Consider the following 65,961-nt stretch of genomic DNA (forward strand, 5'->3'; position numbering starts at 1 on the left):
TAAAGCATAATTACGTAAAATCCAAGAAAGATAAAAAAAAATATTACTGCAATAATTTATCGATTATTTATCGTATATTGCTGGAAATATATTTTATTTCTTAAATTCAAAAAAGTTAAAAAATACTTGAAAAAAAAAGAGAGATATCCTTAATATAGTTCAAAATATTAATTTATATTTATTTTATTTTTAACCTTACGATATAGAAATCAAAAATTTGCACGATTGGTTTTTAAAATCGTTTAGAAATTGGTTTTCTCTCTGTACTAAAATTTTATGGATTTTATCTCAAGATCGTATGGTTTGCTATCTGTTCGTTTTTGTTTTTTTTCTCCCCCGCTTCTGGCATCATACAAATCTTATGCTACTCCGACAGAGTTCTGCTTTAAATAAAGTTATTTTGATACCGATAAAAAATATTTTTTTACGTTTGACGTAAAGACGATTCAGCTTTGCCTATTTTATAATTTTAAAATCTTCATAAACGAAATAAATAACATTTAGATATACATGATATTTATGCTATCTCTTTTTCTTTCTCTCCTTTTCGGAAAATGCATCTAGTGAATGTTGAGTAATTTATGACGCCTATGTATACTCGATTATATGATTAACGAGATCCGATAAAAACGAGGTCGATTGGTCTGTCATCGGCGAGCCAGACAATGTGCGATGAGACGATTTCGAGAACGATTGCGTCGGCGTACACGTGTACTAAGTAGGAAACACAACTCGTGCTTGAATACGAGTGTAATAAATCGCGCGGGAGGCGCGAGCCACCCGACGTTTGTTGTACAAGCGACGCGATCATGAATGGACTTTATAGCAGCCCGTCCATTTATAGGTAGTATGCGCGGTTTAGTAGCTATGGGCTTAGTATACGAGACGCGATTGTATACACAATCCTCTGTTTACTACAAGCACGTAGCTAGAAAATGGATAGGTTTACCGTCAAATTTTCATTTCAGCTTTCGAAGCTAATCATTCACCGCATTTATACGAATTAATCTACAAATATATTGACGTGGAAGAAACACACTCTCTCTCTCTCTCTCTCTCTCTCTCTCTTTCTTTTGCTTTCCAGTATACATATATTTTTATAAATACGATTCTTCTTTTGACGTCGCTGTCATATCGATCGATTGCCAAGTATCATATGCATGTGAATAATATTTTTCAAGTATTTACTATTTCTCTACTTAGTATTACTCTCATACGCCCAAAAAAAAAAAAAAAAAACAAAAAAAAAAAAAACAAGATTATTTAATAAGATTATTTAACAAATCAAATCGATACTTTAGGAACATCTATCTTATAAAGAGACTATATATTTGTTTTCTTTTTAATAATAAATAAAAAATTGTTGTATATAATAATTAATTATGCAACTCACCTTGTATACCGGGCAGTGTTCCGGGGAACACGCGGGAAAGCCTAGAAATAAAAAGAGATTGTGATTATATTAAGGGACATTTCATATTTACATTATTTGAAACTATTTTTATATGAGAAAAAAAAATACATATAATGAAAAATTGAAATATATATGAAATTTATTAGAAATACTCTTTCTATAAAATTATGAATAAATTAGCACCGCAAATATCGATAACTCGAAAAAGATGCTAACCTGCTGCTCAGCTCGAACGGGTGAAACGTCTTCTCCACGGCGCCGTACACTTTGAGGCCTTTTATTTACAGGTCCAAGAGGAAAAACGTCAGCCTGCAAAAAGCAAGACGGAAGTGCAAATTAAATGCTCTGTTCACTGATAACTGCCCTTCATAACGGACCGTGTCGCCATGAGTTTTAATACGGCTTTTAGTAGCCTCCATCACGGCAGGTATAAAGTTCTCTACCTTGTACAACCGTTAATCCGTCTCCATAACGAAACTTTACTTAGCCTTACTCTTCCTACACTAGGAAATTTAGCTCTACCATAAAACCTCTCATTATCCACCTTACATATCGAAATAAATAAAATTCGACGAGAAAAAAAAAATAACGATATTTTAGAAATGTTATTTAATTATCCATCCGATTCAACGGTTATTCGGATAATTTAATTAAGGTATCATTCCATACAATAGAGAATTAATTTTTCAGTTTCATTTGTAGAATAATTATACATATTGTGTTATATTTGAACGAACGAGTGTAACGAGAATTAAATATTGTAAGGAGATTGAAACTGTCCACGCGAGATGAAAAGGCATGCCGTCGAAGCAGTTAAATTAACCGCGATTCTCCTCGAGATAGAAAATAAATTCAATCGAAGGTGCATCTATGAATTTCGATTTACTACGACGGGCATGAATAGCAGAACCCGCGTTGAAAATAGAAAATGTAGAAATGCTCTCTGGAGAAATTCGCGGAGTAAAATCTCTGAGAGTGAATTTATATCGTAATCTTGAACGGGGAAACTTGTGACAAGATGGAAAAATGCGAATATCTGCGAAACTGTCATCTCGAAAAAAAATTAATAGTAATTCCGTAAATTTGAGAAAATTTCTCTCTCTCACTTTTTTTTCTTAAATCAACTTCTTTAAGATTATCTAATAAGATTGTGAATGTAACTTGTTGTACAATATTTCCGTTTTATTATTTGCAGCATATTTTATTTTACTTTTTTCTATTAATATAATATAAACAATTATTATTTTTATTTTAAATTTAATCTCTTTTCTTATTCATCTCAAGATTTTATTGATATCTCGATAAAACCGTTTAAAAATATATTTATATTAGATAAACATCTCTGCTATACATATAATAAAGACTGTGTTTAGCCTTTCTCTAAATGTCACAAAGGGGCAAAAAAATTCCGCTTTCCCAGTCGGGGGAGAAATGGTGTCTGCGAAACGTGGGCAGGACGTGGTACGGAGGATATTACTTTTAAGGTTGAACAATAAGGGGATGGAGGAAGGTCGGAGAACGCGTTTGGCAAACTCGGCTTGTGCAAACTGGAGGAGATTGGTCGAGGGCGCACAACAATCGGACACGAGAAAGCTCTCGGTGTTCCCTGCCATTCCTTTCGTTATCCCAAGGAGGGTGACGTTATACTAGGATTCCCACCACATTCGCGAACGCTCACACGCACGGTCTACTCGCGCGGAATATTCAGGAGAACCGGCCCATTTGTCACTCAATGTTATCCGACCCCTTTCAAGCGTACGCACTTGTGTAATCGAATAAAAAATCGTATGTTTCTCAACCATTACGCGCCAGTTTAAGCGTAAAAGTTCAAGCAAATTATTACTTATACATATATATCTGATCTTAATGCTTAACGGTTCAATATACATTTGTGTATTTTATTAAGTATTTAATAAGTGAACATAAAATTTTATTTTTATTAATATTTTATATTATATTTAGAAGTAAAAATAGCATATCGAAATTGTAAACTGATACAAAAAAAGCACGCAACTTTTAATCTTGATTTAGGGGATATAAAACGTATTATCATAAGTGACTTTAACACACATTTTTGATAACAACAACCGTCTCTGTAATGGATCGATATATTTATCACGTCGTTATCCGAAAAAGGGAGGCAATTTATATGGAACCAAAGAATTTTTCAATTAAATCCGAGTCGTAAATTGCGAATGAAATTGACAATATTCTGATAGAGATATATAAATATAAAAAATTCAATAATTATAAAATTAATATTTAATGAGATGAATGACGGATAAAGTACTATTTCTAGGGAGAGATAATATATTAACTTTTTATTATAAACTCTCTACGAAAGTCTGTCATTATTCTTATCATTATCCTTATCACACAAATTCTATTTTATGGTAAACAATTATTTTTAATAAGATTCTGTATAAAAGAAAAAAATAATTTAAAAAATTGATATGTATTTTTCACTATTTTATAATTACAAACACAATGGTAATGCACTGTGTGGACGTCTTTCCATAATTCTCATTATCTTTAACACCTCGCTCTTTATCTCCTTCCATTTCCAGTCTATAATTGAAATGAGATTTCGTTGCTTCGTTGAATATTTAAACCAGACGTTAAGTGTTCGTAAATTTAATTTGAAAGTATTATTGATAATTGATTATTCAAAAGTTAATAATTATATAATCTTTGAATAATCAACAATTGCGTTCCGTTGCCTGTGACTCGCAGTGCCTTGTCCAGTGAAGTTCAGATATTTATAATAACAAAATGATCAATCAACAAAATGTTTTTTTTTTTTTTTTTTTTTTTTTTTTTTTTTTTTTTTTACGCAACCGGAGGAAGTATTGTATTAAGATTATATGGAAATTATTCTTAAAAATCACGGGAGTTCAAGGATAAGCGCATATATGACTGGATTTAAATTCTTTCGCTAACAATAGCCTAAAATTAAAACAAAATAAGATTCTTATAAAAAAGAAAAAATCACGCGCCACTTACAATCCTTGGCTCTTAATTAACGTGCTCTCTTTTGTTATTGAACTCCGCGACTTCTACGAGCTACTTTGCATACCGAACGTATTTTCGTTTTCATTTCTCATTCAATGTATGGCTATTCGTATACTTTAATTAGAATTGAACCTCATATTTTGATTTTGAAAGTATTATTCGAGAAATAGAAAATGTTTTGTTAAAAAATGTATTTGCAGTCTGCATATATAATTTGGCGATCACTTTATATTTTATGCGGGATATCTTCTATATTAATTCCGGATAGTTTGCGTCTTATCTCTCATTATGTCGACAGGCAGCAACCTTAGCATATATATATATATATAACATGGCAAGAGATTTAATTCCTCTCCGCGACTGATGATTAAAAAAAATTCAACCCTTCTACAAATGAAGAAGTCACAATTCCCACCAGACGGCGAAATTGAAATATAGTATTTAGGATGCTGCCATTTTAGAAGCGAATCCACGAGGGTCTGAATATCAGCTGGGCAATATGCCAAAATAATCAAACATGTAAAATAACAACTCTATAAATTTACCTATTATATAAATGTATAATTTACACACATACACAAGCGCGCGCGCGCGCGCGCGATAAATATTTATTACTATAACATAATTTTATGCATATTATTCAATATATATTCATATATATATCTAAAAGATAAGCATTAGTCAGAATTATATAAATTATAATTATATATTACCGATTGACATATAATCTCTCTCTTTCTCTCTTCTTCTTCAAATATCAAGCAATGGTTTATAAAAATATTCTACGTATCTATTAAGTAAAAATGCCTAATGTCATAAGAATATTCATCGTAATATATCGCCAATGAAACTCACTTATCTTAAATTTTCCTCCAAACTTATCAATTTTTTCAGCTATCTATGCATGAAAACTAGTAAGAATATTGTGTTATCATCATTTTGTTATACACGACGGCAAATATTTTACGCCTTCAAGGTGAAAATATCTAATTAAAGTATGCGAATAGCCATACATTCGCGAATGAGAAACGAAGATGAAAATACGTTCGGTATGCAAAGTAGCTCGTAGAAGTCGCGGAGTGCACACGGGGGGGTAGGTAGGAGAGTGAAATAACGCGCGTCTCTCTCATAACCGCGTGACGCGACGCGTGCCAGTTTCAGCGGGGCGTCGGGACGCCTTTCGGCGCTTCAGTGCTGTCGGCACCGGGACGCCCTCCCTCCTTTCAGAGGCAGATGCTATGGCCGAACGACCAATCCTGGTCGTCCGGATTCGAGGAGCGCTTCCAATATGGCAGTGATCTTAGCGGGACGCTAAGAAGAACTAGCATATACTACGTCCGATGAAAGCGACAAGTGAATCCTCGTGCCGCTTTTTGGTGGCGGATATTTTCTTTCCCGTGCTAGTTTATAATCAATTAATTAATCCCAATTCGCGCGAGCCGTGCTGTGATATGGCAACATATAAGCCATCTTGTCTCTCGTATCATTTTGTAAACGATGAATGAAGGCGAGAAGGATAGGATATCGATGTAGATTTTTCTTGCGACGTCATGTGTATCTAAGCAAAAGTTTTTAAATTTATCTTGCAGTGTTTTTTTCTCAAATTAATTAATTGCATGATATAATCGCAGACGCAACGAATCCCAAGTATGATATACATAATTTTCAAGAAATCATATCAGTTAAATTATATTTTATGCATAAATGTAATATAACAATTATTCGTAATTGTTCGCGTTCTCAACAGATGTGTATGGTTATATTCGAGACTGATTTGCTAGCCGTAGTGCATTTCATAATAGAGCAATTCCAAGTCCGTCGGTGTTGCTTTACATCTTTTTTTTTTTTTTTTTCCCTACCTTGAACTAGCCGCTGGTTTGTATTTCGCGTCACATTCAAGACTTACAATACAAAGCTACAGCTGGAACAAAGTATAAGCGCGGGATATTCCATTTGAGTAAGGACATAGGAGGAGTAAGGGATGCAGAGAACAACACACGGGGGAGGGGGAAGCCTAAGAGGGTTTGAAGACTGGGAAAGTAATGGTGAGCGCGTTGTCTACGTGAGTATGTATATGGCGACTCGGTATTGAGTTAAGAATGGCTAGACCATTTCGTGTTCCTGGGGTTGCGTCGTCATGGGAACCATCCTCATCAGGCAAAGTCTCTCAGGATCTTTCTTCATTCTTCCGTTCCCGTCACCCTTCCATCACCCCTCCTCCCCCTCCCCTCTATATTCTGCATGTTTTGCATCGCGTTACCTGGGGAATCTGCCAACTATTGCCGATGCACATCTCGCATTCGAAAAATATCAATATATAATGATAGAATTTTAAATTATATTGTCTTTCATCTACTAATTAATCTGTTCTTGATTGATTGAACATTTTTTCTAAATGCTTCATCTCTCTCTCTCTCTCTCTCTCTCTCTCTCTTAAATATCTTTTATATATTATTTCTATTATTATATCTCATTATTTCTAAATGCCTTACCGTACACAATGGATTCTGACAATATATCTTATACAGTTTCGTAACGATTATTATTGCGCAGAGCCAAGTGTGAGAAAAATAAGGGCATTGATTGGATACGATCAATCTTCTCGATACTCGGAGTAATAAAGTAAGTGCAGCGATATATTATAATGTCGCACGACATATTCCTCGCTCTAAGTACTCGGGGAGATTGGGGCCGCATAGAAGCGAAGCTATAGATAGAAGAAAGCTATATCTTCTGGCAACCACGCCTCGCGAGATAACCAGATGCCGAGACATTAATCTTATCCCCATGATTTTACCCCGTGCTCGATTCTATCTTATCTCGATTCCTTTTCATATAATATCACGGCACAATGCAATACTTCACGATTTAGGACATTAAATATATGCGCGTTCCATACATACGCTAAGATAATTCTGCAAAAATGTAAGCTCGCGAATTTTATTTGCTGTAAAATATTCCAGAGACCCTTCGCTAATTCAACATAACGAATCGTCATTTTAGAGATTAGCATGGCGCATAGTTTTAATTTTATAATTTAACCGAATAAAGTATTTAATATATTGTGGAGAAAAGTTTTAAAAATAATATATAATATAATAGAAAGATTTTTTTCCGACATAGGCCACAACCTGCTCTCTCTGATCGATACATCTAAAAAGAAATTCAAAATTTTTAGTTTAAATCTATTTAAAATCCGAATATATGTGTGCTTGTAATAATTCAATAATTTATAAATATAACAAGATAACTTTCAGTTTATCATTTACCCATACATATACATCCTACTCGAGAAATTCTCGCAGTTTTTTTCTAAAATATGTATTCTGTGTTATCGAAGAGAATAAAAGAATAAAAGAATAAAATACGTGAAAAATCGTTAATGATTTATAGATTTTTTTAGTTGCTTGTCTGTTAACTTTATAGCTTACCATGTTGCTTTCTGATTAATTTGACGTTTTCACGTTTGATTTATGACTATACGAGTGTATTGTAGTATTTTCGAAACAAGGAAAAAAAAAAACAATGGAACGGCGTTTGACTGAATCTTTGGTTGAATCTGGCTTTCCAGGCTTACGGTGCGCACGGTAAACTGCATTCCGTCCATGTCTGTAGCCATTATTTTTCCCTATCAATGCTCTATAAATAATTCAAGTTAAAATAATATAGTTCCTTCGCTTCCAGGCACGATGTCTCTCCTCAGATTTCAGTCTCGGCTTTCACTGGATACGCGTAAACACCATGACCGTCGTTGAATTATGCGGATATATGTGAACGAGTTTTATTCGATGTGACAACCGAGGAAGACAAAAAGCTTTTTTCCAAGCGTACAAAAATATTTCGCGTCCGCAATGATAATATCACATAATCCAGAAACAGAAATAAAAAATAAAAAAGATACGAAAAATTATGCTACACTTTTGTATACTAATTTAAATTTTATATAATTTAAAGTAAATAATATAATTTAATTAATTAAATAAATCATAATTGTAAAGTTAAAACCTAACGAATTAAAAAATTACGAGTAAATGCTAAATTAACTATACAATGCGGTAGAATACATTTGAAAAAAAAAAAATTATTTGTTTACGTAAGCGATTGAAAAAAACTGTTTAAATTGCAAACGACGAAACGGAAAATTAAATTTACTACAAATAGTTTTATAGAAAATATTCTTCGGAAAAAAAAAAAAAAAAAACATAATATATGTACGTTCTTATCGCCCGTGTATGCAATACTATTGTATTACGCAATCTTCATGACAGTGACAATGAATACATTTACTTACTATATTTTTTTTAGTACAAGTAGTACACACACACATACAAACAAACATTGGTAAACATACAAGCTTATAAACGCATGTATAATGTATATATATAATATATTCGTAGATACGAGATATTTTTGGCGACAATAGTAATTAAATTATTTATATTCATAGACTCGATATTTACTGACAGTATCGCCTTTAATAAAGCAACGCGTATTTAAAAAAAATTATTGTTAATTATTATATTTATCTTAGCAAAGTGATCTTTTGTGAATATTTTCATTATACGTTACGATACTTGCAAATAATATTCCTATACGTTGCCAGAGATGCATAAATTTCTTTTCCTCGATAACGCTCGCACCCCAAATTTCAGGATAATAAAGGACTGGAAAGAACTTTTACGAATGTGGTTCGACGTGACCTGAATTTCAGTGAAATTCTTTCAAGGTTCGCTCGACAAGTTTTTCATACAAAGTGAAAGCGGCAAACCCGTGAGAGTAAGCGGTGGACGGACGTCCTCTTGCGAAGCTTCATTCTGTGCTTGTCGTTCGAGAGATGTTGATCCAAGTGATTTCTCAGATTCTTTTGGGAATACAAATGTGTCTTAAATGTTTACATTCGCGCTTTATAGAATATAAACCTGGATATATCACAAAACTACATTAAATTCGCCTATAGAAAAGCTAAAACCACTTATTTCTGTTTTAATTTATACAGTGAAGTGTCGTAAAAATATCATCGTTACTTATTAAATAAATTAGAACAATTTATTTTTTTTTTATTTATTTTTACCATCAATAGTTTAAAGACTAATAAATTAAAAAAAAAAAAAAAAAAAAATTTAATCAAGATTCCATAATCTTTCAGCCAAAGAACTATACGTAATTAATATACACATTGTATTTATATCATATTTTTAATTTAAAATAATCTGCCTATAAACATTACTGTGTTACTGCTATTGATATGTGTTTCATGAGACGAAGCTTCTCATTCTATTTCTGAAAGATACCAACTTCTTATGTATTCGAAGGATATATTAACACACACATAGAGAAGCGTGTGCAATCATATCATCGTGGACTATGGCGTAAAATTGGGTTCGTTTCCATCGTAACAGGCATCGAAATGATTCGATTCGAGGTAACTACACCTGCGAGGGTGCTCAGTGGCCAAATCTGCGGTCCATAAAAATAGTTACAATGTTCTACCGACGCGTATGATGAAAGAGATCCGTGACGAGTCGGCACGAGCCCCTAGCGCAGCTGTGAGAAATGCACACCTATAGGTACTAAGCATCGACGGGTCGCGCGCGACCATAAAATGATCGTAAAAACTTAATTTTACGAGAGACATAATATATTTGCCGCCACCACCACCACGACGATATCGTCGTCGACGAAGAAACGGATTGCGCGCGCGAGTGTAACGGGGTAAAATTTTGTAAATATATGCATACAAACAACCCCGTGCGCGCAACATCTCGTGCCGAATGATCGGAGGAACGGATGTTTGTCATCGAAAGTGGGAAAAAAAAAAAAAACCTGAGTGATAATACAAATATTCGACAGGTATCGAGATAATTAATTCTTATAATAAATAACCGTGTACCAAAAATTAAATCTATCCTCTATCGTCCTGTTTCTTCATACACGGAAAAAAATGCTGTTGCTTCAATTAAAGTCTACGTCACGGGCTGCCACGAACGTACATAAAGTTCGTTCAATGATATTTTTATTGGACCAAATATTTGTGATAGTTGTTTTAACAATCTAGATATTGGGATCCGATAAAAAATATCATTCGGTCAACTATATATGTTTGTCGGCAGCACGTGACTTTGATTGAAGCAACAGCATTTTTTTTTTTTTTTCACGTATATTTCCAATTCAATCAACGTAAATTGCATAGTTAATTTATGTTAGATCTATGATATTATAGAATACAATTATGAATTATATATATTCTTAAATGTAAAACATATTATAGGACTTTAAATATTAATTTCTAGAGAAGGAGATCTCGATAAAGAAGTCATCGGTACAAATCATTGCGGGGCCTTCCCGCGAAGAACATTTTGTGGAACGACGGGAACTCGGCTCTCAGCCCGAACATCGTTTCGTTTACGACCAATTAGTAGATCCAGTAACATACCTATCTACCCTGCGGTATGAAAAAGAAGAAAACAAAGAACGAGAAGCCCGAAGAAGAGAGAAGTCGCCCAGAGCCACAAATTCGCGGTAATCTCTGAAACGAACTTCACGAATCAACCGGCGCATGGTTCTACCCGAATTTTTCTGACGAATCTAAAAGCGAGACGCCGAAAATGCCAAAGCTAAGATATATATAATCAGCCAATTCCGTGAGGTGGGTGGTCCCGGTATATGAATCTCATTTAAAATGACCGCCGTGTCATCGGAACGTCGCGTTATCATCGACGATACATGGTAAGGACGGATGTAAAGCCTGTTAGCGTCCCATACACGTATGCATATCGATTGAATTGATCATTTGCACTTATCTTTACTTTCACGTATAAAAAAAAAAAAAAAAAAACTGTTCCTTAACAGAAAAATTGTCTGTATATAAAAGCGCGTTTATCCGTAATTTTGTGATAAATCGTGGATAGAAAAAAAAATTACATTATTTCTGGTAGAAGATCGAAATACACAATAACGTGCTTGATCTAAAAATACATTTTATTAAAATAAACGCGTTTTAAAAATGCATATATTAAAAGAAATGCGCAAACCCACATTATTTAATGCAATATAGAATTTTTTCATAAATTGAAAAAAAAAAAAAAAAAAAAAGATTTTAATCTGTTATCAGATTCTGGAAGACAGAATAGCTGCATACGATGTATGCATATGATGTATTATAAATCTCACGAAACGGCACGGTAGTGTTCATCTAAGATGGCTAAACGTTCACAATGGATGTGAGTAGTCTACATTACTAGCAATTACTTTAACGACGCATATTAATTGGGATAATAAAACCTCTTACTAGGGTATAATTATAATATTGAATTATGGTCGACGTTTATTCTTGTCACGCGATATTAACGACGCAATTGTCCGCGTAAACTCGTGTCGTTTATGCGTTCTCATTCACAATATCAGAGAGACATTGGATTAGTAAAAGCTAAATGTGTGAAGCTTCTGTCGTGAACAAATCCACCTGCAGGCCACGCGCTCCTGATGTCTTCGTTTCTCCGAGTCGACGAAAGAAATATTAGAGAAGAGAGAAAGAAAAAGAAAAAGTTGACGCGATAAATTTTTTCATACATAATTACCTGTCATCTCTCAAGTTACGTAAAGCTTGAATAAGAATCTACATTAATTGTCACACGAGATAATTTACATGCAAAATATTAAAAGACAGAGCTTACACGCTTTTCCAAAAGCGATGAGAATATAACTAAAATCGATTAAATAATTTTCTCAATAGATAAAGCCACACGAAGGTAGATATCAGATACGAAGACAGACAGTTCAAAACGAGCTAAATGTAAATGAAGTGACTACTATTCAAGGATCCTCCCGAGATCGATCGTATACTGGACAGGTAAGTAGATGCACTTTTGCCAAAGTATACATTATCTTAGTCGCCAGTTGCGTATCTTACACGAAAGTCCGCTTAAACATTTTATAGGGTGGTCGGTGTAATTTGATGGCCCATAAAAACGCCTAGTCTAGTTTTTCCCGGGGCAACGTCATCCGTCGTCGGCGCAGGCCACGTGCCTCCTTGACGTTTCACGACCACGATTTCCTAAACATCGCTCCATCATGCTCGGATTTACGTCTTTTTAACCTGCGCGAAGTGCAACACGCGCGCGATGTTGGCCGAAATGTATGTTCGATTGTAAAGTAATGCAATGTTACGTTTTTGCATGTGTGTGTACGTGTTTATTAATAGCAGATTCCTCAGGTGACATTTGGAAATAGAAATCTCAATATCAAATCAAGATTAAAATTCTTAAACGCGACGCGTTTAAAATTAGATTGCGGTCAAAAAGTTTATAGCGTATTACGTAATTTGAAGGAAATTTTGCTTTAATTTAAAGCTCAATTATTGAAATATTTAATATTAAAAATTGTGAAAAAGATAGTTAAACTTAAATTTTTATTAAGAAAAGGATCAGTTTTGAATTTTTCAGATAATCTATAAATAAATTTTATTGAAATATTAACAGCGAGAACTCGTTGAACGACTGAATCAGTCACTATAGCCGACGGTAAGACTGATGACGACCAATGAAACGGCATTGTCGAAGTATCCCCGGTAATCAAAGGAAGCCGAAGCAGCCCTGAAGCAGGAAACGGAAAACGTGGTGGAAATTGAAAATGTGATGGACGAGGCACAGGGGATAGAAATGGCGATCCGGGATAAAGGTGGAAACCTGCGGAAATTATGGGAGCTGCGTTCGTAGTCCATGTATAATACATAACGCTACGAGCTAACGCGATATCATGCATCATAGCTTCGGCTAGAAATATTAAAGACGTTATATGTATAAATAAGAATTTTAATAATGCATCGTGGGTGTTTTCATTTAAATCGGGAATTATTAAAATCATTATTTTTTCCGAGACGCTCTATTCAAGAAACGGTCGATCAGAAAAATTCGCGATAAGAGAATATAATTTTTAAACAATGATATACATATACTATATATTATATGTCATATTATATGTACATATGTCTTACGATAAGGACAAAAGATGAGATCGCGATAGGGCGACTGATACACAAGTGCCATAATATAGTAATCTAAGTTGTGTTTATAGCTGCGAATATATTGTATATGCATAGCGGTCCGGTGAATCGTAGTGGCGCGAGAAACTCATTATTCCACGGCGCGGGTATTAGCATATTTAGAGACTGTTTCCCCTCTTTCTTCGCTTCGCCCCACCTATCATCCCTTACTTCATCCCGCCTGTCCAACTTCCACCACTCTAGTCGGCCGTTGCGTACCCCTCGTCGCCTAAGATAAGAGACGGTGCAGCTGATGCGCGTTATCTCGACGAAGAAAACATTTTTATTTGTACAATTTTTTTTTTCCCATTTTGAAGGTTAACGATATATGATACAATATGTATGACGTTGTAAGATGAACAGTATTCATTGGTCGCAGACGAGAAACCGTACGGCGACCGTAGTTACATATACGTGTATACAGAAAAATAATTACGCAACAACATTTTCTATTGTTCGTCGAATGAAAATGGCAATCTGACTGTCTAAAATAATGTTTGAAATGTCCTAATACTTTGAATTGTTACAAGCGCAAGTAGATCCAAAGGCTATACAAAGCGCTTACATAAGAGATGCTGAGAATCGTAGAGAGGGCTAAGTAATTAAGGAAGCTCATTCTAAGGGACAATTAAATTTAATGAGAGACAGTCCGATCTCCACCCCTAGTATCCCTCGCCCAATTCTCCGCCCCCCCCCCCCCATCTCATTGGCCAGTGTGCTAGCAACATTATACATATTCTTCTCTCGAAATTCCACAAATTTCCTAGATTTCAGCTCCGGCTATTTCGGAGGAAAAAGGGCGACATAATATATATTATAGATTTAATGTGTACCTTCTAAAAACTCGTCCCTTTCTATCTAACTCTATAATGAAAATTTTAGATGGAACAATATGTAATTATTACGTCAATTTATGCCCAAAAATAATCTGTTCAAAATTAATATTTTTTTTCCATTGTTATGTAAAAAAAGATACTAAAGCAGAATTTTAGAGAATATATATTGTCAGCATTTTTCACACACTCATATATGTATATTATTATTAATACATTATAATATATTTGCATATCTTTTATGGCTTTAATCAAGGAAGAAAAAGATTAAATTATTCAGTTAATTAACAGACATTTTTGCAAACGGTTTTGTAAGAATTTTGTGAGCATTTTATTTATTACAAGAAAGCATCAACATTCTGCCAATTAAAATTAAATAATTTATAGAGAGACATGCCTTTCTTAATAATTTCAAGTTACATTTTATTCTAATTTTCTTAATACTGTTTCCAATCTAAAAAAAAAAGTGTTTTTTTTTTTTTTTTTTTTTTTTAAATTCTGCTCCAGATCTGAAGCGGCAAATCAGATTCTACGAAACGTACGCATATGTCAGCGTTTACATTCGGTTGTCGAGAAATCTTCGTTTATATATCGCGAATCTCTGTTTATATTACTACATTTGCTCGTCAGCTGTATTACATGGTACAGTTTAATCATTTCGACAGTTCTAGACTAATCTCATATTATTTTATACAATAGTAAGTACATCTCAATATTTTTCCAACTTATATTATCAAAATCTTAAAACGACCATTGTTTAATATATTTTGTATATGTATGAAGTAAATCTTTTGTTTCACTCGTATTTCACATGTCTATCAAATTTTCATTTGTAGCTAATTACTTAATTTCCATTTTAATATAATTATTAAATTGTCTTAGTCATTTCATTAAAATAATGTTCATTCGCATCAATTTAATGCAATCTATTTTCATGGAAATTGTACATAAATTTATAACAATGTAATAATAATAATATTTTTCAGGTTATTATCTCAAGTGCTGAGATAATTTTAAAATAGAGCAGTTTGAAGTCTGGAAGTTTTTTTGATTGCATCCATTTTTTTTTTTTTATTACGAATTTATAAATCACTGTCGCGCTGTGATGGGCAGTGATCGAACCAACCAACCCAGAGATTAAGATCATGAAACTTTAAACGGAAACACTTCAGACATCTAACGAGCACTCGACGTCGACAGTTATATGACACATTATCTTTAAGAACTTTCAAATATTAATAGTTATTTATATGTGTATGCGTTAAGAATGCAATCTCAAAAAATAATATAAGTCGTACACTAATTTCAAAAAAATATTCTACTTAGATAATTCAATAAATAATTTGCATTGTAAACATATATATTAAAAAACTGTAACAATTTACATTTTTTAATAAATGTTTAAAAAAAGTATATAAGCGTATAAATAGAAATAAATAGGATCTAGAAGAAAATGGCAAATAATTTTGTATTTATGTACACAAATTCGAGGGAAAAATGCTGCAAATATGAAGAAAAGCAATGGAGCAAAAGAAATGAAGCGTATTATGGTGTTTAAAATATGTTCTAGAAATTAAGATTTGACTCGAGATTTGGAGGGTTGGAACAAATAAAGATAAGCAGGCAATAAATAAGTTCGGAGAAACCACTTTGCATTTTTTTTGTCGGTATATCGATCATGGCGAAAAAGTAAGACGAGATGATTTCTTGAAGGGTACTACTCCCATTGGAACGTTATTTAGATTTAGGTTGGTGGTGTAAGGGTCTGTTGGGGAGGAAGAGGTCTTGGAATCATTGTTATGGAAAATGGGTTGCTGCGATGAAATCTTTTTTAGAAAGTGAAGGAAACGGAGATAAAAATGAAAGACATAAAAAAGGAGTAATATGAGGGAGGCGCACCATACATATACCATATGTTAAATAGCACGTTGTTCTGAGATCCGGGCGAGGAAAATTTGAAATATATTACAAAAATTTCCTTCAATTTTTTAATTTCTTCTTATTTATAATATTAATAGAAATATTTTGCCCGTTTTGCCGTGTTTTTAATTACTACTAAATATATTTTACAATTATAATACAATTGTTATATAACCGTTGATCGCATCAAAATAATCAATAAAATATACCTTAATATCAATAACAATATAATAGGATTAATAATAAGTAGAAGTATTGTTTTCTCGTTAGCTTATATTTTTTCGTAAAAGATTATATGTAGAAAATACATTATAATCTTTTACAACTAAATTTGATCATATTATTCTTAATGTTAGATATTTAATATTTCTATAAATATATTGCCATATAAAAAGAAATTAATTTTTTTCTCATTGCAATTTTTAAAAAATTTTAAATGATCAGATTTCTGTTTGATACAGCGCCATCTCTTTAAGACTACTAAAAGCTAGTTCAACTAGATCGATAAAACAGAGAAAGACGAGTCGGTAATCTCGGAAATGAAATGAGAGAATACTTTAATCTCCTTTCATCACCCACATATTATATTATAGAGAACGTATAAAACTATACATAGATAAGGCGACGAAAGAGTGTGGTGGTATAAGAGGGTGACAAAATCATTAGAAAACATGAAAAGTTATTTTTCCGGGCGGAGAATAAAATGGTTTCATAAATTTCTACCGGTCCAGCGTGTAAATAAAGGAGAACTTCGAGGGAAGGAGTTGAGATTGCATTATCGAAATATGACTCGGAAACATCAGTCTCATATAAAGTTTTCTTGAATAAAATATACTATATCTAATAATTTTATATAAAATCATCGAATTTTTAAACTAAAACAAAATATAAAGTAAAGGGAGACTTTCATTCTTCATCTATACAGTATAAATATATTCTCTTTAATCTCAAGAAAATATAATATTAGCAAAAATATATTTTCTATTGAATATATTTAATACAGTAAATGCATTAATATCAATTTCATTATTAGAGAGAGAGAAGGAGCATAAAGTGAAAATCAGACAATCTCACATAATGCTATAAATGCGTAATAAAAATATAAAGTAATAATATTTAAAAGATTATATACGCGTGGTTAGATTTTTTTGTAAGAAGTAAACTTTTGTAAGAAAAAATAAAATCAAATTTTATAAACCAGATCCATTGTATTGGAATTTTAATCAAAGAGGAAGAATGACTATAACAAGCAATCAACATAAACTTGTCGTCAGTCATAAAGTAGAACGTTTACGTATCACCGGAACGATCCGCCGACTTTGCATACGCATACGCGAGCCTAAACATAGGAAGTTGATATAGAAGTCTATTCTTGTAAAACAAATAATCCCTGCAGATCCGAGATACGTATCTGTCTGCGTATTCGAGAATATTGGTAAAGAATAAAGCGGACAAAAAAAAAAGTGTAAATCTATATTCTATTCATTTATTATTTATTGCGTTTTAACTAATTTTATATTTTTTAAATCACATGCAATGAGCCTATTTTCAAAATGCAAAATATCGATATAGAAAGACATTTAAACGCTCACATTTTATATCGCTAATAGATAAGAGATAATTTGCTAATGAAAAATTATACTAATGTATTTATACCAACACCTTATAAATAACATTATAAGTTAAAAAAAGAACAAAGCAAATTTGTGGAAAAAAGCATTAATTATTGTCGTGCGTAATGAGTCTATCTTCGAAATGCAATCGTCTATATATGAAGAAACATATAAATATTTAAATGCTCGCATTTTAAATTGCTAATAGATAAGAGATAATTATGTCAATATATTAAACCAAAATAATAATAATTATAAATAATATTGCAAGTTAAAAGAGAACAAGGGGCACAAATGTGTGGGAAAAGAAACTCGTATTGAAAAGATGCTATGATTGATTAAATTAAGAAAAATCCAAGCACAATGCTTTATAAAGTTTGCAGTTGTACTATTTATTTAATGCATGTGAGAAAGAAATTTTTATCGTGAATTAATATTAGAGGATTTAACGGAAAAATCATCTTGTAAATGGGGAAAAAAATTAAGCTTTGCCAAAAGATATGCTAATAAAAATAATAATATCTTTCAGAATAAAGTTAATATTTTTTCATATGAATTAACATTTGCTTGTAAATTTAAATGAACGCTTATGCGGAGAAAACGAAATACTGAAGTAAAATATCGAATTTACATGCGACGGTGAAACACGGATACAGTTCTATTATACAGATAGTATGACGTTGTAATAAAATTTTAGATAAATATGCAAATATCTATATATTGTATCTTTTAAAAAAATTATTTTAAAAAGAGAATGCAAGAAACTATGCTTATTAAAAGACTTTTTTTTTTTACTCTCAATTACGAGATATAAAATCGTCTCGAAACGTGAAAAAATATATTTTAAAATCTAACATTACATATATATGTATAAATTAAAGAAAAAGTAATCCATAATATAATATTATTTAAAATACACGTTTCAAGTGCGACAGCTTTTCGTTGAAAAAAAAATTTATCTCTCATCGTGAAAGATTATATTATTTATATTTGCGATAAAGCATCCGTTAATTTTTGCGAATACTACGTGGATATAAATAAGTAAATAATTGAAGTTAAGAGAGGAAGAACCGATGTAGACGAGATACGCGAAGTAAAAGTCTACGCAGAGGCCGGCCTCCTGCCAAGCAGAATATACGGGAGATGCGGAGAGGGTATACGGCTGCAACATCAAGTATCAACAATATTGCTCACGGTCTCGGTCTTTTGACACGCGAAAAATAAGACGAGAACGCAGAGGAAGGCTCCTGCTGCCCTTCTGGCGGGGCTCTGCTCTCCGACCAGAGCGAGTTCGCTGCAGAAAGAGTCTTGGAATTCAAAATGGCTGTCGCACGCGGGATCGCGAGCCGCTATGCGTGGGCAATCCGGCGAACACCGTCTCGCGTTCGTGGCACGTGGTGGTACGTCGCTTAGGAGCGTCACATCACGGCCATGATGATTCTCCGATCCCGAGAATATTTTTCTCTCTCCTTTAGAATCGTTAGTCCGATATATTTGACGAGATAGATAATAAATTATATGTATGTCAATTAAGCGTCAGATGGAATTTTTTTATCCATTTCATTATCGAAAATCTGATGAGGAAATTTTTAGATGGATTGACATTCGTATTATTATAATTTTCTAAAGTTATGTTTCATTTTCTTATATTTGTTTAATCATTTGAAACTCTGCTGTATGGCACGGTATTATATAATTGCGATCAGGTGAAGGTAACAATAGATTCAAAAGAGTAGAGAAATATCGAAGCTGCTGCTGGCTGCTCCTCGCAAACGGCCATGCTGCGCTTCACGCCATGCTCTCGACACGGCGGCAGCCATGCTTTCTAATACAAACTTGGGGAGAGATTTTCCTCCTTTCGGCCATCATGTCCCGGCTAAATCCGATTCGAATCTGAACTTTCATCGTTGAGTACGGCTTTCAACGGTTGAAACACATGTCGCAACATTAACGCGAGAAGAAATAGTGTATTATATTATTATATGCAATTATATTATTAATTATATTATTTATGGTACATGGAATGATATACTCAGATCAGAGTATATCGGAGTATGCGTCTATATCATATATATATAATAGATTTTCCCGTGAGAGCAGAGAAACTCGCCATAATCGCCTACTCGTTCCGCCACAGCGAGAATACGACATCTCTCTCCTTCTTCTTCTCTCTCTGTTATTTCTTCTCCAGCTCCCAAGGCTTCCCTCGCGCATCCTCTCTCTCTCTCTCTCTCTCTCTCTCTCTCTCTCTCTCTCTCTCTCTCTCTCCATCTCATTTTTATTCAAATTCATTGGGAAGCTTCTCGGCGCGAGTATTCCCAGTCCGCCCGTTTTACCGGCGCTTCCCTCCCCCTCTCTGTCTGCCAGTTCGTTCCCTTTCTCCCCCTTGTTTTCCATAAATTCAGAATTTTATTTAATCCGCTCTCCACCAGTATGCATGCATCTTTATCCCCACGCACACTGTAGCCAAGCCAAAACTTGAATACGAGAGACCCCCCTTTCCGTGGTATCTTTTGAAGATATCGTACTTTCAGAGCGTATAATCAGAAACACGCCACTATATAAGGTATCCCGATATCGTGGTATCTTTCGAGTTTAATGGATACAAAAGCCTCTCAACCCTTAAAGAAGAATGCTGTTACCGACGTATTTGTGATTAAGAGCAAATGTCTTTTTCTCCTCAGCAAAAATAATAATATTACTTTAATTATAATTAATATTATTTTTCTTTTATCAATGCTAAAATTAGCTATAGATTTAAATTCGTTAAGATTTTTGATTGATAATATTAAAATTTATATTAAATGTTCGATAAAAAAAGAATAAAATAATAATAAAAAAAAAACCAAACTAAAAACCGTAATTTGCACTTAAGTATTATATTCATAATCCTATTCCATAATTACTGCGCAAATTGATGACGTGACATTTAAGATCCATTCGCGAAAATCGTATGTAATACGTATCTGTATAGTAGGCAGGTAAAATTTTCGGGGGTCCAACCCGTATAATCAGCGAGAAGTAATTTAGATAGCGACACTATTTTATACGCTTTATATCACTCTCGCAGATTTGCACGCTCATAAGATATGGATGCGCGTGTGTATGCGAATCCGATGAAAGGGTGGAGAACGAAGGTATTCGTGAGGAGAAGAACAAAATAATGCTGAACACGCGCGCTATCGGAGGATCGTAAAAACAGGAGGATCGAATCGTTAAGAGTCGATAGTTATCGCGCGAATTTCTTAAGAAATTAAGAAATTTGATATATACAAGATTAATAATATAAAAGCATATAGCGCATTTAAAAACATTATCCAGTTTAACAAAGTTCGAATAATGAAAAAGGAGATTTGAAATTCTTATTATATTTCATCCTTCTTCTGTAGGGTTTTAGAGACATAATCTCGGTCTATGGAAATAATTCTAACGTAATAAAAAAATGTGACATTTCAACTCACCTTGCGGCTATAATAATAATAATGATGACGCAGGGCTCGCCGCGGGACGACGACAGTCCAATGTCGTCGTGCGTCGCGGCGGCAGAAGGGCGTAGGGATGCGACGCTGCTGCCCTTTTCCCTTCCAAGGGTCACTGTGACCCGAATAGTTACTCCATGCCGATCCGTTTTTCAGCTGCTGAAACAGCCAATGTACGTTGGATCCGCGTTTAGCGCAGCTGATTAAAAACTTGGACATTGGATATCCTATTTTTGCGAAATTTCACGGGCATTTTTCTTTCGAAGATCGAATAGTCTTCATACAAGACTCGTAACAATGTTTATAATGGAAAATGCAATGTCACTAATGAACATTTTTCGTTAAATCTATTTTTAGAGAACGCGAATCATAAATCTTGCACCATGTTTCTTTCAGGCAGCCATCGAGGAGCTCGCGCAGTCATTTTCAATAAAACACTTTCACGAATAATGACAAGAAAAATTGCACACGGATTATCGATCGCGTATATTTCGTCTGGGAATGACGATGACGTATACGATAATGCTCGCGACGATCGATCGCGCGGCGTAAAAAAACAGGTGAAAAGGTATAGGAACGACAAGAACGATAAGAACTGGGCGTTCACCACTCATCGCAAGACGTCCGGATCGCGTCGTCAGGGATTTCGACTGCGACTACCAGCCGCGCGACGAAGCCGACGTTGGTGAACGTAACGGAAATAATACACCGGGAGCTGAACGAGTTAGCTCGCTGCCAAAGCTTGGCAGGCTTCACTACGCGAGCGGAGACGCGTGCACAGCCAAGAGACCGTAGGTACCCAGCCAACGGGATTTACTATGCTTCAACTGTACCGGATTCTGTCTGTCTCTCTCTCTCTCCTCGGCTCTTTCTCTCTCACCTTCTCTCTTTCCCGTTCTGTCGGTTGAGGCAAGCAGCAGAGCAAGGCGCAGCAAGACGAGTTGTTGCGAACGACACGTAACAACGACCGCCTCTCCTTGCCTCGCACACTGCCGTCGCAAAACCGTAGGACGGAGTCAGGTCGAAGCAGGCCAATCAGGCGCCCATCGTATCTACCTGCGGACTGCCTTCTGTGTAGCACCTGCGTAAGATATGCCTCGCGGTCTTATACTTTGTAAAATGCCGGCTCGCGTCGATGACAGGATCGTTCGCCTTCGGATTAACTCCTTTTTCTCTTTTCCCGCTTCTTTTCATGTTCCCGCATGTTGCCAAGTCGTCTTATCAACGATGGCTCAACGAGGCGTATTATTTCGACGTATATTAGATAGCACACGTATAAATAATTATTCTAAAAAACATAATGGGATACGCTGCCAACAACATTGATACGGGTTATCGAGTATCTCTCAACGACTTGGATACTCGTATTAATTATGGCGCGAAAAGACAAATTCGCCAAAATAATTCGTCGACGCTTCATCACTCGGCTGGAATTTCGGGACGACCGAGGAAAGAAGCGCGAGGCGTTATACCATGAAACGGAGCACCGAAAATTCAGTCACTAGCCAGTTTGATTTCGGTGCCGTTCTTTTAACACTCTCCCGTAAATGCGAAACGAAGATTCCGGTCGGTCCTTGATTGGATTTGTTCTCTCAGAAATGTTTAACGCTCGCATCTTCCTAATAAAATGGATTTTTTTTTTCATGGTTTTGGTGAATTATCGATATCTTTCTCATTATTTTTTATTATTATCATCGTTATCTCGGTTGCTACACCCACAGAAAAGATTTCCGGATCTAATGCTATTACTCTTCAATCTATCGTAAAATAGGATCGATATAGCGACAATCATATTTATCATTGAAAAAGGAATATTTTAATCTTAAATGGAAAATTCTTAAATCTAGAATAAAATGCTCTTGGTGCTATCCCGTTAATTTTCTCACAAAGATGAAGATGGAAATTTGTAGCGATCTAACATCGAGTTATTCTAAATGCAAGAATATATAAGCTTAGATTTGTATATGTTACTCTTGTCTCAAGATAGTAAGACAATCTTATTTAATTCGAGAGAGAAGAAAAGGAATTATTGATTTAATTTTAAAATCGTTTTATTTTCATACCGCATAAGGTTGTGATACGATTAAATATCTCAAGAATATTTTTTGTCTCGTTATCAGAAATCCTTTCTGAGAGTGTATTTTCTCTCTCTCTCTCTCTCTCTCTCTCTCGACTAGCATCAGCATCATGGAGATTTTGCAGCACGCGATCGACTCTAACATGCAAAAATTTTGTAGCATCTAAATTTTGTAATTCAAATATAAACTAATATCAAACGATTAATCTAATTATGTACATGGATTTTTTTATCGATTATTGCTATTGTTATCTGTTTGAATATGTAATGATTAATTGTAAGCGTATATCTATGTGACGTGTTTCGTCTTTGCGTAATCTGCGAGAGATTTAGAATTCGACTCGAAAGAAACGCTAATAAAAATTTGATATTAGGTATATTTGCGAGTATTTGCGTATATTATAATATATCGATTTATAAACATATCCAATTTATAATATTACAAGTCGCGAAACATCTCATCTTCATCGATCGTCCTTAGAAGGCGAGTTGGCGATAAAAATATCAACTATCTTTATCACTTTTGGCGGCGCGAACTCTTTCGGGACTTAAAAACTTTTAATTAAAATACTTTGGCCAACACAAGCCAGCGCAGTGTCGTGAAAGGCTGGCGAGCATGAATTCTAAAATAGCGACTACGTGGAAGGAACGGATTTCATGTCCGGCGATTGGTTAACCTCGGGCCGTTTCGAGATTTCAGGTTCGGCCCACGATATCTTAATAGATTCCCTTCTACTTGAATCGCGTAATGGCTGCTCGTAGGGATCCTGTTTCGTTTTCAACGACCATCTTGTACCATTAGTTATAATTCACAAACGCTACTCGCCATATTCTTATTAATACACTATGATACATCCCTATAAAATCTCTTATTCTCTTAATGTACATAATTTGAGTCGTAAAACGTGAAAAAAATATTTTATAATTCAGATTTAAATTTATTTATAGACCTTACGTGAATAATTTATGTCAAATATTCGCGTCTTATTGACGTTATTTATCTTGTCTACATATGTAATCAAGACTAGAAATTTTCAAAAATCGAAAGACGCGAGACAAAAACGAAGCTGAAGAACTTTGCGCAGAGAATAGTTAGGCACTTTTACTTAAGTGTATATAGCATGGTTTATGTTTATTATTTTATAGCGACGCGTAATCTGTAGGCAGTTAAGACTTAAATAGCCGGCCACCGGCGTTTAAATAACAGCGCTCGATAGGTTTGTAAAGTCATATTTTATCGTTGATCGTCGTTCATCAAAAAGACCGTCGGGACACAAAGTTCGAATCTTACGGGGCAATAAATTTACAACCCCAGAAAGCAAAGCATAAAACTCGTTTCGTTCCTGCAGCGAAATATCTATAAGGATACCAACGTTGTATTCTTTGATCTCTAAGATCCTCGAATCAGGCAGCAGGCCCTACGCTAGAGAAACTTTCATTATGGAAATAACAATATATATATATATATATATATTCATTATAACCGTTTAATGAACTGAGACCCCAGGAGAATTTATTATCTCTACAAATTATGGCTCGATTTTAAAATAAAAAAAATAAAAAAAAATATTTATATATATAAAAAGTAGTACATAATCAATTGTTTTGGCGTCTTAAGAATTTACGCTTGTGATTTTTTTATATCGCATGTAATAATGTAACGCGCGAAAAAAAAATAATCATCTCATGAATTATATGAGAGCGATGTTTCTTTCTAGATAAAACATTTCGTTCATACATTATGTGATATCTACATTCTGATCACAGTATTTATAAATATATAATATAGAATTATAAGTAAGCGATTTAAAAAAAAGAGAAAGAGAGAGAGAGAGAGAGAGAGAAAGAAAAAAAACACGTCGTAAAAAGCGAAGAGATGCATATTTAAATGAAATATTTATTTTAATTAAACAAAAAATACGTTTTGCACGAATAATTAAATAACTTCAATAATAATAGCTGCCCTACTAATTTTGCACATAAAATTTGATAATATTGTGCGTTTACTCTGAAAAGCTAAAGGGGGGAGTGAAAAAGATTTTAATATATAAAAAATTATGAAAGAAAGATTTGTGCAGGTTAAAAATTTATAAATTATTATAGATATAATTCGCGCTATTTTATATTGTATATAGAAATTTTTAGATTATCAATATTTTCAAACTAATTTTTTTTTATCTAAACTAAAGAGACTAAAAATCATTCAATTCATTCATAGTACTTTTAAAAGATATCGCGTGTTTGAATACCGTAATGTAGACACACATATGTATAATGAAGTGATTGATCGCTCGGCTCAGCTGTGCGTTATAACGAGAACCAATAAAATTCAAGGTCGTTTCACTCATTAAAGTATTTATGATATTGCAATTGCTATGGGATATCGGTCACAATTATCACCTATTTAACTTCACGTCGGACGATTTGTCTTCAACATAGCGCAGCGTTTTACAGCTCAGTCCAGTCATTCCGATAGAAGAAAAGGGAAAGACGGGGGAGAACATAAGAGGTCATAAATGCGAATTTAAGAGACGCAATAAAAACACATTGAAATCGAGAGTGAACGAGTGGAAGCACGTGCTTGTACGATTGCGGCATTTTGCGTTCATTATATCACTATTCGTTTGCGGTGCGTTTATAAAAAATTTCTCACATCTAACCAATATAATATAATTGAATTATCGAAGTAACGGTATCCTGTGAATATCACCTAAGTTACTAATTTCCATAGTGTTATAATATTCCGAGCGTAGTGTAATCATTTTTTTTTTTTTTTTTAGATTGACATGTCGGATCGTAAAAATAATCTGCTGCTTTTTCAGCTTTATTTTATACAATCCACTTTAAAAGGGTTCTTAAGATCTGTATACTTGATTTATTATATACCAACCAAAGTTCTGACATCGAGCACGATGCCCTTGGACCGATGTATCTTCTCGCGTACTAAGATTATATATATATATAAAAAAAGGGTTTAATTATATTTTCAAAAGGTCTGTTTGCTCTTCTGAAATTATGTTTCTCCTTGAATTCGTCACGATACAATTTTTTTCCCCTTGCCTGTAAATGCCGAAATGATCCAAGATATAAGAAAGGTTCTAACGAAAGGTCAAAGCTCCCATAAACGATTTATTGATGCCTGCAAAAACACTCCTAAATAGACAGACTTCTGTGATATACCTGAATCATTTTTGGCATTTCCGAAATTAATTTTCTTAAATTTATCAACAAAATATATTCGCCTTTTTGATGTTTTATTCTATATATATATAATATACATCTTAGTATCTTTTTAAACTTTGTTTATACGATCTTCATTTATATCTATAATTTACAAATATATTTAAGACGGAAAATTTTAAATTAATTTCTTGCGATACACGCGGTCATACTATATACATATATTGAATTAAATTATTAGTTATTAATTGTATACATCTTCGTAAAAATTTAATAAATTTAAAAAACATATCGAAACATAGAACGGAACTGCAATCTACCTAGAAAGTGCAAATTCTAAGCAAACCGACTGGCAACACTGCCTTCCACGTAGAGACGCAGTATCGACCGCGGTTCCCAGAGGTCGAACCGTCTCAACCTCCGTGTTTCTCGTTCCTTCTGTAGTTTAAGCAGCCTTCAGGATTCACGACCTCTTCACCCTTTCGCAGCTCGAGCGAGTAACGCGATAAGCAAAACGTCGCGAGATATGAAATCGAGGCACGAATGTACTTCAAATTATATCAATGTTTCATAAAACAACAAAAACGAATATATATATACATATACGCCATATATAAGAAATATTAATAAACGGTTAAATGCTTATTAAAAAGATAATAAACAGTTTATAAAATTTATATGCAAAATACAAACGAATTGGAAATTGATCGAATCAAATTATTAGGATAATGCAGCATAAAAAAAAAAAAAAACTGAAACTCTAGAAATAATTTTATATATATTGTATGTGGTGCAATGTGTGTGTCTTCTTATCAATATATCATATATTATCAATATATTATATATGTTATATTCTCATGTAAGCATCTAAATGAAACTTAATTCATAATTCGACGCGATATAATTCATTATAAATTGGTTTTATCATTATTTTTCTTGATCATGAAATAGATATTTAGAAAAAAAATCGGTAATAATCAAGAATTATACGGTCCAAACGATATAATCTGTCGGTAGCGAATCATTTCGTTCGATATATTTTAAACGAAATCGGATTTTTAAACAAAGCCTTAAAAGAGCATTCCATCGTGGTTTAAAGGGTTTTGCATGCAACCGACCGGAATGAAAAGGATGCCGGGATCTCGGTAGAGTGCATTCAGTTATGGAGGCTGAGGTAAAGAGGAAAAAAAAAAAAAAAAAAAGAAAGAGGGTGGAGGATGGGACGAAGGAAGAGAAAGGCGGAGGGCAAGATGCAGGCGAAAGAAGAAGTGAGGTATCTAATGGATGTGAATATATCGCCGTAATAAATTTTGCAAAAAGCCGACGGAGGGAGGAAGAGAGGAAGGAAGATACGGTAAAGGTTTCTCTCGCTTGCTTGGTCCACTCTTGGCTGCGGAGCTTATTTCTCGCGAAACGCGAAGGAGGAAGGAGAGAAAAGCCGAAGGAAAGCCCTCATCTGACTATATCAGGGCATCACGTTTCCGGTACGTGCCTCGGCGGCCATCTTCTCCTCTCTCGTCCAATCGGAAACTGCCGAGCGATGGTGGGGCAAAAACTACCCTTAGGGCGAAGCGGCTCCACCCCGTCGAGCTCCTTTCGAACGGATCAATATCGAAGCCGTTCCCTAACAACAGCTACCTACACTCTACCTAGGAATCGGGAAAATCTTCAAATTACAATGTTGAGAAAACAGTCTTAAAATTTACGAAGAAAATTATCCCTAACCCGTGTTTACGCAATTGGATTTCTTTTGTTTCGAGTTCATAGGATTACGAATTTTATAAACGCTTGTGTATTAAATTAAGCATATGTACTTTATCTTTTAAGAAAACTCGTTCGAGTTTAAATAATTATGATTTTTTTCTGTATGTTTTCATTCAATTAATATTAAAAACGTCTTTAATATTATGTATAATAAGCATGTAATTTGTATAAATGCAAATTGTCACGAGTGAATTTTTTATAATTTTTTAAAAAATTAATAATTTATAAAATACTTTTATAAATAAAAGTAATGCAAATTCTCCCTCCTCACATGATACTTTTGTTACGAAATGATATTTAAAAATATCAATTTCCATTTGCAATCTTCTGTGCTAACTGATACGAAAGTATCAGCCGCTACAGAAGCTCAAAAGGCCGATATGACGACGAGATATGAAATGGTAGAAGCACGGAGGCGCGAAATGCACGAAATTCCATAGGGGTAAAAATTTCAAATTGTTTTGCTTTCGAATTTTTTTTGGTCAAAATTGAAAGAAAAGTTTGTGTTTGTATTTATTTATTTTATTTCTATTTCTTTTTTTATATTCATTCATTTATTTTTTATTTTATTTGTATTTCTTTTATTTTTATTTTTTATCCTAAGTAATGCTAAAGCAGCCCGCAACCTTTATTTGACTTTAATTATGTTATAAAACTCATAAAAACCATATCTTCTTCCAATTCTGACAAAAAAAAAAATTCGAAAGCAAAGCAATTAAAAATGGCGATAACTCTTTCTTCTAGCAAAATTAATATTCTTTCCGTTTACCGATAATAATTCTATTATATATAACTCCTTTTTTTTCATAAAATGATATACATATATACATATATGTATACTTGAGTAATCAAAAAACTTGACATTTTTTCCATATAATAGATATGTAATAAAGGGATTGCACATTTTCCATTACAATTATAAATAAATTCTTGAAGAATCTATACAGAAAAGAGGAACAGCTGGATAAAAATATTGCAAGGAACAAAATTTGCTATCACCGCAAATTTAATTTTTTAAGAATTTGCAGAGTTATTGCAAGAGGAGAATATTTGAAGAAAAATAATAAGAATGTAAATTACAAAGAAGAAAAAAAAAACGCCGGTAAAACGATACGTCGCGTCGCGATCGACAGGACGTGCGGCGAGTGGAAGGATGAAGAGAAAAGACGAAGGAAAGACCGCTAACTACGACGAGCAGCCATGTACGAGCGGCCGCTCTTTGATTATCCGCTGGTTGGCATAATAACAAGTTTATGAAGATGTTGATGCGCATGCGCACAAGTTACCATCCCTTCCCTGTACGTGCGGCGATCTTCGAATGACGCACACCGACACGCGCGTTGGAATAATATACTCCATTTACATACTTATAGGGGTCCCGCACAATCATGGGTCGAAGGGAAACCCTTCCATCGTGGGACGCTCCTCTGCCATATTCATTAGACTCGCCCTCCCTATCCTTTCTTCTCTTCCTATCTTCCATCAAAATCGTGCCCTCTTTGTTTTCAAGGTCTCCCTTTCGTTCTTTGTTAAGGCACCTTCTTCGTCTCTCGATCTCCCTCGCGTTCTGCAGATATCCTCTCTATCTTCCTCATCTCCGCCTTAATTTTTGTCTTTTATTTCTTTCCTTCTCAATCCTCGCGCGATCTTCCTTCCCAAATGCCTCCTCGACCGCTTTCATCCCAGGGCGTCTTCTATCTTTTTATCTGTTGTAGCGTCTCTTCTCCAAGCGACGTACAAGCGATCACTACTGGTAGGTAGGTAGGTAGGTTGGTAGGATTCTCGAAAGTTAGTCCGAAGACGTCTTATTTGAAACAATGTTCTCTCTGCGTCCCGCTCGTAAATCCTCATTTCGAATCCTGAGACTAATATAAAATCCCACTACACTGGACACCCACCCTTTCAGCGAAACGTGTCATCCTTTTTCGCAATTTTTTTTTTTCTTTCGCAGACTCCACCTCCGAGCCAGGTATCCATTTCTTTGTTCATTTTAAGCATACCTGGGCATAATCTTGTAGACGCAGGGGTTCTTTCTTCTTACAATCGATATTATAACACAAATCGTGATGTACATTCATAATATCCAATTTATTCTTTGTGCTTGAAAAATACCCTTGTACTTGAGATCGATATTATCGTTTCATCCAGAGTTTCGACGACATTCTTCAAAAATACCTTGCGTGGTTGTAACGCGGTTAAAGTTTCCCATCACAAAACACTCGAGTAAAACGACGTTCCCCGATAGCTCGCACGCAGGTGTCTTTAATCGATCGTCCAACATCATCGTTGGTACATAGATCTCCTCTTCTTCTCGTCGATACTCGACAGGTGAACGATGGCGACGACAAAACATGCCGGCGTTTAGATTACATCACGATCTCTTCCCCGGCGATAAATCAGAGAGCCCGAAGGTGCGCGACACGCGAGTCGTAATATTTAAGTTAATAGCTCGGTATAATAAAGTTAATGGCTTCATGATAGCTATTCGCGAGGGACAAGCAGAACCGGACTGCCGCGTTCGCGAGTGTCGACGAGCCGCTGTCGTTTCGTAATGAATACACTTTAAGCGTTTTCTCTCTTCGGCATGTGCAAGATGCGCAGCAACGAGTCCGACGCGATGGTTGGCCCCGAGAAAATCGGTTTGCATGTCGGCTCGCATGATAGCCCGGACCACTTTCAGTGCCGTTTCGCCCGTTGTCGCGCGCGCGAAAAAGACTTGCCTTTATCACCTTATAAAACGAGGATCTGACGCGCGCGGGCGTAAATAATGACCCTCGACGGTCTTTCTCTCGAAGAGAAGACACGCAACGCACGCTGAATGCGATATCTACGCGTGTGTGTCGCGGAACGAAATTGCGATCCAACGGTTCCAATCGTGGCCGACTCTCGTCGGCCGATGATACGATCTCCTTTTAACATCTCGGAGACATAAAGGATGTATTGCGGAAACATGATCGAAATTTTCGAAAAGGGATTTCTCTCAGCGTACTCGATTAATCTCGTATGCTAATAAATGATTCTATTGTCGAACATCAGTGATATACCGTAATTAAAAGTCATTGAGAAAGATGACCGCGTCATCTTTCCGATCTGTTTCTGAGATGTTAGAAAAATATTTTGTCTTTTCTCTCGTTATAGATAATAATAGTAACGTAACACCATTCAATATTTTTTTCATTATTTTATAAATTGCGATTATATCAAGTATTATTTTACGCAATTGTACTACTCCGTAAGATCGCATAACTAAAATAAAAATTTTCATTAAGAAATCTCGTTTAAATGCATTAAAAAATTTACTTTTTTTTTTTAATTTTTTGTCGATATAAAATTGAAAAGTCATTCTATTATTATTAATCTAATTTATTAATAATTACGTATTATAATATTTTTGATAATGTCAAAAATACGTAGCTTTCAAAAAAAAAAAACAAAAAAAAAACTGTAATATAATAATGTAATTCGATGCGTCATATATCTCTGCTCTTCAGATTAATTTAATGATTCTAGTACTAAGGGGGAGGAAAGATACGACTAGCTATAAATAATCCGCATCCGCTTATCTCAGGATAATTTCGAGATTGCTTCAAAAATATTATGATGCTTTTACACGTAATATTTGATATGAAAATATTTATATCATTTCTCACTTTTTTTAAATTGTTGATTTCTTAGAAATTTGAAAAATTTTCGACATTAAATAACTTTTTCATTTCACCAATGAAAACGCATAACGTTAAAACATTTATCTTAAAAAAATTTGAATAAAAAATTATGTAATTTTTTATTTCTGCCAAAACCTTCTATTACTATTTATTATTATTATTATATTACCTATTAAACTTTTTATTACTATTTCTTTAATTGGTCATAAATATTATATTGAAGTTTCGATATTCTTGTTAAAGAAAAAGCATTGAAATTCAACAAAAAATATCGTTTTGTTTTTTTATATAAATCCGTCTCTTATCGAATACTTTAATGAAATGTAATAAAAATACAATGCATTTTTTAATTCGAATTTAATTCCGATTACTCTCATTGTCGGCAATAACGATTCTCATTAATTCTCTTTTATATGCACGTATCTTTTATCATTTACGTTAAAAAATAATCGTCTTTTCTCATATTGCTTGATCTTTGCCACTAAAAGAAGTTGGACTTTTTACTAAAATGTATGTATAGATATTTATCTAAACATTATAAAAAAATACGCGGATTTAAAAATTATTTTCAGCCGTGGGGAGATAGTATATTATAAAAAAAAAAACAATGTTAATTTACATAAAAAAGAAAAAGAGAGAAAAGCCACGTATCTTATATACATATATACATATAACAAAATATAACAAAGATAAGAGATGTATACTTTCACAAATTACGTAACAAAGTAATTACATAGTAACATAATTTGTAATAAACGTAATTAGAAGATAAATAACGAAGAAGTATAATAATTGAATCATTTATATGATAATCCAATGAATGGATATTAATTAGTACGTTAATATCATTTATTAGATAACGCACAAATTTCTGTCTTGTTAAAAATTTTTAAATTGTTTTGCATGGGAATAGCCGGACGGGATTAATTTCTTTTTTAACCTCTCATTATCTTATGCGTTTAAATCTGAAATTTTTTTTGTAAAAACATTTATAATATATAAAATACAGATTTGTACCTTTAATAAGTTGCAAGTTGGGGGGTGAACCAATGACAACAATTCTTCTTCGCCACATGAGGAATCCTGTAATAAAAATAATATATTAATATATACGTATATATATATATATATATTTTTTTTTTTTTTTTTTAATATTCTCAACGCCTAGTAACAGTAGTTGATTAATAAATTTTGTGTATACACATTAATAAAAATTACGCTTAATAAAGATGATACTTAATCGAAAAGAACAAGATATATAAGAAGCTTTGATATTAATCTTAGATATTAATAACTTTTAACTTTTTAATTAATGTCTTAAAAGCTTGTAATTAATAACTCGAAACATTACAATCACTTATTACGATTATTTTTGTAATATTCATTATTGAAAAAATTTATTACATTTATTAAAAACTTATATTATTAATTTAAATTTATATTTAATATACATATATTTAATTTCGTTAAATGATAAACAAATATCGTATTGTTCTACAATTGTGTATAATGTTATATATCACAATTGTCATCGTTACACATTATCTATCGTAAAAGAACACGATTTTAATTCAATTTTACAACTTTTTTCCCTCTTGCTGGTAATGATTGAATTTATTAATTCAGGATTATTAAATTTTTCCGATGGAAAATCAATTAATTAAGATAAAAAATTTTCGATTTATAATATCTTAATAAATAAAACAATATTATAGCGTATTGTTCTTATAGCATCGATTAAAAATTAAAAATAGAAATATTAATGCTTATATTAATAAACATATTAATGCTTCAATGCGAACACATAAATCACCTGACTATCAATTATTGTCGATAAAGCAACGAAATGGCGAAAAATCCGTCGGAATCTGGCAGCGTCGGCACACATGGCGAACTATGGAAAAGAGCTCTCTTCCTTCATGCAAACGTTTACAAATTCACATTATTATCGATTGATCGTGCGAATAGCCGTCAGCACGCCGTCCTGTCGAAACGAAAACTGAAAACTGTTTCCCAGGACGCATCGGTAAAGACATATAAAACGAAAAGAATCAACGCAATGAGTAGCTATACGATGGATCCTTGAATCTTTATTCGTCTCGGCAAATGCGGGACGTTAGAAAAAAATTGGAGTATTGGCGGAAGGAAACCCTTTGTAAAAGGAAAAAAAATTCTCAAGTGATTTATTAGCGATTCCTCAATTGTCTATTTGGCCTTCGGCACAGAGAGTTAAATTCTCATCGTAGAGAATACGCATCTTTTGTAATATATTTAGTATTTAGCTAATACTACGTCTCTTTAAGCAAGTAACTATACGTTTTGAAAACGTTTAACGTAATGTTAAATTTTAACACATTATATATATGTATATAATTTATATATATATATATATATATATATATATATATATATATATATGTAGTTAGTAATTATTATAAATATTTGAGTAACATTTTTATGAATTATTTAAAATTTCTGCCTGTGTATAAAGATTACATTATATTTATGGCATTAGAGTTATTACATGTAATAAAAATGTTATATATTTATTTTGTACAAATATATAATAAATAAATATTAATTCAAATGAGGTATAAAATAAAATTATTTCTCGGAAAGTATCGTCGGACTGATATAAAACAATTTTTTTACTTTATATTGATTATATCTTACAACTTATATGTATAATAATATGCAATAAAAAAAAAAGAATATTATACGTAATTCCACCTATTTATTATAAATTATTTATTTTAATAATATCAACAAATTTAGAAATATTTACAATATATCATCAAGCGTAATATTGTAGTTTATAAATGTATTATTAATTTCGTACATTGTGTATTGCATTATCACTATTAATAACGTATAAATAATGAGATTTGGAATATAAATATTAAATTAATCGTAAGACATTTGCGCCGCCATTTCAACGCCGTCCGACGGACGACACGCACGCAATCGCCACGTGCTACTTGTCATTGTACAAGTTAACATTTATTTGCGCTTCTAATTGAAACATATCATAATGCTTGTAGTAAAATATTTTTCCGACAATTTATTACGGAAAAGCGTAAGCAATGTTAATATATTGCTGTGACTACGTCTATTCACGTTATTCCGACAGTTGTATAATGTAACTAAACACAAATTTATTTTGTCAACTGAAATTTGATATTGATAGATTATCATTATTATATAATGGTAGAATAATTCGTAATCATTAGTTGTAAGTAAATATTTGTGTGTCTTCAAATTTATATAAGCTGTAAACTTCCTTGTCAAATTTATACTTAAAAATATATATTTTTATGATACAATCTCGATCCTTGTTATTGTTATAATTAATATAGCTTATATGCTCCGAGAACTTTCTTATCACAGACTTGATAAGGTGCTTTCCTGTGCTATATGCCTGATTGGTCAAGCAATTCTAGTTACTCTGTCCAATGTTTCCCCTCGATAACCACTCATCGCAAAAGGCAATCATCCTTTCGTGTGTGACGTTATAAATCGAAAGCCATAATACCATCGTGACAGTAGAAGGCGCCTGGCGCGCGTTACTTTTATGTCAACCCTCCATCACGTTATTCTATTTATTGGCGGCCAGATCCACACAATTGAGAGATTTACAGATTAGTTTGTGTAATAACGGCAGGTAAAAGAAGATGAATCACAAATGAAAAGTGACGTTCTGCGGAAGATATAATGGCTAAGCGATGAAGAAATATAGTAAAGTGAAAATCGAGATGTAATCTGTAGTAGATATTTTTTCATTAATATCTATTTCATTTTCCATAAACTTTCTCGCTTTTTATTCGTTGTTATAATATTATTTAAACTGTACTCTCACTTCTGTTGTGTATTTTTAGTATTATTAATAACAATAAGTTAAATTAAAAAATCTTCTATTCTCGTATATAAACACGAAAGAGCACTTAAGTTACACATATAAAATGTGAGTTTGTGTGGTATTCTCGCCTACCACTGGTAATCGACTACCAATCCGTTGATTCGACGCTAAAAATGCAGGTAGATGCGAACCGGGGAAAGAAAAGAACGATGGTAGGATAGGAGGGAGCGAAAAAGGGTGGTCCTTCGAGCCCGCGGAGGGCAGGCCGAAGGAAAGGATCGCTTGCTCGTTTACCGCCTGCCAGGACGAAAGGGCGAAGGTAAAAGTAACCGCTAGCATGCGAAGCACGCCCCAGGCCTTCGTACACATTCTCGGTTCGTAATATACGACTTCCGTACGTTGATGGAATATTCGAAAAATCCGAGAACCTCGCCGGAGCGATAGGAGTATGGAAACAGCTGACGAGGATATAGCAGGCGCGCGTGTGTGTGTAACCGTGCGTATACCGAGCAATTTCTTCTCGACGCGGTATAAATATATATATATATATATATATATATCTTCCTCTTAAATATATCCGTGTATACATATACACCTCAATTCGTTAATTAACGTTTCAGAAATCTCGAAATAAGAGCACTAATGCTAAATAATCTGACGTTGAGATACGAAGAGTATTTTTTCTTATCCGAGATTCGCAAATTCAACCAAAGAGCAATTAGCAATTACCGGCTTAAGTGTCGAAACACTTACGAGATATACCTGGCAGACTCCAATTTGATAAGCGGAGGAAAGCGTGCCTTATCTAAAACGAATGATATATTTCAGCACAAGACTCATTCGTTTCGTGAACGCATCGCGTTATCGCGTAATCGCGCAGGCGATATAAGTATCGTGCATCGACGGAAATATTCTTTGGGATATATATCTATACGATGCTGCCGGCTCGTACGTGTCACTCCGAACGATCGCTATGTGTTGGTGTACAAGTGCTTCTCATCGAAAGGAATGCAAGTCATTTCTCAGCCGGATCGTCCAGCTTCACGAAATGTGTCCAGCGTTAAGCAGGATGCGGATAATCTGAGTGTTTACCGCTCGTTACCGAGGAAAAAGGACGAGCGAGCAAAGCAAATGGCATCCCGATGGTAGCCATTTTTTTTTTTTTTTTTTTTTTAATGGTGTTGGCCACGCATTCTCGCATGCCCCGTGTCTTCGGGACGCGCGGACGCAGCTGGCTGTAAGATATAAGAGGCTCCTCCGTTCCCTTCGCGAAGCCGGAAACGTCATGGATTATAAACTTCTTCAGTCACCGCGGAACCGCTCCGGACCTTCCCTCCGACTTCGATCGCGCTTCCCTTTTGTCGGGGCTCCCACGTGAATACAATTACGCGATGTTTGGAGGAAGAACGTCACCCTCCGGACTGTGCAAATGTCTCTGGTTTGCATCTCATATTTTACAAGTTATTAAACACGCCCTTTTTCTCTCCCTGTGCGTTCTTTTAAAATATCTATTCGAGTTTGAAGAATTTTATCAGGCGATATGTCTTCTTATGAAATAATTTATATTTCTGATCTGACATTACCTACTTATATCTCCGTCAGTCATTAAAAACCTAAAGCCTACTACATACATACCTATAATAATACAAAAATATTTTCAAAAAATTTTTATATCATTAATTTATCTCATTCGCTCTTTATATCATAATCATATCTCGCGTCTAGCAGGTTCTAATCTTCGTCAAGATGTCTGACTGGCAAAATAACGAGAGAAGTACGCAAAAGGATGAGAGCTTGACGGAACTGCAAAAGGGCAACTCAAAAGAACGGTGGAATGAGAAGAGAAGTGTGGTAGGGGGGAATAAGAGGGAAAACTCAGCTCGTTTCCAACCGTAGGATAGGGAAGAGAAATACGCGCTCGTAAAAGACGAAGCATAGTCCCCAAAGAAAATACGAATTAAAGCAGCTAGAGCCGGTAATAGTGAAAACTTTTATATAATCGCTCCAAGAACCGAGGGCAGTAAATGCGAATGCCACGTTTGTTTTCGCATTTACAATAAAATAAATGATTTAATAATAAAATAAACATCTTACGTAATATCTTATACAAATGCATTATCGTGGAAAAAAGCGAATATTCAATACAATTATATGCAAAGTAATTATTAAAAATGTAAATATAATATTACTTAGGGCATGTATGCGCGATTATACGCAGAGTAATAACTATAGTAATTTTACCCGTGCATACGTAAAACGGAATAAATTTATTTTTCACTATTAGTTTAGCGAAGAATTCGTGCAATGAAGTCGATACTGTATGTATACTTTTTTTTTTTTTTTCCAAGGGACTTCGCGAATATAAAAAAGCATGTTCATGGCAGATTACCGAATATCTTCCCTATGTCAAAATACCGGAAAGGCCAGATATCTGTACGCTCACGCATATTCACCCCAAACAACGGGTATTAACTATAGATAACCGGAGCCCGTCCCTCGCACGACGAGATACAATAGCGACGTGCGGTTTCATCAACCCTTTCTCTACGTTCCCCCGTTGGATTCACCACACTAAAATAATGTTGAAACTCGGAGGAACGCCCGTAAAGCCCGACTCCCCACCCGTATTTAATTTACTGAATAATTGGAATCAAGCTGCCTCATTTGTGTGCCCGACGGCCTTCTCTCTCTCTCTCTCTCCTCCCCCCGTTACCCCTTCGCCCTCCTATCCTTCCGAAACGATGGCGAAACCCGCCCTGCAATTTCCAGCCCCTATGGATGTCGGGCGTTGGATCCTGCGGGAGCTTGATGAGGAGATTTGTGCGCGCTCATAAAACCCACCTCGATCCATCCACCGCCTCTCATTCTCTCTCGCGCTCGCACTCTCTACCCATCTTTCTACTCTTTTCTTTCTCTCCCTGTTCAGTCTCCGATCCCAGTATGGAGATGAATAAAGATGGTCAGGTAATGGAACGCCCGCATGAAGGGATTACCCGCGTTAAAAGGGTTGGCTGGTTCGACCAAAAATAAGTGTCGGGACAAGATTCAAGATTGATACTGTTTTTAAATTTTAAGCTACGCGAACGCTGAATTATAATAAGTTTACGCGTACGTCCCACGTAATCTACGCATCTTCCCCCATATAAATTACAGAATAATAATTGAAAATCTTAATATTATTTTTCATATATACACGTGATAAAAACAAGATGATCAAGAAGTTTCTCGAATAAATGGCTTCAAAAGAATTTAACAAGAAGCGCGTGCACTCTAGGTTTTATCGAACAGGAACTCTTATGGCATGCATCAAAATTTACATCGCAAATACTGAATTTACTACGCAACTTTCTCGCGAATGTATTAGTGCCTTCAATACTGATGTTAGCTGGAGGGAGAATATATCGTAAGCGGGGCAGTCCCTATTCTTGCTTGCGCATGCGTCTTTCCAATGCTCAGAAATCGATGGCAGTAGCTAGCTGCCTGTCTCCAGTCACGATATAAATAAATGATAGAGATAAAAAAAAAAAAACGAGCAGTCTCGCGTCAGACGATATTTTTTTTTGCATTCACGAAACATGGAGAGGATCTACAAATTTCATTGCCAAACGGATCATTTCACGTACACAAATTCATTTCATTAGATATACCTACATAATAATATTATAATGAAATAAAAATTTTGACAAAATAAAAACCACGTGTCTAATATATGAGAAGCCATATCGCGCTGCATCTTTTAAATTAGACACGTTGATTTCAACGCATATTTATTTTATGCAACTATACGGATAGGTGTTTATAAGTCATGTGGAAAAAAAAAAAAAAAAGAATAATTCTTCCTTCAACTTTAACGCAGTTTTATTGTGGTATTTTACATTGTAAGCGCTTGTAAACATATGCTTCTCATAATTATAAATAACGTATACTATATACTTTTAGCATAATTGTTTTAATACTCGAAAATTCGTGGCATTTTGAAAACAACCTTCAATTTTACTTTGCACGATTATATTATTCGTAAAATAATTCGTATGATTCCTTGATGCTATCGTCAATTTTGCAGCTTCAGTATCCGACATCCCAATGATCTCTCAGCACATTTCTCGGTTTCGTTAGAAATTATAAGACCGGACAGCGAGAATTGTATGAATTCGAAGGAAGAATGAGAACACTACAAGATATTATTGTGCGGAAACGCGCTCGCGATTCCTGGGTGGTCTCCTCTCCCTTCCCTCTCTACCACCACCACTCTCCATCATCCTCGTCGTCCTTATACCGATGTATCGCGATGCGCAAATACAAAACCACACGAAGCATAAAACACGTGGGGATCACAAACACCCGTGCATACGCGAACGTGCACGATGCATAAGCCCCCAGACAATCCCGAATATATCCCGAATATATCCCGAACAGAAGGAGGAGAAAGAGAAGAAGGAGAAAGAGAAGGAGAAGGAGGAGAAAAGATGCGCGCTGCTACAAATTAACCGTGGAGTCGCTGGAATCTTCCATTTCTTCCCCCTTCACCTCTGCAACGCCTCCTCTCAACCAATTCCTTTCTCAAGTCGATGCCTAGTCTCTCCTTCCGTTGCCTCCGAACCTAATCCTCCGCGAGAACGCGCTTGCCTTTCTCCTGCCTCCTGCATCGCTTGGATCAGGATATGTGTGTGTGTGTGTGTGTGTGAGAACACAGATACATAGGCTACTACCGAGGCGAAGGCGAACGCCTGATAACGTCGGCCACGTCGCGCTCGACGAGCTCAGTAATTACCCTCGCACATGCCGGTTAGTTAGCTGGCTCACTATACAAGGAATAAACCGTGTGTACGCGTCGCATGGATTGCAAACTCGATGTGTTCGCTAGTTAGTCTCCCCGTAACGACCCGTGTACCTCTCTGCATTGTATAATATTGAAATTATACATGATGAAAATACGAGAGCCGAATAACAAGTCTCCAAAAACCCAATGTAATAAGACTTCGGTAAAAACGCGGTCAATAGATCAGTCTCGCTTTTATATACATATGGGAGGAAAATCCTAAATAGAACAAGATAACTTCTTTTTTCTTCCAAGTCGATGAGAAATAATTTTTCACGCATCTCAGATCCAATATTAATTTAACGATGATAAAATGTCTCGCATGGATGCGTCTTATATTTTATAAAAGTTAAGTCGTGTGCAAATTTTTTTATAATTATGATAGTAATATTATAATAATTTCAAAGATGTCGTATAATATTTTAATCACACATAAAAAAAAAAAAAAATTCATTTTTCCTTTTTATATATTTCTTGACATATTTCTACTCGTGATGTGCTCACGTATTATTTGTAACATTTATTAAATAAGATATATAAATATGAGTATGTTTGCACAAGTTTATATCTGTGTCCAATCAGAGTTTTAGATATGATTTTGTTTGGATATACATGTACAATATATTTTCTATATATAATAGACACATTGAAAATATTATTTTAAAAATATATTATATATATTCAAAATATATGCGTTTCTAAGCGTAAATCGTGGTACATTTCGTAACTACGTGACTAAAACCTCAGTTGATAAGTTCCGGAAAGATGTTTGTGTCGAAACCGGAAGTAGCATTTTCTTCCTTACCAGCAGAAACTCTGAGATCTAACACAGGTAAAATAAATCTCTTATCTGCTGCTGATGAAAGCAAAATGCAGGTAAGATATTTAACATATATAACGTGTTCTTTAAAAAAAAAATATATAAAAATAGTGATTTTATTGGGATATAATAACACTGCTTTCGCAAAAATAATGTTAATGATAAAATTTATATAGCAGTATATTAAATATCATATATAATTGTTAATAATAATCATTATATTTAATAATAATTTACAACAAGCTATAAATAATTCTTAATATTTTTCTGACATTTGATATAGATATTTGGCAATTGTAAAATTATTTATTTATTTAAAAATAAACTATTCGATATGTCAAATTGTAATTTAACATTATCCTTAAATTTTTATCTTTCTTAGAATTTTAATAAAATAAAAAAAAAATAAAAGAAGCAAATAAATGATTAATGTGATATAAATGAAAACAGAATTTATTTTCAGTTTTTTTAAAGCTAACAATAAGTATTCTCGTGATTGCTTTATTTCATAAATAGTTAAAAATAATTTTGCAAACGTGCTAATTATAAATATACACATACAAGACTTTAATCGATCTAGAAAATAATTTAATCGGGATCATATTCGAAAAGAAATATTTTTCTCTGAGAAAAATACTATAAATTTTTAATTCGTACACAAACACATATACATGAACTTCTGAAGGCTACCGCAATTCTATACAGATACAGTGATACTCTCTCGTGAGTCTAGTGAATTTGAGACGTGCGCGCGCACAAAACCATGATGGCCGTCGAAGATGCTCTGGTAGAGGGAGAAAACATAGATGTTAAGGAAACGGAGAATATAGTGGGGTTGGTCGACATAGGAGCACAAGTAGGGACGTCGAATGAAAGTTTCGCAGGCGCCATTGGTGCCATTCCCACAGAAGAGAGGCGTTATGGAACGCAAGACGGCCATCATGGATTTCAACATGGCTGCTACAGAATAGCGAACTATACTTGGTATGGCTTCGCTTCGTATGGCGTTGGAAAAAGTGAAGCGTGGCTTTGTATTGAATCAAATAGAATGCTCGAGATTATAATTTATAATTGATACATAGTATTAGTGTGAGATGTCCTCCCTAATAATACTATTTTAAAAAATGATCTCCAAAATCTGTAATTCATATTTTTAATGAAAAATTTTCAATCTCTCTTTATTTTCATTTATAAACTATCTCTCATCGATGCATCGAAATTTGTATCAAGAGTTACGGTAAATTCCAAAAATTTGTAAATTAAGGATCAAAGAAAAAGATTATAAAAAAAAAAAAAAAAATGCTACAATCTTGTAATAATTTCGATTATATCATTTTATTAAATTTAAACATCATTATATTCTTCAATTCATATAAATTAATTTAAATTAAAGTTATAATTAAACAATGATACGATCTGTCAAAGACAAAGTAAAATTCAAAGTTAATCAATTTTTGTCAAAATTATCCGTTTTGCCTAAACAAGAATATTCGTGTGTAATTTTATCTATCATTTTGAAGAAGGGAAAAATTCTTATTTCGTAATCAATATCATATCGTTGTTGATGAAGCATTAAAATTGAAATAAAAGTACGGTTTAATATACTAGCAAAGTTCACGATTAATTTTTGTTATCAATTAAAATAGTTTATTTAGAGCAAGATATCACTGTGACAAACAAGAAGCAAGAATCATCTTTCACCTGTTCATAAGGTCAATAGGTAATGCGATAACGACCGTTCATAATGGTTGACGGAGGAAGGAATTACCGTGCAAACCGACACTTAAGGTTTATCGTGTCTCTTACCATGAGGTTATGTATACTATTCTCTTAAAAGTGAACGGTAGTGAGTTGTAACAAGATTATTGACTTTAAATCCTATCGAATGACCCCATAGGAGATTGAAGCTACAAATATATTATCGATACCAGGAAGCTAAATAGGTATATGTGCAATATACCCATGAGAATGGCTGAAGCGTGCAAATTACTTTATCATGTAGAGTTGTAGAGACACAAGTGTGAAAAAACACTGAAGACGTTATCCTGAGACAATGACCGATAATATCACATGAATTGGTTTTGAGAAAAGTGATAGCTTATGAGCGACAATATAATTTATTAAAACACGTGTAAGATGTGCCTTTGGCTTTGTTTTAATTTACATATTTACATGATATATTTATCACTCGGTTTTCAAGCAAAAAAAAAAAAAAATATATATACTTAAGGCAGGAAATATGCACAACTGTAGACATTGAGTTATATAAATTCTCAAACATTGCGTGAAAATTAAAGATAATCCCCATCACGAACACCGCGAATTATTTACTACTTCATGGATGGCAATAAAGATTTCATGCATTCCTGTTCAAAAGCTTTATTTCCAAGCTCACCTCGCCAAATCTATTAGCCGCGTGTCGACGTGGTTGATAATAAACGCTCTAACGTACATTCTCTCGCGAGTACATGTATGAATAAAAAAAAGTTCGAAGATAAGTGAAACCCTCGAGGTGACGTCAGTCTGTGATAAGACCACGATCCAATAACGATGGTTGACTAATTTCTATTTGCTTCAGGTATTTGACATAGAGAACGATGAAGGAAGCATGATTTTTCAATATCTCAATAATTAATTAGAATTATAAATTAATTAGACACAAAAAAGATGAGTATAATAAATGTTTATGTTAATTATTTATAAATCATACCACATGCATTCTTTTTATACACTTTATATATTTTATTGAATTCTTATAAAGAAGCATAATAAATTCGTATTCAGTTTGTCATAACAATCAATTCGATTAATAAGCTTATTCATCTTCGCGATTTATGATTTTGTTTAAAATTGAAGGAACAAAACTCTAGAAGTAATATAACTAAAAATAAATCGGAGCATATCGGATGATGGAAATATTATATGTATAACATTCAATTACAATTATCTCTGTAATATCTGTCTTCGATTATCTTAAGTGACTAACGCAGTTAATATACGCGACCGGAAAGCCAAATATATACGAAGATATATGCGGGGAATACTGACACTGAGTGCACGTGTTTATGAGCAAAATAATAACCAGACTTTATGGAGCCTGACAAGTGAAGCACTATTACATCGCTCGTAATTGTAATGATTATTATATAGCGCGATTATGCGGTTGATGATTCTGCATACGCACATAAGTTTAGCACTCTAAACAAATTTACTGGTCTCATTAACAAAGTATTAATTTTTGTCCACAATGTTGTCGTAATGAACTTGTGCAAAGTTTGAAAAGTCTGATGAAAGAAATTACAAGACAATTCTAATTCAAATCCAATAATCCTTATTAATCCTACAATTTACATTTTCAACGATAATTTATAAAATGTTCAGTCTGTAAAAATCGAATTGGTATCACTTTCTTCCGTTAGAAAAACGGCTGAAAAAATAATTGTTCGAAGGGATAAAAATTAACTTTGATACAAAAATAATCTTTGATTTGACAAATGTGTCCAAATTGTGAGAATCTTTAATCTCTGCAAATAAATACAAGAGAGAAAGACAGTTTACAATATGTAAATTATATTTGTATTAACGTAGCCAAGAGCAAGACTAATAAATCATTTCGCACAGTTAAACTTTCAATTTCATTGTCTAACATATTAAATGCCTTATAATTTTTAAATATATATATATATATATATATATTCGTCTTCATCTATATCCTGTTTGTCGCGTATCTGCAAATATCATAAAGTTAAATGTAAATAAAACCGATCGTGTATGTTACGATACAATTCTAAGCTAATATGAAAAAGTGCGATGCAGTGATAAAATATATGATGCAGCGCGATAGCCTCACATGAAAATCACATAAAACTCTCTCGCGTCCTCTTCCTTATATCATATAAAACTATAATTCGTGTACAATCGACGTATTATGCGCAATAATGTGAATTCAAAGTTCCCGTGAAGAAACTGACTCTTGTACAATTAAGCGCATAAAAGCGCGATATTTAACTAGCGAATAATTTATCGAAGTACCAGGCAAAATGACGAAACAAAAACATTTTTCCCCTACGAGAGCATGTGGCAATTCTGAAAATTTCGTACCGTTATGCACACAGATTTCACGGCGCTTCGCACAGTGACTCTGTGTCCCATCTCGAGAACTACTCTCTAATTGGTAGAGCAAACTAACTTAATGAGAAAGTCTAACGGGCGAATGTGCCCGCCGACCCATGCCCGAGACAGCTCAATCTTTTTCCCCGACCTACCCGCTCCTAGATTCTTCAGTGATATATCAAGACAAATTAATCTCAGCATTTACACTTTCGTATGAATTAATATTAATATATAAATAAAATGAAATATTCTCCTAACGTGACAAACGTGAACAATACACGCTATACATTTGCAACATGTATAAAGATTTATTATAAATACACGGTAAAACTTTAGAGATTGTACCTATTAAAACGAATAAAAATATTATATAAATATTAATCCTCTCTAGAGTAAAGATTTTTAGTCATTAAGATATTTATACGATATAATTTTCCAATATTTATTTATATTTCAAACTTGGAATATATTTTCTGTATAGTATATGATAAACTTGTCATTAAAAAATTAATAATTAAATCATGTGTGAATATTCTATTCTATATATATATATATATATCAATAATATGTGTATGCCATTCTGTGTATCTTGTCTTGCTATCATTATCATACAGCATATTTTTGAAGTATTTATTGTTTATATTAGAAATATTATTTTTGATAAATTTATTAAATTCAATGAATCAATAATGATAAACATAAAAATAAATAAATCATACCTTGAGTTTCAGCGGATCATCTATTATGATCATATATTATAGAACCTTCTGCTGGAGACTTTTTCGAAATTTGACAAACTAAAGCTATTTGATAGACACTAGAAAGATTTTAATCACTTTCACTTTCGGTCTCTTCGTACCTGACAACCGCGAACGTTCGTACGTTCTCTACACGATCCTCACTATCACGAAAAAGAGTACCGGGGTCATGATAATGTCATCACTTTGTACCGCTAGAACTGTCAAATTTTCCTCACTGAATACCGAATACCTGAATGGTGAAATTTTTCACGAGCGTGCCGATGAGGTGAGCGAACATGCGGCGTGCGCAGGACAATTAAATGGCGCGCTCATCGATATCGGAGAACAAAGGCGACGAATCGAGGGTGATGAAAGAAAGGGAGAGGAGATGGTGAAACGATGCGCGCCCCGCCGCGAAGGTCGACCATTGATAGCCCTGGTCCCCGGGCAATTTGCGCGGAATCTTCTCAAAAAGGCCGGCGGCCGTTCGGCGCGTACGAAGCCCCGAAACGACGGTGAGGACAAACATCGACGGCGTATAGGTCACCAAAGGAGGTCGTGCGCGCGTGCGTGCGTGCCGCCAACAATGTACTCCGTCTGTACTTTTCGAGCACATAACAATGGACCACGTTGGTGAAACGAGGCTCCGTGATATCCGGATGGGACGTACCGCGCACTCAGCCAGCCGGTCGTTCCGTCGCGCAGACTGCACGCTCCACCCCTCCCCTTTCGAAGGGGACCACTCGATACGATTCGACCCCCACCATCGGCTAACCGCGGTAAAAGAACGTCGGGAACTCCGCGCCACTCCCGATACGCGCGACTCACCCCCCACTATGCTAGGAGTAACTGAGCTTTCGCTCTGGAGAGCGCGCCGCGCGCCTCGCCGAACGATCCCCCCCACCAGTTCCACAGCGTACGAGAATTTCGGATTCGAATGCCGCGATGTACCGGGTGCGCGAGAAACACAAAGCTACATCCGCAAAGTGCGGATTTTGATAAATATATGTATATATCTATTTAACAAAATGTTTAAAATATATATATATATTATTTATTTTTCCTATCATTGTAAAATTTTAATATATGTTTTGTACTCAGTAATATAATCAATTAAAAATATAAGAAAGAATATTAATTTTAAATTTCCTTGTATATATTGTACTATATGCTATACTTGTACTACTTATAAACTATTTTCATCGATGTATACATATATGTATAATTTTCAAATGTTTTTCAAATTAAATTAAATTTGTGCGCAAATTCGTTTCTATTATTATTATTATTAAGCTATCTCTATTATCATTATTAAGCTCTATTTATCAAAAGATTGCCCTCGTTCTTGAAATCGAACATCTAAGAAAGGTATCATCTTTTCGCGCTTGAAGAAATCCAAAACGTCGAATGCACTTTTCTAACAATAAGCTCTTAAAGGACTTCAGCTTTAGCCCTCGCTAAATAAAATGTGACTCTTCTATGATTGGTTCAAATAACAAAGGATGCCGCAGGATTATTAAATCTTGCAATTTTTAATATAATGAATTTAAATTTTGCACGCTATATTGCATCTTTTAGACAAAAATTTATAAAATATATGTATATAACGTAGATTATTTAAAAAAAAAAAATAATAAGAGCTTTTTCTTTATTTTATAGAAAAAATTAATAAACGATCGAATTAAAAATACTGCATAATTTTATTTGAATTAAATTTTCTTTTTTAGGATTTTTTTTTTTTTTTAGATTGAGATTTGACAAAACTAAAATATGCGTGATAAATTTTTATTCCGTATTATTCTTGTACCCAATGTGCTATAAAAAATGTATCTAATAACTAAATTTAGAAGAAAGAAAAAGGATAGACTCGTGCAATTTTTGATCTTTCCGATCTTTACGAATGTCAAAGTCGTAGACTTTTATAAGCTGCTTTTAATAGGAATCGTGCGACCGATAACACATATATATATATCTTCCTTTGAACTTTCGTTCCGCAAGTCCTATCCTTCATGCCATCATCGAAATGAACAACGACGTCTCGCCTCCGCTTTCTTCTCCCTTTTTTTTTTCATCTTCGACGGACATATCGCTCTCACGCAGAGTTCGAGATCATGAGAGAGGGAGTTTGACACTCAAAATAAAATACGAGCCAGTTCTGTCTCATGTCACAAGCCACACCTACGTGTCCATGTACAGAAGGTTTCAAAAAAACGTAGCTGTTCCCGGCAAACACAAAGCTTCTTTTATAAAGATCTAAATTTTTCTCTTACGTCAAATCTGCTTTGACAAGATATTCAATTGCGTTACTTCAATAAACTGCGCGGTCATTAATATTCTTAATAATATGGAAGTTTCGATAAAATTCACACCCATTTGTTCAAGAAAGTGGGAATATTTGTTAACAATAAAGTAAAACAAAATTTATCGATATAAGTATTACACTAACTCCTTTCATAACGATCTCGCTAACGTAATATGTAATGAATCATGTAATATGTATAGATCATCTTAGCGATATATTTTAAGCGATCATTCTACAAATAATCCAGCCATTACTCTATAATAATTTTATATTTTTCTATATAACGCGAATCTTTTCTCCAGTTTTTTGCGAGTCTTTTTTCGAGCTTTTCTTCCATCTTGCTTTTTATTATCGCAAAATGAAAAATATTAAATTTTACCGCGCGTTAGAAAGCGCGATATATTATTATATATATTGCTGTATCTTCTATAAAATATTATCGTGGAATATTTTTCTCGGAAGGCACGACAGAGGATAAAACATCCGACGCAACGGCACGCGGTGTAGCAGGTTGTTAGAAAGCGCGGAACGCTCAAGGGCGGAGAAAAAGAGTGGCGTGTGTATTACGATGAAAGGGGGAAGCGGAAATACAGGAGAGCAGATTCGGCGGCGGTTTACTCGCGTTGCAAAGCAACGAATCGATCCTTGGAGCCAGAGCCAGAGTGTCTCGGATCTGGTCGTCTCCTCTCCATCTTTCTCTGTCGCGACCATATACGCGGCGGTTCGCATTCCTCTTATATATACGTGTACACAATACGATATGCAAAATCATTGCTAATTAGTCCTCATCTCCTCATTATCATTTTTGCAATAATAATTAGTCGGCAGAGACGTCTGCGAAATCTCTAACTTGTCAACCGCATATATATATATATATGAAGCAAAAATTATAATGTAAACTCTGCGGGGGATTTTGTCAGGGTTGGGAAGTAACGCGTTACTTGTAACGCCGTTACCGTTACAGTTACTTTTTTTCGGTAACTGTAACGGTAATGGCGTTACAAATTTTATTTGTAACGGAAAAAGTAACTTCGTTACATTTTTCGGTAACGAGTAACGAATTTAACAGTTACTTTTATCGTTACTTTTTTCAAATTTTATGATTTATTTAAGATATTATTCTTGCTATTGTGCGTGATAAAATTTTTATCTTAACCGTAAAGCCGTAAGCAAATCGAGCAATTAGCATTCTTATTATGTTGTAATCTCATTTACTACCAGTTCTAAGTACCTTGCAACGAAAATTAGAAAATCTCAATAAATCTGACCTTATAGATTGCCATTCATTAGTTGAAGCTATTCAGCAAGGTTTAAATAAAAGGTAACTTATTAATTTGATTAATACATATGTTATTTAATTTTAAATAAGGATTTAATTGAAAAATATTATTTTATTTTAAACTATTGATTCAAAAGTATTAATTTCAATAAAACAAACAATGTCGCTTAATTTACTATATTTGATTTTAGATTTCTTACAATATTTGAAACAAAAGAATTAATAATAGCAGCATGTTTACATCCAAAATTTAAGTTAAACTCGTTAACCGGAGAAAAAAGAAAACGTGCTGAAAATTACTTGGAGGATTTATTGGGAATCCGATCAACTGAAAATTCTCCAAAAGCTGGAAAATCTGACGATCACGATGATTTTTTCATTTTTGAACAAAAAGCGGTGCAAAATGAATCTGAACAAGAAGAATTGCAACGGTTTTTAAAATCAAATAATTGTAATATAGAAATGTTAAACGACTAACCAAAATTTAAAAAACTTTTTATTAAATATAATACAGCTCTACCAAGCAGTGCATCTGTAGAAAGAATGTTTAGCATCGGTGGCTCTGTATTAACACCACAAAGAGGGCATTTAAATGATGATACTATGGAGCAACAAATTTTATTAAAAATTAATAAAGAATTTCGATAAAATTTAATCATTTATTTTGTAATAAATCTTGAATGTAATCTTGCTTACAATTTTTTAAAAGTTTTTCTTATGCAAAATAATTTATTAGTTTGTATTGTAAAAAAGTAACGGAAATTGTAACGACTCGTTACTTTTTAGTAACTGTAACGGTAACGAGTTTTAAAATTGGTAACGAGTAACGGTAACGAGTTACTTTTTAGAAAAAATAACGGTAACGGTAACGAGTTACTTTTATAAAGTAACTTTCCCAACCCTGGATTTTGTGCATATATAAAAATAAATAAAAAATTTGTTAAAAATTTAATATAAATTTCTCATGTGTGTATATTATGTAATTAAGGTTACAATTAAAAATTTAAGCCTCCAATGTGATGTAACGCCATATACATGTGTATATATGGTAGTAACTACACCAGTCACGCACGCGAATTCGCACTATTGCCCGACGTGGAAGTGATGACGCTTGAAGCGTTAAGACACGAACATTCAGCAGCATCGCGAGTTGTTATATTTATCGTGACACTCGAGCGTTCTTTACGATCTATTAAACACCGCATCAAATGCGTCATGTCGTGCCGCGACGACAGGCCCTTTTTCAGACTTATGCTAAAACATCCACGTGCGCGTGATCATTATTATTCGCCGATTTGATATCGCGCGTGCGACGAATTTTGCGCACGCGAGACATTTGCCGTGGGTATTCTCAGTAATTCGACGATACGCGAACAGATAAAAAATCTTTCGCTTAAAGATTCGCATGGGAAAATATCTGAGACGTGAGTGATCCATGTTAAATTTATATAACGAGATTGAAGAAGATAAAATAAAGCGTGTTACGATTAACGATCGCGGACGTATATTCGAATTAGGATTTAATAATTGCAACAGGGTGAAAAAAAAAACGCGTGAGCGCGTTAGCTCAATTAAATTGATTTAAGACATAATGCGCAAACTTTGCCCGCATTTATCACGTAACTGGATGAGCATTAACTGCATCGCCGCCGGATATCAACGAACCCCGCGGGCCAAAATGGTGTTTAATGCTCCTATTTCTGTTTAACTTCTCAATTAACATAACCGTGCAACTTCGTTATTGCCGTTACACGCCGCTTGGCCACGAGTCGACGAGTGAATGGAAAATACCAACCGTGTACACGAGCCTTTTGTTTTTTAAGGCCCACCTGTCACTCGCGGTCATCATAATGAACACGTGACACACAGCACCCTATCTAATTTCGAAATCAGTTTTTACACTTACGCGGCTTGTTTCGCTTTTACTAATGAAAACCTGCGTCTTCCCCCACTTGCGTTAAATTAGGATGTGCCAGGTGATGTGAATTGGGATAAATAATTAGAATAATTAGACGAATAATTAGAAGAATCGTGTCGAAAATTCATTTGAAAATTCCGCAGTCGCTTATAATATAAATACAGAAATTATAAAAAATGTAAAGCATCTTTTTCATATAAAAAAATAACAGATTATGAAATAAAGAAAATTAAAAATAAGATAATAAGAAAAGAAATTAATATTTTTTCTCTTTCTAAAATACTAAAACACGAATATAGTTTAGCATCTACATCATTGCCCTAAGATCTATGAAAATTATCCCTAAAAACTTTCTTTTTTCTTTTTCTTTTTCTTTCTTTCTCTTTTTTTTTTATGCAACCCTTTTGTCACCGCAATGTTGTTTTTATAAACACGCGATCTACAAAAAATTGCGGTTGCCGTATTGCCGGAAGAATCACGAACATTGTATAGATTCAACATAATGGAAATCGGAAATAGCAACGGAACGAAAGTCTGAAAATTTAGGTGAACGTCGCTGATCTTTATTTTAGAATATATTTTCGAAAGAATACTTTTCGAGAAATCATGACAAAAAGTGGAGATTTGCGGTATCCATTGATCGAAGGTAACCATTACCACAAACTTCTTGAAAAGATCTCAATGAAAGGAATATTAAGATTTGTTTCTTCTTTTCGTTTTGTCTATATGATAGATTTTTTTTGTCTTCATTTGAAAATCAGCTTTAATTTCTTGATTTTTATAAAATATACTATATGTACCAATCTTTCTATATAATTAGAGATTTTGCATCTTTATATCAATTTCATTTATATCATATATATCATAGATGTACTTTTTAAGAAATTCATCAAAAATATAATTTATTGCAAACTATTTGACAGGTATTTTCTAATTGCAATCGTCGATCTGCTAAATTGTTTGTCTCTATTGAAGATAAGTATAACTCTTCGACTATTTAAAAAGCCTCACAAAAAAAAAAGGTCCGGAAGGTTTAGTTCGGAAGACCGGACAAGCTACGCGACTGAACCGTCTCGTTCTATCCACTTTTCACAATATAAGCCAGACTTGCCACACAATAAGTCAAATGGCTAATATTTACACGCATTAGAGCAATGTGATAAGATAATCTTTTGTTTCGTATGACATATACAATAATGAGCAGAGCGAGAGCGCACACAAGACACTTACATTATGAAAACAGAAAAAAATCGTTGTTTATACTATAATATTAAACATTTAACTCAGATGATAAATATTTTGTCAGTAAATATTAATTAATTAGATAAACTTTATAATAAAACTTGTACAACGATATTATTTTCAAATGTGTCAGTTGGCGAATCATGTTCTGTTCATTTAGCCTTATTTTTCATACGGGAAAACGTGAATCGAAGTACACGAACGCGAGTAGTTAAATAGAGTTACGATAATCGAGCCATTAACTTCTGTTATGGAAAACCGTATGTCATGCGACGATATCTGAATTTCTCCCAAGCGTCACATCTGGATCCAGGGAATTTGCGAAACGAAACATACGATATGTCAATTGCGGGAAATATATTTACGTATCATCCAGACGGCGAAAACTTTGATTTGTGCCATCGTGAAATGTACGGGCAGAATAATTTTACATAGCGTTATCTCGTGCGATTGTTATCGCTTGCTGGGCAAATGTTTTACGCGAAAGGCGGTAGTTTGCGACTAGCATCGCAAATGTATCGATACATCGCTAATAAATTTCGCTTGTGACAATTAACTGCGTCGAGGCTCGTAACGAAGAAGCATAGTCAAATAATATCGTAAATGACGGCATCATATATCACAAGGTGTGTACGGAAAGTGAAACACAAATACTCATCGATTGTGCAATCGAAGATGTACAGAAATGATAATTTCGAGGGACAACTGAACTATCCTTATCGCTGTTCCGCTTCGACTCAATTATCAAACCAATGTACATAATCGAAATGAAAACGTGATAATAAAGTTTGACCAACGATCTAAATATAGTTTAGGTCACAATTAATTTTAAAAAATTATTAGCAATTTTAAAAATATATATACTTCTAATAGCGTTGCATTGTTACCATTTTATTATGTCAATCACAGGCGCTATATGCAATTATAATTCATGTCGAAAAAAGATAAGGATATTAAACAATTCAGTGAAATATTCTCAACGTCACACATTTCTTTTGGCGCTCTTACCTTCGAGATACTTGAGAACGCGGATCAATCGCAGCTCACGGACAGAATTTCAGCCGCACCGGACGAGGATGGGAATTCGCTCGTGAAGTTGCGTGACGGTGGACGCGCGACGGGAGACGAAAAAAAAAAAAAAAAAGAGAGAGAGACACCGCGGTATAAATGGAAACTCGACTCGTGATGATTCTACGACCGTCGATAGATATGGACCAAGCGGCCGACTATGAGTAAACGCATCCTCAACCCTCGAGGCGAATCGAAATGGGGTGCGGGCATTCCGGTCGCGGTTCCGGGTCCCCGTGGACCCCGCGTCGGCGTCGTTGCAACCCCTGCGCGGACGTCGCGGCGCAAAATTCATCCCTTCCATTCGTAGGAGGTCGGCGCGATAGACGTCTCACTTCCCCCTCGCGTACGTCGTCTCCACCGTGTAACCTCCTCTCGCGATGTATAGATATTCAGGCTCTCTTCACCCACCGCCATCAAACCCTGCTAAATATAGTTGTCAACGTACGCGGTCCTTGCGCCAACTTTACATCGTCGGCGTGTCTCGAATTCTCACGTGATTACGCCCTAAATATAAATTGTTTCTAATAATCTCTGTGTATCGTATCAATTCCTTGCATTCCCTCGATGCGTCCAACATTGATGGATATGTATTTTACAGCAACTTTAGAGAGAGATATTTCAAGATGAGCTCTTGTGATGCGTGAAATTGTAATTACGTACGTATGTGTCACACGTCATATACGTTCGAATAAATAAGATTTGTATAGAAAGGGGAAATTTTTATTTTCGAAAAATGTGACGACTGCGTACTTTATCTCTCTAAATATCTCGCTCATCTTTAATCGAATAAATTATTTCGTTAATGACATTTTGATTTCACGTTTCTATTGATATTTTTGCCATACATATATACAGCGAAAGTTTCCTTAGTTATTTAAATATAGTGTAACGAAAGAGAGAATGATCTAATGGAGGACGCATACGATTTTCTTTCCATCGCAACGATAAAATATACATCAACATTCGCGCTGTAACTATACAGAACGGTACGTAAGGTATAAACGTGGCGCGTAATTTTCATGTAACTAAATGAAAATAAATTCACGACCGACTAATGGTATTCGAGGGGCCTTTGGCTTGAGCCTTCATGGGGTTTTATGAACGCAAATTACAGAGCTCGATGGCCGCCTCCTGCCAACGCCGACACTCTCGGTGTTCCAGCGTCTTGGTAACTTTTTCAATTTCATGGCCAGTCACCCCCTACCTATCTTCCAAGGCTTCCTTACACCTTCTCTATCGCTTTCAACTGCTACTATAATAAGGCTAATTCCACTTTGATAATAATATTCGATGCGACGCCATGCGGTCTTATTTTATTATAGAGAGAAATGTTCGACCAGAAAAATGTTAATCGTGTCTCGTCCAGTCCTGAATAGAATCTCGTTGCCAACAGATTAATTTGCTGTGAGATGGACGAAAATTTTATCGGATGGCATCGTCGCTTTTTTTTTGGTACAAACGTTAACGCGGTTGGAACTCGAAGAAGTATAAAATAGTTATCTTCCTCGAAACTACCGCGACATGTCTCCGTTTTACAATTTCTCACCGATCTCATAATCGTACTCACGTTCTAGACCATTCCCTTTTTTTTCCATCGATCTTCTCCGGCCATTTCGTCATTCCCGTGATATTACCATCCGACCTGCGCGATCCTCCGTAATTTCCGGGCGTACACTCATCCCCAAGTTTATCCCTGCGATATCAGCGCGTTTAATTAGCGACCTATACGGGGACGAAATGGCGAAGTAATGCCCCTATTGACAAAAAAGCTGCGCAGAGGGAAAAATGCTAAGAATATTTGGTCTATCATCGTGTCGCAGAGAAACTAATTTCCTAAGATTCTCACGATTGATCACATATACACCTTACGTGATAATTTTATAAGTTCTAGCGCTTTCATATACGATATTATAAATTTAAGAAAAATTCATAATTTTGTTCATTTACGTCTTCATTCTACGATAATAATTCAAGGAATCAGAGGTATTCGACAATGTCGACCGAAAATTACTTGCTCACGCGTGTAAGATCATGCGGAGAAGCTCATATATGACTCAACATGCGGCTTAGGCCAACGTAAATAAGTCCTTCAATTTATTAATATTCCAACGATCGACATCACTCTGAAAGCGTCCATAAATTTTCCGCGCACACGTTCTTCGGTTCACGGTGAACCACCAACGACGGTGCAGCTCTGCGCGATCGTTATGGTGGTAGGCGGAGGCTGGCTGAGAGAGCTCGGGTCGATGTTACGCTCGCTCTTGGTCGACACCACCATGACCGTGGAACGATAGAAACGAATAAGCGGGGGCAAGGGGAAATATAAGGGCGAAAGCCCCGTAGGACTTGGCTGGATAGAACTACGCGAGACTGGGGGAGAAATCAAAGAAAAGAGAGGAAACGACGAAAGGAAACGAGGTAGGAAGAGAGCGATGGGGGCGGGAGACACAAGTACGAGAGACACAAAGAGAAAGAGAGGGAGAAGGTGGGAGACGGAAGAGGGAGATGGAAACGTTCCGGAGAGATGGGACACGAGGGATTTATGCCGTTGGCTGTCGTCGGAGGGTGGATTGCGAGCCGCGTAGCATAAATAACGACACGACACAGCCTCCGCCACTATCGTAGTTGTATATACGTTGTCGTGTCGCCGTATTCGCGTTCATTGGAAATTAAAAGTCTAGGAAAAAATGGGATTCGCGTTAATAAATCAATTTGATCAAACGAGAAATTTCGTTTTACGGGAGAAATTATTCTCGACGCGGAAAAAAAAAATCACGTTCAAACACGAGACAATTTCGACGAAGATATTTTAATATGTAACAAAAATGTAAACTCTATTGAGAGATGATTATTACTGTTCCCGATAAGAAGATTACTGTGCGTACAGATAAATGTTACGTTGCTCGATAATTTTCCTATGCGCACGGGCTGTATTCACAATATTCCCTCTTCATGTCTTGTTTAAGATCTCATAAACGAGCGCTTACTACGGCTCTAACTGCTCCAACTGAACTAAGGGTGACATCGGTATGCGACGACGTGCCTGAAAAATAACTCTTCGACTGCGCACGTTAATCCGACCTCTTCTCATTCGAATCCATGTAAGATACGACGATCCGATAATGAGAAAACGTTATTTATGCATCAAGGATCTCGTGATACTTTTGAACATCAGCGTCCATGACATAAAATCTGATTTTAATCGAATGACATGCACCGTAGAACAAACAAATCGCATTCTATTCAAATTCTCTTTTATTCGAATACAATGAAATTTGCATTAAAACTTTGTAGAAAATAATCAATATGTTTTTATATAGATTTTTCTGTGTGTATTGTACGATTTATTATATTTATTATCTAAACTTTATATCATACATTAACATCGAATAAAAGTATGCGGATTTTATTTTATATAAGCCATTAATTTCTCATATATTTCTCTGATGTCTGTGTGTGTGTTTTTATCTAGTCTCATTTCTATTCTTTTCCAAAGAACCTGATCTCTTCGCGAATCCAATCCGCCCTTGGATGGCTTCACGTCAAACTGGCTTAATTCATGGCCATTCTTATACTTATCTTAGCGAATTGCCGGTATCTCCTTATCCCGACGGTAGAAAAGGAAGAAGATAAAAATCGAAGAAGGCATAATTTAACTCCGCGACTGCTATCATAAAGTAGCATTAAATTGAAAATCTCGTATATATTCGCATTCGTTGAGCGATTAAATCCAGGTAGAAAATACAACGAAAACAATGTAAAGTATTCTTAGAATCTCAACGAAATTAAATAAATTTTAGTTTTTGTCAAAATAATATGCGTTAATAAGTAGTATAATATCGCAACGAAAAAAGAATTCATAGTATAAATTAAACTTCTCATTAGATTCAATTTTCCTTAAAAATAATTCTCAAAAAAAATTTCATGTAAGACAGAATAGAGATAATAATATAATCGATTAATTTTTCATCGTAATACTGACGCGAATAAAAAAGTTTTTGATTAAACATTAATTTATTATTATTAATTTAGCTCTCTGGATTATATTGTAAGTTTATTTTCCTTGAGATTTTTTATTTTTTATTTTATTTTTTATTATTATATACTGTTAATCGCGATCGATAAAAGTTGAATTTTTCATATTCATACAAATCTAATAATTTAGCTAAAAATATCTGCTTTTCTATGGATGATAGTTTCGTGGATAAAAAAAATTGAGGAAAAAAGGGAAGATGAGGAGAGTCTTTCATGAATAACGGATGAGACAAAATCCCATGTAGTCATGTTAGACCGGGGGGGACTCCGAGCGGCGGACCAAGTCTTAGTAGCTACGGTGTACGCAGCCAAGAAAGCTTACAGCGCCATTAAAATAAAATAAAGCCTCCCTCTGCCTCCACATCCTACCCCATACCGTTGCTATCGGCCGCCGCCTTCGTCTTTAACTTTCATCTTCTCTTATCCGGCGTTTTTTTCTCTTCTCCCTTCTTATTTCTCTCTCTCTCTCTTTTGACGTGCCAGCGCATCTCACTCTCTTTCTCTCCTCTCTCTTCTCGCTCTTTTTGTTTCTCCCCCGTCTCTTTTTTTTCTCATAGAGGCATATTTTCTGTCTCCTTCTACCTTCCAGCTGCCTCCTGCCATCAGCATTTTCAGAATGTTGCCAACGTAGACAGCCAGGGCGTAAACGTGAAATCATTGCTGAGTATACGAGCAGAAGAGCCGTCTATATGTGCCTTTTGAGAGGGTTCGCAATGTTCGTACAGATCACGACGCTTATAATAACACTTAACCGCCGACGGTTGAATGGCTGCGAGTTGCAATTTCTCTTCTTTGTGTCCCTTCTTCCCTTTTCGACTGTTCGCGGTTATCGGTTGAGATGGTCTCTCGCGGCAAGAGAGATATATCTTTACGATTTTTTTTTTTAAACATTTTACTGCCTCGAGGTTAGACGTAACGCCTTTGTTTCTCGACTCGTCGGACTTTATATGTGTGTATTGTTCCTAATATTACGATCGCGTAACAAATATGTTAGAGATAAATTGCTCGAGTATTTTATATACGTCACATGTGCAAAATTAACTTGACGTACGCTTCGTTACGGAAGGCGGGTAACGTGTGTAACGTGACATAAAGATTGTTGCGAGCTGTACATATTGTTACCTGGAAGATTACGGCATATTTAAATATTTACTCACTATAAACATACAACGTAGCTATAAAAGTCTCAGCGAGCGCATCGCGTCGATTTCCTCTTTCAAGTTGAATACTATATTTTAATCGCACCATCCATATAAGCTATCATGTTTCCAGCCATTAATATCGGTAACTATGTCTTTTACAGTTCGTTAAATTAAGAATTAAACTACATCTACAATATAATTTCCACATTTTATGTCATTTTTATCAACATTCGCCCTATATACGAGAAACTGAACCGATCAACTTCATTTTGCGTAAGTTTCTTAATTTCAGAACGTCTATGAAAAGAGAGAGAGAGAGAGTTTGTACAAAGTCTGACAATTTCAAATATTCTAATAATAAAAAACAGTCAATTGTCTCGTCCATTTGGATCATGATATATCGCGATAATTTTAATTTTTTACAGATATATATAAAAAAAAAAAAAGTATAACTTAAACGGCGCGGCGATGCTATTTAATATTTCTTAAAAATTCTTAGTTTTATCTTTATTAAGGTGTAACAAAAAAAATTATTATTATTCGCGTAACACGAACATATATGTATAATACGCCCCAATCAACGGCGACGAATGTATTGTAATAGAAGAAGAATTTCATTGAAAACGAAATCTCATAAGGGGAATCGAAGAGAGCAAAGATGAAATCACATTCGTTTGCCGAGGACCAAATTCATCCCGAGAACTAGCGGAATGATTCTATTAGCGATACCATTAACGACTCGTGTTTATTATGCTCGACGCTCACTTTTATAGGTATAACTTAAAGTGCGTGCCCCCTCTTCTTCCTCTTTTTACTAGTTTGCTCGCGCGAACAAGGGTGACCGACTCCAATTAGGTCCGATATAGATGTATGTCTGACAATATTTGTTCCTATGTAAAAAAAAAAATAACTTGCTGCATTCAGTTTATCGTGCCAAAATAGAAGCATATTTATTCTTACATCGCTTTGTTCTTATATTGCATTTCTTCTACCTGCATTCTCATCTTATATTTTAACATTTCGATAATAATTTATCTTTCTTTTAATGTGATTATTGTTAATTTTGTGCAAAATTATATATAGTTATATATATTTACGTAAATGAAATCTTTTCGATTAAATGATAAAATATGAGAGAAGGATACGGTATTATTTTAACTACTTCATATAAGGCTGGGGAGACTTGTATGCTTAAGGGCGGTGACAAATTCAAGGCGAGAGGATGATAGAGGAAATAAAGGGGAGAGAAGGATGATGACTGCGTTTGAAAGAGGGAAGATTGGATGAAAGGCTCCGAAGAGCCTGGATATTAACACAACGCGTACTCCGATACGGGTCTCATGAATCCTACGAGAGTACCGAAACGTACTTTATATGTATAATACTAGAGCATTCTCGATAATTCGCTCCCCTTTTCATTTCCGTTTCTGTCCATAAATCTTAGTGGATAAACGTCCATTCGCGCGTGCAACATTGCGTCTACGATGTTTCTCACAAAAACTTCTTGCGCATCATAGTAACGGCCTATGAATTATAAATTCCCCGTTCACTGAACAAATTTCATCTAACAATGACTTTGGTGATTAACGATGTTATTAAAATACGCACAACTGACGTTTTAATACTTTATTTTATATTACAGAATGCTCATGATATATTTTGATGTAATAAAAAATAGTTGAACAGAGAAGAGAGATAAATATAAGTTTGCAACAGCGTTCGAAACTATTACTTTATATTATAATACTATTGTAAGAATATATATATATATATATATTTCATGTGATTAAATATATTTTAATATTTTCAATTAAAAGAAAATTTTTTGTTCAACAAAAATTATACAAGATGTTACATTACCAATATATAATATATCATATAATTCTTATCTATTAATCTACTTTAATGCATTTCCAAAAAGACTTTTCTATATCTCAGAAAAAAAAAAAAAATATCTTAAGAATGAGAAGCGCAGATATATTTTTCTGAAATCCTAAGTAGCACGAAATATAGCCGCCATAAAACAGCAGCATATAGGATAAAATGCTATCCTGGCTACTCGTTATCGCGAACGAATTGTACAGGCGATCTAAAGTGAGGAGAGAAGATAACGGTCAACAGGCTGTCGCCATCATGCAATCTTAAACTTCGCCTAACTCTGTACAACGGCGAAATAATTTCAAAATAAATCAGTCACGCTGAATTCTCGCAAACAGTTTCTCGTTGTTTCTATCAGAATAAAAATTTTGATTATTCGATATTATTTTCCTACGAACCTTAATTCAATTACAATATATTATATAAAATAATAATAATAATAATAATAATAATAATAATTCAGAATTCATGTGAAAGTACGTTATTCGCGGTAGACGATAGCCGAATGTCTTTATCGTTGACTTTAATCGTGTATCTTTGCTACTAAAATAGAGATTGCGGCATGAATATGCGCGGAATTTCAGGCAAAACTATTCTCCGCGCGATTTCTCTCGAATAATACTGCCGTTTGTACTTGATAACCCCCCTCCCTCCCCCCCCCCCCCCCCCCGCCCCTCGTAGCCCTTGGCGGACAATCCTCGACAACGCGGCACGACGAAATTCACGAAACTACGGACGTAATTTACGCATCTACATTCCGGGATATTTTATCCCGTAGTTGTCAAATTTATTTTTGATTGACGAGAGGAGACACATGGCGATTTCGAGATCATTCTCTCTCTTCGCGAATTCTCGTCTCTCTCTTCTCTCATTATTCGTACACGCGCGTTTGTAATGCGGCATGCGTCGCACAGCGTTTCACACGAGAAAGATTTTCAATCTGGAATAGAAGACCAGAGCGATAGAGTTTCACGATAACATCGGGGATACTCGGAATTCACGTATCAAAACTGGCAGATAGAAATTCACAAGATCCGTTCAATTCTCACTTTTGGCACGAGTTTATGGTATTTGTTACCGTGATTATTTCGCAATTATTTGCGCGTCGCGCAATAAATTGACTAAATTGCGAGGGAAAAAAAAAAAAAAAAAAAAAACCGTAACGAGGATCGAAACCAATGCTTTACGGAAGTCGGTCTTCCCGAAGCGCGCGCTCGTTCGACTGGTCATTTGATGGGCAATAGACACCGGGTGACCGTTCGACCGGTCATCCAGCAGCGAACAATCCGTCTCTCTCCCTCCCTCCCTCTCTTGTATTAAACGATTATTTTTGTTGACGTCGTAAATTCTTTTAAACGCGACATTCTCCGAGTACCCCGATGTATATCCACACGTACCTAGAACGTTACACCTCCCCCGAAAATCCTATCGCTTTTCCTTGATATCTCACTTACTCGCGTTCTCCCGGCCAATCGTTTCAGTCGCGATCGCAGCGTAATAAATACGTCTTTCGTAAGAGATCTGATTTTTACCGCAATACGTAGCGCGTCCAGCACATAAGAATAGTCGACATTTTCCCGCTTGATCTCGTTCTCGCGCGGTGTGACAAGAGTCGAGCGGCCGCTTCGGATTAACTGCATCGTGACTCCGCATCCGTTTTATAATTTTATAAAAAATAACATATGAAAAAGAATCGCAAAACGATTATTAATTTGATTATAAATATGAATATTTTTAAGTCGCGATGTCTCATAATCTTGAAGCAATATTATATAATAATATGTATATTACATAATTGTCAAAATCCCAACCCCCCCCCACCCCACCCCACTCTGCTCCCCGTAATTTTTGTTAAAATATTAATTTGAACTTTACCGTTTTTAATTTTCTGTGCAAATACTTATTATTTATCGTATATATTTGTCTCTTTGAAAAAAATCAAGATGCATGTGTAGATATAACTTATTTGCAATTAAAATTTAATATACAAAGATCTTCCATCTCTCTCTCTCTCTCGCTCTGTGTTAAAAGTAATTTGATTCTATCATGCTTGCTATATGTTGAGAAACGGCCTTGATTCATTATATGTAATCAAAGCGCAAGTTTAGTAAGTTGAAATAAACCTAGAATAATCATTATATCCTTTACGTGTCAGCATTATTATTACACTAATGAGAGACATAAATGAATTAATTAAGAGAATAATTATACATCAGGACCAATAATAAAAATCTTTTTTCAACGACTAATTGACTGATCGTACGATTGAAATCAATCAAAAATTCGAATTAACTTCCATCTTCCGCGTACCGCGATTAGTATCTTGTTTGAAAAAGCTTTTCCTAAAGCTATAGATTTTCCACAGAGACTCTAAAGAGGAATTCGGTAGTCTTTGCAGAAATTCAAGAGCTCGAAAAAATAATTCACATTTGAAAAAAAAGAAAAAGAAAAAAAAACACACCCAAGAGTTCTCGGTGGTAAAATAGGAAGCGAAAGGATTCCTGCTGATCTTAATTACTTTATTGACAGGGATTACGTTTTGAATGGCCGACATAAAACGTCTTTTTTTTTCCTTAGCTTTTCTAGTGTTAGAATCTTTTGGTTAGACATCGCTTCCGTGTTTTCTTTTTTTTTTTTCCCCCTCTATCTTTAGAGATTTTCTCAGCGGTCAAAATAGTTTCACTTACTTTCGAAACGACTAACGCAAAAGGATGCGGTCGGGGCACCATATCGAAACGAATTCTTTTAAAATATAGGCCACGCTCTCGAATTAAACCCTATAATATACCTTGTTGCTAAGAGAAAGATCTGCTCGAAATACACACGCATATTATAATTAAAAATTCCATTAATTTAAATTAATTATAATTACTATCGTACTCTTTGTAAGTGTCTTAACAACGGACTCTTGTAACAACGTCAATAATTATCATCTTTCCTAATTAACGATGCCGCTTATAATTTTCTCGGTATACTCCGTCGCGGATTTATTTGAAAAGATTGCAAATCGTAATCCGATTAACATCACACGCCGCGCAAAATAAAAGATTCATTGTAGTCACAAATCCCCCGTAAGGATTTGAACATTTGACGTTGGCTATACATACTACGACTTTACAGCGGCCGACGTAACAACCGCTATATATTTACACGCGTATTTATGACTGTCCACTCTGCTAGCACGCTTCGAAACACGAGCCAACGTTGCTTCACTGTTGGCCAGTGTTTTAGCCGCCGCATCCTAAAATCACTGCGAAACGTCCATGGAAAAAGCAAATGGGTCGATAGTAAAAAATAATTTGGTTACAGGAGATAAATTCGGACATTAATAAGACAAGATATATTTTTGATTGAAATCAAAATTACAGTCAATAAGAAGGAAAATACTGGACGTATGAAAAGAAGTATCAATTTCATTGATTAAATTATCCATTTATGGAATAATAAATTTTATGCAATACACTGGTACTCTAATACAGTCATTATTAAATTAATTATAATTATTAGATTAATAATATGTTGTATATTCATTCAATTGTTCTTGAACTTGAATTTTGTCGATTGTCAAAATGGCTATTTCTTTCGTCGAACATTTTTTTTCTCCATGTAAAAAAATCTACGTTTGCAAAATACAAATTTTAAAACTAAAATTTAGAGATAAATTATATTTAACAAATAATTTTTACATAATCAATATTTGCCATTCTTACCAAATCGTTATAAGATATTTAAGAAGTTTAGTCGCCATCGCAAAAAAGCTCGAAACTAGTTTCTATCAAGGGCACAAATCATTCTGAGATTTCACCGTGACACTGGTTTTACCGGCCGCGCAGCAATATAACAGGGAGCAGGACTCGCTCGCCAAAAAATAAAAGCGTTAAACATTTCAGAAATAATTTAAAAATTCTATCACAGAAACATTATTCGATATACAAGCCACAATAGAATAAAATATATTTCGGAGATATAATTTAGAATATTTAATGTGATTGCTGTGTAACAATTCCATGCACATCTCATATATATATTTTTTTTTATTCTGTTTTTGTTTTGTTGACAAAGATTTGTCGACAAAGGCTAGTTTATCCTGTAACGAGGATGCCGGATATTCTTATCACACCAAAGAATTGTTGAAGTGTAAAAAAAAAAAAGTCGATTATGTCCTACGAAGTTCTGCACGCGCAGGCACGAAACCTTTTGCATCGTTATCGCGCGCGGTGAGAATATCGCATAATTTGAAATTCGTTACGTTTCACGGCTGGTTATAATTATGACTAAGGTGCCCAACCGTAACGGCGTCTCACTTACATCTCGTTACGTCGTCCAGGAAACGCATCAGCTGATACTTTCTTCGCTACGTCTCAAAGTTAGATATTATTATACTATACCCGACATTTCTCTGCCACTTTTTTCTACTGTCAACTGTACGAGAAATATGATCTGTTCAAATTATATCCTGTATATTTAGCAATGTTAAAAATTTTTCTCAAAACATCATATGTCAATATAATGAATTTACGCATTGCCGAGACTCCATCTTTGGCTCACATGAATCAGTCGGATGCGTTTGAAGTCGAGGCCTGTTGCAACTCGCTACCGCTTGGAATTTTCAAACGACACAATCGGTGCCGAAGAGGTAAGGGGGAGTAAACGGAGACGGATCGGTGGGACGCGTAGGAAGAGAGAATGGCGGTAAAACAGACAGTCGAACGGAGAGAGAAATACGGACGAAGAGGACAGGCGGAAGAC

General features: G+C 34.6%; 1 protein-coding gene across 1 annotated transcript; it reads right to left on the reverse strand.

Moving 5' to 3' along the window:
- Positions 1–1,389: 1,389 nt before the first annotated feature.
- On the reverse strand, positions 1,390–46,895 carry LOC138933253 (uncharacterized). The gene is made up of 5 exons (XM_070295841.1): positions 46,325–46,895; positions 33,015–33,080; positions 21,294–21,470; positions 1,631–1,723; positions 1,390–1,434 (listed from the first exon to the last, which is right to left on the reverse strand). The coding sequence occupies exons 1-5, from the start codon at positions 46,355–46,357 to the stop codon at positions 1,390–1,392; spliced, it is 414 nt and encodes a 137-aa protein (XP_070151942.1). The 5' UTR covers positions 46,358–46,895.
- Between the last annotated feature and the right edge of the window lie 19,066 nt (positions 46,896–65,961).

This window comes from Polyergus mexicanus, unplaced genomic scaffold, assembly GCF_030449975.1.
Source record: "Polyergus mexicanus isolate NDT 795.1 unplaced genomic scaffold, iyPolMexi1.0 SCAF_5, whole genome shotgun sequence".
In the NCBI taxonomy this organism is placed as follows: domain Eukaryota; kingdom Metazoa; phylum Arthropoda; class Insecta; order Hymenoptera; family Formicidae; genus Polyergus; species Polyergus mexicanus.

Coding starts and splice junctions, on each gene's coding strand:
- LOC138933253 (XM_070295841.1), bottom strand. CDS start 46,357: ATGATCATAATAGATGATCCGCTGAAACTCAAG. Junction 33,081..46,324: donor ATGATCCGCTGAAACTCAAG/GTATGATTTATT, acceptor TTTTTATTACAG/GATTCCTCATGTGGCGAAGA. Junction 1,435..1,630: donor CCGTTCGAGCTGAGCAGCAG/GTTAGCATCTTT, acceptor TTTTATTTCTAG/GCTTTCCCGCGTGTTCCCCG.